Raw genomic sequence first — 71,657 nt, 5'->3', positions numbered from 1 at the left:
CATTGAATGTAGTCCACCAGGCTCCTGGGTCAATACTATAATAACCTATATGGGAGAAGAGTCTAAAAAGGAGTGTATATATATATATAACTGATTCACTTTGCTGTGCAGCAGACATGAACACAACATTGTAAAGTAACTATACTCCAATACAAATTAGTTTTTAAAAATGTTTGAAGATTAGACAAGCTGTGGGACTGTTAAGGCCCTTTCAGTAAAGTCTTGTTTCTGGCTTATTAATACTTGATAAAAAGGCAAAAATAAACAAAAGAAAATCTGTTGATCTGATGGACATGCACTGCTGATCATTTTACACTGTGGTTTAACACGAGGAACCTGTGAATCAATGAAGTAGTAAAAATAATCCCTCAGCATTCTCCATAATACCTTTTCATTACTACATACTTTACAATTATACATTTTAATGAGGAACAAATACAACAGTGACAACCAATCACAGCCTCTGGATGTTTTGCTCTATGATAGAGTATATATTGTAATGACTATTCTTATGATGGTAACAGTGTGAGGGATTAGATATAACATTGGGTCATGCCAAACTTCCTCTATTAGCTTTGGAGCCCACTAAGACACCCAGACCCCGAACACATACACATATATGCTTATTCCTATTTGCAAGCGTATTAGGGTAAAGTTGAAGACAGCTTATTAGAGTAATGTTTGTTGTTGTTGTTCAGTCACTAAGTCACGTCCGACTCTTTGCGACTCTGTGGACTGCAGCATGCCAGGCTTCCTAGTCCTTCACTGATTATGGTATTAGGATCATAATTAAATCCATTGGTGAGTGCCTGGCATCACTTATTTCTCATTGAAAATAGTCTCTACATAAAACAATTTGCTGGGTGTAAGACCAACCTAAACAGCATATTAAAAAGCAGAGACATTACTTTGCCAACAAAGGTCTGTCTAGTCAAGGCTATGGTTTTTCCAGTAGCCATGTATGGATGTGAGCGTTGGACTGTAAAGAAAGCTGAGCACCGAAGAATTGATGCTTTTGAACTGTGGTGTTGGAGAAGACTCTTGAGAGTCCCTTGGACTGCAAGGAGATCCAACCAGTGCATTCTAAAGGAGATCAGTCCTGGGTATTCATTGGAATGACTGATGCTGAAGCTGAAACTCCAGTACTTTGGCCACCTGATGTGAAGAACTGACTCATTTGAAAAGACCCTGATGCTGGGAAAGACTGAGGGCAGCAGGAGAAGGGGACGACAGAGGATGAGATGTTTGGATGGCATCACTGACTCGATGAACATGATTTTGGGTAAACTCCGGGCGTTGGTGATGGACAGGGAGGCCTGGCATGCTGTGGTCCATGGGGTTGCAAAGAGTCAGATACAACTGAGCAACTGAACTGAAGTAAACTGAAGAGTGTAATTGAAAAATTCTTGGTCTTACTTTTAAATCTAAAACAAATTAGTTACTGTGTGGCACTATGGTTGTTTTTTAGTCACTAAGTCATGTCCAACTCTGCAACCCATGAACTGCAGCACACCAGGCTTTCCTGTCCTTCACTATCTCCTGGAGTTTGCTCAAATTCATGTACTTTGAGTCAGTGATGCTATCTAATCACCTCATCCTTTGCTTCCCTCTTCGCCTTTTGCCTTCAAACTTTCCCAGCATAAGGGACTTTTCCAGTGAGTCTGATCTCCACATCAGAAGGCTAAAACATTGGAACTTCAGCTTCAGTTGTTCCAATGAGTATTCACTGTTGATTTCCTTTAGGATTGACTGGTTTGATCCCCTTGCAGTCCAACAGACTCTCAAGTCTTCTTCAGCATCGCAATTCGAAAGCATCACTTCTTTGGCTCTCAGTCTACTTTACAGTCCAACTCTTACATTCGAACAACTATTGGAAAAACCATAGCTTTGACTCTAGGGACCTCTGTCAGCAAAGTGATGTCTCTGCTTTTTAATATGCTGTCTAGATTTGTCAAAACTTTCCTTCCAAGAAGCAAGCATCTTTTAATTTCATGACTACAGTCATCATCTCCAGTCATTTTGGAGCCCAAGAATATAAAATCTGCAACTGTTTCCACTTTTTCCCCTTCTATTTGCCATGAAGTGATGGGACTGGATGCCATGATCTTCATTTTTTGAATGTTGAGTTTTAAGCCAGGTTTTACACTCTCCTCCTTCACCCTCATCAAGAGGTTCTTTAGTTCCTCTTCATTTTCTGCCATTAGGTGATATCAACTGCATATGTGAGGCTGTTGATATTTCTCCTGGCAATCTTGATTCAAGCTTGTGATTCATTCAGTCCAGCATTTCACATGATGTACTTTGCATATACATTAAATATAGTGACAATATACAGCCTTGATGTACTCCTTTCCCAATTTGGAACCAGTCCATTGTTCCATGTAAGGTTCTAACTGTTGCTTCTTGATCTGCATACATGTTTCTTAGGGGACAGGTAAGATGGTCTGGTATTCCCATCTCTTTAAGAATTCCCCACAGGTTGTTGTGATCCACACAGTCAAAGATTTTAGCGTAGTCAATGAAACAGAAGTAGATGTTTCCATGGAATCCCCTTGCTTTCTCTATGATCCACGGAATGTTGGCAATTTAAAATCTGGTTCCTCTGCCTTTTTTAAATCAAACTTGTACATCCAGAAGTTCTTGGTTCATGTACTGCTGAAGCCCAACTTGAAGGATTTTGAACAGAACCTTACTAGCATGCCCAAGATGCACTTTTTCCATATGGTACAGTAGGTTGAACATTTTTTGGCATAGCTTTTCCTTGGGATTGGAATGAAAGCTGACCTTTTCCCAGTGTGTTTTAAAAGTGTGACATCGTATAAACTATTTAATGTTTTATGCATGATTATTTCATTCATAAGATTGAATTAACCATGTCACTTACTTTCATAAATGTTTTGAGTATTACATGATAAACTGTATTTATGCTCATTATACTTGCAGTTTGTATTAGAGGCTCAATGTAGTGGAGCTAGCTAGTAGCTGGAATCACTGTGACAGTTCAATTCAGTACAGCCATTCAGTCGTGTCCAACTCTTTGTGACCCTTGGACCACAGCACGCCAGGCCTCCCTGTCCATCACCAACTCCAGGAGTTTATTCAAACATGTCCACTGAGTCAGTGATGCCATCCAACCATCTCATCCTCTGTCATCCCCTTCTCCTCCTGCCCTCAATCTTTCCCAACATCAGGGTCTTTTCCAATGAGTCAGCTCTTCGCATCAGGTGGCCAAAGTATTGGAGTTTCAGCTTCAACATCAGTCCTTCCAATGAACACCCAGGACTGATCTCCTTTAGGATGGACTGGTTGGATCTCCTTGCAGTCCAAGGGACTCTCAAGAGCCTTCTCCAACACCACAGTTCAAAAGTATCAATTCTTCAGCACTCAGCTTTCTTTATAGTCCAACTCTCAGATCCATACATGACCACAGGAAAAACCATAGCCTTGACTAGACGGACCTTTGTTGGCAAAGTAATGTCTCTGCTTTTGAATATGCTATCTAGGTTGGTCATAACTTTCCTTCCAAGGAGTAAGCGTCTTTTAATTTCATGGCTGCAGTCACCATCTGCAGTGATTTTGGAGCCCAGAAAAATAAAGTCTGACACTGTTTCCACTGTTTCCCCATCTATTTCCCATGAAGTGATGGGACCAGATGCCATGATCTTAGTTTTCTGAATGTTGAGATTTAAGCCAACTTTTTCACTCTCCTCTTTCACTTTCATCAAGACAGTAGTAGCAACTATAGTGGTAGTAACAGTACTGAATAATCCGTCAAAAATATTTCTTGCTCTATAGCTTGATATTATGTTTAGAGAGTTATTTCCTTGATTGTTTTGTTTAAAATATGTGCTCTTCATATGTAATATGGTTGCTTAGGAAAAAACTCTGATGCTGGGAGGGATTGGGGGCAGGAGGAGAAGGGGACGACAGAGGATGAGATGGCTGGATGGCATCACTGACTCGATGGACGTGAGTCTGAGTGAACTCCAGGAGTCGGTGATGGACAGGGAGGCCTGGCATGCTGCGATTCATGGGGTCACAAAGAGTCTGACACGATTGAGTGACTGATCTGATCTGATCTGAGAGTTGTCAAACTCTTTATGATACCTGTAGAATTCCATAGGTAATCTTGAATTATGAAATTAGAACTTGATTTTTCCTTCTTTGGGCCTACCTTGGTGGCTCAGATGGTAAAGAATCTGCCTACAGTTGGAGAGATCTGGGTTTGATCTTTGGGTCAGGAAGATCACCTAGAGAGGGGATTGGCAACCCACTCCAGTATTCTTGTCTGGAGAATTCCATGAACAGAGGAGTCTGGTAAACTACAGTCCACAGGGTCTCAAAGAGTTGGACACAGCTGAGTGACTAACACTTTCCTTCTTGAGTAGCAAACAGTATGCTCTTTCTCTGGCAGTCTGTGTTTATCCCCTACCCTTTTCATAAGATGTAAAATCAGAATCTTTATGAGAATCTGACAATTTACATAAAATAATTTACTCAAGGATAATACTTCATTCTCTTTTGTCGTTGTGGTCAACTATAGTATTGGGTTAGCCAAAACATTCACTTGGATTTTCCCATGAAATGTTATGGAAAAACCAGCATGAACTTTTTGGCAGCCCAACAGTTTTTGAAGGATTTGGTACGGTAAGATGGAATGAGAATACATGATGATCATTGTAGGGCATTAAAAACAAACAAACAAACAAAAAAAAAACATGAAAAAAAGCAAGCAACCCTTTATTTATGACTTTCCTAAGTAGAATTAGAACTTTCCTAAGTAGAAATTCACCAAATAACCTGAATAAATTAATATAAAATTTTCATTTATCTTACCAAAGTGAGATACCTACCTAACTTGCTAAATATACTTTATATATCACAGGGAAATTTGAAGCTATACCTTAATAAAGGAGGCATTTATTAAAGTGTATATATTGAAGAAAACGGCATTTAATCACATGATCAATACCTGATTAGCCTTTCTTAATAAATGGTGGCCTCTCTAACAGCTATCGGAAAAGGCAATGGCACCCCACTCCAGTACTTTTGCCTGGAAAATCCCATGGACGGAGGAGCCTGGTGGGCTGCAGTCCATGGGGTCGCTAAGAGTCAGATATGACTGAGCAACTTCACTTTCACTTTTCACTTTCATGCATTGGAGAAGGAAATGGCAGCCCACTCCAGTGTTCTTGCCTGGAAAATCCCAGGGACGGGGGAGCCTGGTGGGCTGCCGTCTCTGGGGTTGCACAGAGTCAGACATGACTGAAGCGACCTAGCAGCAGCAGCTAACAGCTATTCAATAAAAAAAAGAGATAAGACCAGCAGAAAGTGTACCTCAGGTTTAGATATTAAATTATAATTGTGTCAAAAAAGAACAAAAACCTAGGAGTAAATTTAGTATAGAAAAGAGAGTTCTTTACAATGCAAACTGTAAGACATTGATAAAAGAAATTGAGAAAGGCAAAAGAAGTAAATCAATATCCTGTGCTCATGGACTGAAAGAATTATTATTGTTAAAATGACCACATTACCCAAATCAATCCACAGATTCAATGAAATCCCTATCAGAATATCAGTGGCATTATTCACAGAAGTGAAACAATCCTGTTATGTGTACAGAAACAGAAAAGTCCCAAATAGCAAACATAACCTTGAGAAAAACAAAGCCAAAGGCTTCATGCTCTTTGATTTAAAATTACATTGCAAAGCTACAGTAGTCAAAACAATATGGTTGAAATAAAAATAGACATAAATCAGTGGGACAGAAAAGAGAATCCAGTAATAAAACCACATGTCAATGATCAATTAATTTAGAATACAATGTGAATAGAATAGTCACTTCAATAAATATATTGGAGAAAATGGACAGTCACATGCAAAAATGAAACCAGAACTCTATCTTACATCATACACAAAAATTAACTCAAAATGGACCAAAAAATAGCCCAGTTGCCATTTTTGATGGTCTTTTTCTTGGAAACACTTTGATGATCTAGTCTATTTCATTCATAGTTGTGTGAAGAAACCACTGCCTACTTTGGGTACTTCACACAAATATACATATAATATAGATAATTGGTACTTACAAAAAGCATCATATCACTTTGTTGACAAAGGTCTGTCTAGTCAAAGCTATGATTTTCCCAGTAGTCATGTACAGGTGTGAGAGCTGGACCATAAAGAAGGCTGCGTGCCAAAGAATTGATGCTTTCAAACTGTGATGGAGGCGAAGACTCTTGAGAGTCTCTTGGACTGAAAGGAGCTCAAAACAGTCTATCCAAAAGGAAATCAACCCTGAATATTCATTGCAAGGACTGACGCTGAAGTTCCAATACTTTGGTCACTGATGTGAAGAGCCGACTCATTGGAAAAGACCCTGATGTTGGGAAAGATTGAGGGCAGGAGCAGAAGTGGGCAACAGAGGATGAGATGGTTGAATGACATCATCAACTCAATGGACATGAGATTGAGCAAACTCTGGAATATAGAGAAAGATAGGGAAGCCAGGCATGGTGTAGTCCATGGGTTGGCAAGGAATCGGACACTACTGAGCGACTGAGCAACAACAGTAATCATGGATGAGTGAAAGCCTCTAGATTCCTGAGTGTTATTTTATTTGTCATGGTCTAAACAACCAGACGGAGAAGGCGATGGCATCACACTCCAGTACTGTTGCCTGGAAAATCCCATGGATGGAGGAGCCTGGTAGGCTGCAGTCCATGGGGTCTCGAAGAGTCAGACACGACTGAGAAACTTCACTTTCACTTTTCATGTTCATGCATTGGAGAAGGAAATGGCAACCCACTCCAGTGTTCTTGCCTGGAGAATCCCAGGGACAGGGGAACCTGGTGGGCTGGCATCTATGGGGTCGTACAGAGTCAGACACGACTGAAGCGACTTAGCAGCAGCAGCAGCAGCAAACAACCAGAAGTGTTCTCTTATGACACAGGTGATAAATTGATTGAAAATTCCCACCAATTATTAAGACTTTCTTAACTTTTATTACTGTTAAGAGAAAATAACCTACAACCCTCTAATGTGTGATTATAGGGATAAACAGAAGGGGAAGAAAGAATTCCACTGAAATAAAAAGGAGGGGGAAAAAAGTAAAAAACCTCAACATAGACTACACCACTCCAGGCTTCCCTGTCCTTCACTATCTCCTGGAGTTTGCTCAAATTCAAGTCCATTGAGTCAGTGATACCATCCAACCATCTCATTCTCTGCAGTCTCCTTCTCCTTTTGGTGGAGGAGGATCACTTTATTAAAAATCTACCAGAATCAAGAGGGTAAGGGAGGTACAGTTCACAAATGGGAAACAGGTATTTAAGCACAAAGAAGGAATGGGAAAAAGAATTGGGCATACAAAATCTAAATGTGTCAGTTGGAATCATTTCAGTGGTAAGGATGACTTTGCAAAGAATGAAATGCCCAGATGTCTGAGGTTTGAAGAGATGCTAGTCATTAATCTTTGAAATGTAAGGGGCAAGACAGATGGATAAAGTAGCTCAGGCAGAGGGAACTGATAAGTTGAGGAACAAAGTTAAAGGACAGCATTTTGTGAAAATCGTGGGTGTGCCTTATGAAGGGAGGAGGGGCCAAGATTAAAATGGACTTCAAGTGAGAGATGATGGGGCATTAGACTACCAATCTGGAGAAGCACCGATGGATTTAAGAGAGATTTATTGGAAGATGATTTCTTCTCTAGGCAACCTAGACAGTAACCACAATCACTCCATTCTCTCCTCTCCATGACCCGTGCATTTTGATTCACTTTTACATTTATGCATACTGCATCATAAAAGGTATTTATGGGACTACCATAACTCTTATATCTAATTAGTAATTCTCGTCAATTTTTCTCCTTTTACCCATGCTTCATTTTTCTTCATAGTCCTTACAAGGAATTCAGTCACTTTATAATGCATGTTTGTTTGCTTATCTGTCAGTGTTCCCTGCAATTGTTTTGAAAGCAAGGTTTGACTCCTTGGCTCACTGCTAGATCCCAGCTTGAGCTGCACTGCTACACCTTGCTTAGGAAACAGCATCTCAAACGGTGCAACCACAGGCTGCATCTCAAAAGACAGGTAAGAAGAGGCACTGGGGGATGGTAACTCATCCCAACCAGAGGCTGGTAAGATGCAGCTGCACCACTGCCAAGGCCTCACTGTCCTGCCTGGAAGAGCTCTTCACCATCGTCAGCACTGGTGGACGCTGACTCTGACTTTCTGACCACTTGCGCTGTGCCTTTACCTCTTGTCAAGATGGCATCATTTTGGTTCACTGGAAACTCTGGTGACAAAAGTACACAAAAGCCATTCCCCGAAATTGCTTTTAGTTCCTAGTATTCCATAGTTAGCACATGAGTATGGAAGGAAGCCAGAGGTGATTTGTGAGTGGGTCCTCTCTGCTCAGAGCACCAGGTCTTCCCTGGACAGGAGGCAGATGCAGGGACACCGCAGCAGCCCTTCCCTGCAGCCCAGAGACTGCAATCACGCTACCTTGCTAACTGAAGAAAAAGTTTCAGTTTCCTTAGAAATTCATATAAAAAGTTCATTTTTTCTGCTTAGAGTTGTTAACCATAGAAATGCATCATGTTCTTGCAGACAAACCTTTGGTAACAAATCTGTGTGAGTGTGTGTGTGTGTGTGTGAATCACTCAGTCATGTCTGACTCTTTGTGACCCCAGGGATTGTATCCTGCCAGGCTCCTCTGTCCATGGAATTCTCCAGGCAAGAATACTGGAGTGGGTTGCCATTCGCTTCTCCAGGGGAACTTCTGGACCCAGGGATAGAATCTGGGTCTCCTAAATTACAAGTGGATTCTTTACAATCTGAGCCACCAGGGAAGCCCAACAAGAGTATACCTTTATTCAAACATCAAGCCTTTGAAAAGACAACACAAACAATAATCAAACAGAAATAAATTACATTTTGAAAATTAATTTGTGGAACAGGATCTCTTAAGTATCAATAAACTCATGGAAAATATAACTCCTCTTTGCCTTTTGGAAAAAGTTACTATTTAGTAGAATCTTAGTTTTGTTTAGGTATAAGTGACATAACAATTCAAATTACTAAATATTTGATAAATGAAACTATATAGAAGTGAAATATTGAAAAATTGATAAGCTATAAAGGAATATTACATATAAAAACCTTAGCTGTATTTAAGATTTGATAAATCATTTTGATAGTAATTTCAAATATATGTTCATATTTTAATTTTCAGAGTTGAGAAAGATGGGTATTTTACTTGTTTAGTATCTAACAGTTTGCTATTTCTCATTACTTGGCAATATCCATGATTTGAACAGAAAATATGGTTTGTGATCATTAGGAGTCAGGAGAGAGCAAGAGCAAACTATGTCAGCTGAGCGCTCCCTGCTTTCCCCCATCATATTCCTTCAGGACAGAAGTTAAGGCTGAGTCATGAGGACATGAGGGTCAATATTAAAGACGTTTGGGATTGTAGGAGTCACAGGGCAGAGTGAGTATAACCAACCATGAGGCAGAGACAAAAAAGAACAGCAGGAGGCATTTCTGTTGTTGATGAGAGCAAACGCCAGGCCAAGCAGGCTACGCACACCTGATGCCCAATGAGAAGTGGAAAAGTGCCCACGAGATGCCAAACACCAGTGACGAAGATGTACATCAACAGAAATATGACAACCAACTTTTTCAAAGTACAACCTCGGCAAAATGGCCTTAGATCACAGTCTGCACAAGGCAACAAAACCCTTCGAATAAAGTTTCTGCCTGAATTAGCACAACCCAGTGTGCAATATTGCTTCTTTACATTTATGCGTATGTATCCTGCCCAAAACAACTTATTGTGACCTTACACTGATGAGGTAGTCATTGCAGTCAGAAAAAAAACCAGCAGGAATTCAGATTTCATTGCAATTTTAATGAATAATTGAGAGTAAAACTTTGAAGACTAATAAACACAATCCAAGAGTTATTCAAATTCTTCAACGAGAAAAATTTTTGTATTTGTATTTCATCTTTGAAAATATATTGTCCATAAGAGTTTGGGCAATGGCTCAGAAGATAAAGAATCTGCCCACAATGCAGGAGACCTGGGTTCGATCCCTGGGTTGGGAAGATCCTCTAGAGACAGGAATGGTAACCCACTCCAGTATCCTTGCCTGGACGATTCCATGAACAGAGGAGCCTGGTGGGCTACCGTCCTTGGGGTCACAAAGAGTCCAACATGACTGAGTGACTAAAACTTTTTTTCATTTTCGTGTCAGCTTGGGTAACAAGGTGACAATCCAATTAGTTCCAATGAAGTTTGTAAATAACTTTGTATACTGAGCCAATAAAATAATATCAACCATGCAAGTTAAGTGGGGCTTCCCAGGCGGCTCAGTGGTAAAGAATCTGCTGTAGTGCAAGGAGATGAGGATTCAATCCCTGGGTTGGGAAGATCCCCTAGAGAAGGAAACAGCAACCCACCGCAGTATTCTTGCCTGGGAAATCCCATGGACAGAGGAGTCTGGTGGGCTACAGTCGTAGGGTGGCAAAGAGTCGGATGGGATTGAGCGCACACATGTGCACACACACACATGCACACACACATATGCAGGATAGTGCTAACATTTTTTCTACCAAGAAAAACAGTCAAAGACAAAAAACAAATTTTAATTTTATTATATTGGAATTAAATCTTTTCCTGGGAAAAATTCACTTTCCACCGTAGCTACAGAATTATATTCTCTATCTTGGACAAATAAATGATACCTTTTCTGCTTTGAAGAGAAGTCTGCACTTTCATGCATTCCCACAGTTTCTGTGTCTCTTTTCTCCATAATTCTGCATTCCAGCCTGTATGCTATTAATCAATTCATTAACACAGAAACAGACATGCTTTGTAATCAAGATTATTTTTAGTAAATTTGATTTTCCAGTTCTTTATGTATCCCATTCAGTGACACTCTTAATAATTCATGGTTATAGAAAATATCAACTTTATATTTATAGGAACTGTAAAGAATCTTCAAAATATGAGGAAAAAGAATTTCATGAATTCGTGTCTAGTTATTGAAAATTATGTTTAAGGATCAGGAAAAAAAGATGTATTCTAAGAATTTCTCTGCCTTTTAAGAACCAATATGTAGTAAAGAAAAGAAATGTTCATTGGTATATACAACATGAGACAAAGTGTACAAAATGCTTTATTAGGTGATATCTTAAGTAATATATCTTAAGTATGGGATCTTCTAAAAAAGTGAAAATTAGAAATACCATAGGATCCAGCTATTCCAATTCTAGGTATTTTTCCTAAGAAAATAAGAACAGTAATTTAAAAAGACATAGATACCTCTATGTTCCCTGTAACATTATTTAAAAATCCAAGCCAAAATATAGAAGAGCCATAAATGTCCATCAACAGATGAATGGATAAAGAAGATGTAGTACATACACTCAATGGAAGGCTGCTGCTGCTGCTGCTAAGTCGCTTCAGTCGTGTCCGACTATGTGCGGCCCCATAGATGGCAGCCCACCAGGCTCCCCCGTCCCTGGGATTCTCCAGGCAAGAACACTGGAGTGGGTTGCCATTTCCTTCTCCAATAAAAGGAACAAAATCTTGCCATTTGCAACATGAAAGGACATAGAGTATATTAAGCTAAGAGAAATAAGTCAGAGTGAGAAGGACAAATACAGTACAATTTCACTTGTATATGGAATAGTAAAAATAAGTCAACATACATAAGAAAACAGAAAAAGAGTCATAGATACAGAGAACAAACGTGATTGCCAGGAAAGAGAAGTGATAAAATAAATTGGAAAGGAAGATTAAGACTTACAAGCTTGCAAGTTATAAATAAATGAGTAAGGAGCTGAAATACACATCTTGGAGACGATAGTAATATAAGAAGTTTGTTTGCTTGCAGATATAACTAGAATTATTGTGGGGATCATTTGTAATCTATAGAAATATTACATCAGTATGTTGTGCGTCTGGAACTACCATTGTTGTAAGTCAGTTATACCTGGAATTATCATTGGTGCAAGTGAATTATGCTTCAATTAAAGAAAATTACAAAGAACTAGAAAATAAGCAAGCCCTACGCAAATGTCTAGCAAATTATCCATGGGTGAAATGTTTCGCTTTTCAAGAATAATGACATGTTTAACAATAAAGACTGATATTTTGAAGAAAGATTCAAATAGGAAAGTGCATCATAGCAGGATTAAACAACCCAGAAGCAAATGCACGTTGCTGTAAAGATTAATAAAATATTGAAAATATCATAGTAGATAAAATTTAAATTAGGAGAAATATGATGAAAAAGTGTATGGTAGGAAAGTAGAGGGAAAGAAGGCAACACTTAAACCCTGCTGAATAAATATTTCTGGAAAATAGATGTAGCAAAAAAATTGCAACCTATTTGATGAATGTATCAAAAGTGGAAGATAGATCTCATATATGAACGATTGGAATATCTGGGAAAAACATCAAAGCCAAGATGGAAAGCAAATCCTAAAGATTATTATGCAAATTATTCTGAAAGTAAAGAAAGGTTTAAAACTAATTAAAGAGAACTATGAGAATTAAATTGCAGTATGCAGGTCAGAAAGCAAGATGAAATTAAAAGATGCTTACTCCTTGGAAAGACAGTTATGACCAACCTAGATAGCATATTAAAAAGTAGAGCTATTACTTGGCCATCAAAGGTCTTTTCTTCCAAGGAGTAAGTGTTTTTTAATTTCATGGCTGCAGTCATCATCTGCAGTGATTTTGGAGCCCACAGAAATAAAGTCAGCCACTGTTTCCACTGTTTCCCCATCTATTTGCTATGAAGTGATGTGACCAGATGCCATGATCTTAGCTTCCTGAATGTTGAGCTTTAAGCCAACTTTTTCACTCTCCTCTTTCACTTTCATCAAGAGGCTCTTTAGTTCTTCTTCACTTTCCGCCATAAGAGTGGTATCATCTGCATATCTGAGGTTATTGATATTTCTCTCGGCAATCTTGATTCCAACTTGTGCTTCATTCAGCCCTGCGTTTCTCATGATGTACTCTGCATATAAGTTAAATAAGCAGGTCACAATATACAGCCCTATTTGGAACCAGTCTGTTGTTCCATGTCCAGTTCGAACTGTTGCTTCCTGACCTGCATACACATTTCTCAAGAGGCAGATCAGGTGGCGTGGTATTCCCATCGCTTTCAGAATTTTTCAGTTTATTGTGATCTTCACAGTCAAAGGCTTTGGCATAGTCAACAAAACAGAAATAGATGTTTTTCTGGAACTCTCTTGCTTTTTAGATGATCCAAAAGATGTTGCCAATTTGATCTCTGGTTCCTCTGCCTTTTCTAAAACCAACTTGAACATCTGGAAGTTCATGGTTCACCTATTGCTGAAGCCTGGCTTGGAGAATTTTGAGCATTACTTTACTAGTGTGTGAGATGAGTGCAATTGTGCAGTAGTTTGAGCATTCTTTGGCATTGCCTTTCTTTGGGATTGGAATGAAAACTGACCTTTTCCAGTCCTGTGGCCACTGCTGAGTTTTCCAAATTTGCTGACATGTTGAGTGCAGCACTTTCACAGCATCATCTTTTAGGATTTGAAATAGCTCAACTGGAATTCCATCACCTCCAACTAGTTTTGTTCATAGTGATGCTTCCTAAGGCCTACTTGACTTCACATTCCAGGATGTCTGGCTCTAGGTGAGTGATCACATCATCGTGATTATTTTGGTTGTGAAGATCTTTTCTGTATAGTTCTTCTGTGTATTCTTGCCACCTCTTTTCATTATCTTCTGTTTCTGTTAGGTCAGTACCATTTCTGTCCTTTATTGTGCCCATCTTTGCATGAAATGTTGCCTTGGTATCTCTAATTTTCTTGAAGAGATCTCTAGTCTTTCCCATTCTGCTGTTTTCCTCTATTTCTTTGCATTGATCACTGAGGAAGACTTTCTTATCTCTCCTTGCTATTCTTTGGAAGTCTGCATTCAAAGGGTATATCTTTCCTTTTCTCCTTTGCTTTTGGCTTCTCTTCTTTTCTCAGCTATTTGTATGGCCTCCTCAGACAGCCATTTTGCCTTTTTGCATTTCTTTTTCTTGGGGATGGTCTTGATCACTGCCTCTTGTACAATGGCACAAACTTCCATCCATAGTTCATCAGGCATTCTGTCTGTCAGATCTAATCCCTTGAATCTATTTCTCACTTCCACTGTATAATCGTAAGAGATTTGATTTAGGTCATACCTGAATGGTCTAGTGGTTTTCCCTATTTTCTTCAACTGAAGTCTTAATTTGGCAATAAGGAGTTCATGATCTGAGCCACAGTCAGCTCCTGGTCTTGTTTTTGCTGACTGTATAGAGCTTCTCCATCTTTGGCTGCAAAGAATATAATCAATCTGATTTTGATATTGACATCTGGTGATGTCCTTGTGTAGAGTCTTCTCTTGTGTTGTGGAAGAAGCTGTTTGCTATGACCAGTGCATTCTCTTGGCAAAACTCTTAGCCTTTGACCTGCTTCGTTTAGTACTCCAAGGCCAAATTTGCCTGTTACCAGGTATTTCTTGACTTCCTACTTTTGCACTGCAGTCCCCTATAACGAAAAGGACATCTTTTTTGGGTGTTAGTTCTAGAAGGTCTTGTAGGTCTTCATAGTACTTTTCAACTTCAGCTTCTTTGGCATTACTGGTTGGGGCATAGACTTGGATTACTGGGAATTGAATGGTTTGCCTTGGAAATGAACAGAGATCATTCTGTCATTTTTGAGATTGCATCCAGGTACTGCATTTTGGACTCTTTTTTGACTATGATGGCTACTCCATTTCTTCTAGGGGATTCCTGCCCACAGTAGTAGATATAATGGTCATCTGAGTTAAATTCACCCATTCCAGTCAATTTTAGTTCCCTGAGTCCTAAAATGTCGATGTTATCTCTTGCCATCTCTTGTTTGACCACTTCCAATTTGCCTTGATTCATGAACCTGACATTCCAGGTTCCTATGCAATATTGCTCTTTACAGCATTGAACCTTGCTTCTATCACCAGTCACATCCATAGCTTGGTATTGTTTTTGCTTTGGTTCCATCCCTTCATTTTTCTGGAGTTATTTCTCCACTGATCTCCAGTAGCAAATTAGGCACCTACTGACCTGGGGAGTTCCTCTTTCATTTTGCCTTTTCATACCGTTCATGGGGTTCTCAAGGCAAGAATACTGAAGTGGTTCACCATTCCCTTCTCCAGTGGACCACATTCTGTCATACCTCTCCACCATGACCCGCCTGTCTTGGGTGGCCCCACGGGCATGGCTTAGTCTCATTGAGTTAGACAAGGCTGTGGTCCTAGTGTGATTAAATTGACTAGTTTTCTGTGAGTATGCTTTCAGTGTGTCTGCCCTCTGATGCCCTCTTGCAACACCTACCATCTTACTTGGGTTTCTCTTACCTTGGATGTGGGGTATCTCTTCAAGGCTGCTCCAGCAAAGCACAGCCACTGCTCCTTACCTTGGACAAGGGGTATCTCCTCACCACCATCCCTCCTGACCTTGAACGTGGAGTAGCTCCTCTAGGCCCTCCTGCGCCAGTGCAGCCACCACTCCTTGGAGGTGGGGTTGCTCCTCCCGGCTGCCGCCCCTGGCCTCAGGCATGGGGTAGGTTCTCCAGGCCACCACCCCTGGCCTCAGGCTTCGGGTAGGTCCTCCCGGCCGCTGCCCCTGGCCTCGGACTTGGGGTAGCTCCTCTCAGCCGTTCCTATGCCATCGCAGCCTGGCACTCTCAGCCGCTGCGCCTGACCTCGGACATGGGGTAATTCCTCTTGGCCACCTCCCCTCGGGCAAGGGGTCCTACCGGCTTCTGCCCCTGACCTCAGACGTGGGGTAGCTCCTCTCGGCTGCGCTAAATGAGCCAGTCGCAGCCACCCACCCTCCTTCTAAAGGTCCCATGCACACACTGCCACACTCAGTGCCCCTGACCCTGCAGCAGGCCACCATCAACTCATGCCTCCGCCAGAGACTCCTGAACACTCACAGGCAAATGTGGGTCAATCTCTTGTGGGGTCACCGCTCCTTTCTCCTGGGTCCTGGTGTGCAAAAGGTTCTGTTTGTGCCCTCCAAGAGTCTGTTTCCCCAGTCCTGTGTAAGTTTTGGTGGTACTATGGTGAGGCTAATGGTGACCCCCTCCAAGAGGGCTTATGCCATACCTAGGTCTGCTGCCCCAGACTTTCACACTAATGACTGCCAAAGTCAGCTGTTAATCTGCCTGCAGTTGCCCTGGGGTCTGTTACCACATAGGTCATCTTATACTTATGGGCAGGGTGTGGACCTCTGGTGCTGTTAGTACTTCGAGGCATGGGCATGGAGGAGGGAACCCCTTGCTCCATGACGAGGATCCCTTGGCTGTCATGGGCAGGTCAGAACATCCACACTTGGACCCACCCCTGGGTTTTCATTTTGGCTTTTCCACTTAGGAGATCAAGTGCTGAGAACATAGATCCCTGCACCCTCTCAGCTGAATACATGAACCAAACCTGGGGAAGAGCTATGTTGAATGCATAAGAGGGAATACACAGATTGCTCCAAAAAGGGCCCTGAGACTGTGTTGGGTCTTCTGGTCTGCTGCACCTGGAGATTCACCCATGCTCTTTGCGTCTGGAACAAAGTAGGGCACCCATCTAGGTGACCGTGTGCAAGGACAGACCAGAACTCGCATTTGAGACCTTGCAGGGGCCAGGTGGGCACTTGCTCCCTGGTCTGCTTTCATGAGGGCAATAGCAGACTTGCCACCTTTCTCTCAAGTACGGTTTTCTAAAGCCACATACCCCGCTGGGCAAAGTGGGGACAAAGGTAAATGAGTCAGTCCCTGGTGTAGTGTGAGGAGTCCTTTCAATACAAATGAAACTGGTAAGAAGTCTAGCTGGCTCCAGTCAATGTTTTGGATGGTCATTTTGGAACAGTGCTAACCATGCACCAGAGGCAAGGGTTGGCTGGGAGCAGACAGTTCCCTATGTTCATTTCTGAGCCAGGTACTGTGCTAAGAAATGGAGATACAGTAATAAAAATGTTGTAATGGCTGCCCCCTGTCCCGTAAAGTGCCCATTTTCTATGTCCTTTCCACTGCAGTTGCTAATTCTTTCCAGTTGGAAGCCCTTCAAACCTTTCAGACCAAGGGTCAGAGTTAGCATTGGTGCCCATCTCCAGCACCTTTTTCAGAGCATTTCTCCACTGTTCTGCACATGTTCACAGCCTTCCCCACCACTGAGGCTTTCATCATGCTGCCATGAGATTTATCCTCCTTGCTTGTTCATTTTGCACACATTTCTGATGCATAGAGGGGTTAGACATGGGCCTTACATTCACCCTTTCTGTCTTACCAGGACAGTATATCTGGAGTAAGTCCACCGTCTTAGGCCAGATTTCCCAGAAGGAGAGATAAGATGGGGATTCTTGTGTAAGTGGTTTATTGGGGGAGTACTCTCAGGGGAAGCATGGCAGGAAATGAGGGAACTGCACAGGACAGGGGAAGAGGCAAGACAAAGATGAGAGCTCAGCTTCTGTTTAGATTCAGTCTGATTCTATGAGGGGCTCCAAAGGATGAAGGAAATCAGAGATTGTCCGATTCTGAGGCAGCGAGGCCCACCTTTTGTTCCCCTTTGTCAGGTCATCCCTAACAAACAGCAAACTGTCCCCAGAGGAGGCAATCCTGGCTTTCCTGGGCCTGGAAGCTCCTTTGCAGCACATTGTTCAGTCTACTTTCTTGAATAAAAATAGAATAATAATAGCAAACATGTACAGCAGATACTTGGGCTTCCCAGGTGGTGCAGTGGTAAAGAATCCACCTGCCAGTGCAGGAAATGTGGGTTTGACCCCTGAGCCAGGAAGGTCCCCTGAAGAAGGAAATGGCAACCTGTTCCAGTATTCTTGCTAGGGAAATCCCACGGACAGAGAAGCCTAGTGAGGTACAGCCGTGTGGCCACAAAGAGTCGGACACAGCTGAGCATGCAAGCACAGCAGACACCACCTGTCCATCTCTCTCTAAAGCGCTTTATCTAACTTAACTCCTTTACCCTCCAAAACAATCGAGGAGGCACATACTGCCACCCCCCCTTTACTGGTGAGACACTGAGGCACAGAGAAGGTAAGTCCTGCCAACCTGGGGCCAGAATTTATGCTATTAACCAGGATGCATTGGAAGTGCTTTGAAGGCAGCTGCTGGCCCCATTTCCAATCCTCCCCCTAACACCTCTGCTTTTTTTTAATTTTCCTTTTTTCTGGTTATTGTGCTTTTTATTTCTCCCTGATGTTCCAAGATTCATTATTTTATTATTCTTTTTCTATTTTAAGAACTTCCTTCAGCTGCTTGTTTTAGGTAGTTCTGCTAGGGAGGAATTCTTAGTTTTTTCTTCAACTTAGAGTGTGTTGATTTCCCTCTCATTCTTTTTTTTTTAATTTATTTTTAATTGCAAGATATTTGCCTTACAATGTTGTGTTGGTTGCTGCCATACATCAACATGAATCAGTCATAGGTACACATATGTTTCCTCCCTCTCGAGCCTCTCTCCCACCCCCTAACCCATTCCACCTCTCTAGGTTGTCACAGAGTACCAGGTTGAGCTCCCTGAGTCATAGAGAAAATTCCCACTGGCTATCTATTTTACAAGTCTGGGTTAGTTTCCTGTGGGATCATTGCTCCTTTCTCCTGGGTCCTGATGCACAGAAGGTTTTGTTTGTGCCCTCCAATAGTCTGTTTCCCCAGTCCTGTGTAAGTTCTGGTAGCTCTATGGTGGGGTTAATGGCGACCTCCTCCAAAAGGGCTTATGCCATACCCAGGTTGTCTGTACCCAGAGCCCCTGCCTCTGTAGCAGGCCACTGCTGACCCATACCTCCGCAGGAGGCACTCAAACACTCAAAGGCAGGTCTGGCCCAGTCTCTGTGGGTCTCCTGGTGTGCACAAGGATTTGTTCGAGCCCTCTGAGCATTTCTGGTGGGTATGGGGTTTGATCCTAAATGCGATTTTGCACCTCCTACCATCTTGCTGGGGCTTCTCCTTTGCCCTTGGACTTGGGGTATCTTTTCTTGGTGAGATCCAACATTCTCCTGTCAACGCTTGTTCATCAGCAAGTTGTAATTTTGGACTTCTCACAGGAGAAGATAAATGCACGTCCTTCTACTGTGCCGTCTTAGACAGGGCAATCCCTGCCTGAGATATAGTCAGATTGATTAAATCCTTTGCAGCCAAAGATGGACAATCTCTATACAGTCAGCAAAAACAAGACCAGGAGCTGACTGTGGCTCAGATCATGAACTCCTTATTGCCAAATTCAGGCTTAAATTGAAGAAAGTAGGGAAAACCACTAGACCATTCAGCTATAACCTAAATCAAATCTCTTACAATTATACAGTGGAAGTGAGAAATAGATTCAAGGGATTAGATCTGATAGAGTGGCTGAAGAACTATGGATAGAGGTTCATGACATTGTACAAGAAACAAGGATCAAGACCATCCCCAAGAAAAAGAAATGCAAAAAGGCAAAATGGTTGTCTGAGAAGGCCTTACAAATAGATGAGAAAAGAAGAGAAGGAAAAGGCAAAGGAGAAAAGGAAAGATATACCCATTTGAATGCAGACTTCCAAAGAATAGCAAGGAGAGACAAGAAAGCCTTCTTCAGTGATCACTGCAAAGAAATAGAGGAAAGCAATAGAATGGAAAATACTAGAGATCTCTTCAAGAAAATAAGAGATACCAAGGGAACATTTCATGCAAAGATGGGCTTGATAAAGGACATAAATGGTATGGACCTAACAGAGGCAGAAAATATTAAGAAGAGGTGGCAAGAATACACAGAAGAACTCTACAGAAAAGATCTTCATGACCCAGATAATCACAATGATGGGATTAACCACCTAGAGCCAGACATCTTGGAATGCAAAGTCAAGTGGGCCTTAGGAAGCATCATTACTAGCAAAGCTAGTGGAGGTGATGGAATTCCATTGACCTATTTCAAATCTTAAAAAATAATGCTGTGAAAGTGCTACACTCAATATGCCAGCAAATTTGGAAAACTCGGCAGTGACCACAGGACTGGAAAAAGTCAGTTTTCATTCCAATCCCAAAGAAAGGCAATGCCAAAGAATGTTCAGACTACCCCAAAATTGCACTCATCTCACAAGAGAGCAAAGTAATGCTCAAAATTCTCCAAGCCAGGCTTCAACAGTACATGAACTGTGAACTTCCAGATATTCACCCTGGATTTAGAAAAGGCAGAAGAACCAGAGATCAAATTGCTAACATCTTTTGGATCATTGAAAAAGCAAAACAATTTCATAAAAACATCTACTTCTGCTTTATTGACTACAATAAAGCCTTTGACTGTGTGGATCACAACAAATTGTGGAAAATTCTTCAAGTGATGGGAATACCAGACCACCTTACCTGATTCCTGAGAAATCTGGGGCAGGTTAAGAAACAACAGTTAGAACTGGACATGGAACAACAGATTGGTTCCAAATCAGGAAAGGAGTGTGTCAAGGCTGTATATTGTCACCCTGCTTATTTAACTTATATGCAGAGTAAATCATGAGAAATGCCAGGCTGGATGAAGCACAAGCTCGAATCGAGACTGCCAGACTGCCATATTAATAACCTCAGATATGCAGATGACACCACCCTTATGGCAGAAAGTGAAGAGGAACTTAATGAAAGTGAGAGAGTGAAAAAGCTGGGTTAGAACTCAACATTCAGAAAACTAAGATCATGGCATCTGGCAAATAGATGGGGAAACAATGGAAACAGTGACAGACTTAATGTTTTGGGGTTCCAAAATCACTACAGATGGTGACTGCAGCCATGAAATTAAAAGATGCTCCTTGGAAGAAAAGCTATGACCAACCTAGACAGCATGTTAAAAAGCAGAGACATTACTTTGCCAGCAAAGGTCTGTCTAGTCAGAGCTATGGTTTTTCCAGTAGTCCTGTATGGAAGTGAGAGTTGAACTATGAAGAAGGCCATGCTTTATAAGCATCAGTTCAAAAGAATTGAAAAGATTGAAAGCATCAATTCTTCTGTGGCATTGGAGAAGAGTCCCTTGAGAGTCCCTTGGACTGCAGGGAGATATAACCAGTCCCTTCTAAAGGAAATCAGTCCTGAATTTTCATTGGAAGGACTGATGCTGAAGCTGAAACTCCAATACTTTGGCCACCTGAGGGGAAGAACTGGCTCATTGGAAAAGACCCTGATGCTGGGAAAGATTGAAGGTAGGAGGAGAAGGGGACAACAGAGGATGAGATGGTTGGATGGCATCACTGACATGATGGACATGAGTTTGAATAAACTCTGGTAGTTGGTGATGGACCAGGAAGCCTGGTGTGCTGCAGTCCACAGGGTAGAAAGAGTCGGACACACCTGAGTGACAGAACTGACTGACTGATCTATTTTAAGTATGGTAATGTATATGTTTCAATGCTACTCTCTCAATTCTTCCACCCTCTCCTTCTGCTGTGTCCACAAGTCTATTCTACCATTTTCTATCTCTGGTTACTGGAAGCAATTTGGTTTGCAGAATGTATCTGGTGGTAAAATCATTTGAAAACCTGGTACAGGAGGGCCTGCCTGGAGGAGGCTGGCGGGCAGGCCATGTAGAGGATACAGAGATGCTTCCAAGGAGTGAAGTGCAGATTTAGTCAGTGGACGCACATATATGGGTTCATGCTGTGTGTGTGTGTGTGTGTGTCTGTGTGTCTGTGCACGCACGTGTGTGTGTGCATGTGCATGTTGAGGGAAAGCTGGGGGAAAAGCAGAACCAGAACGCCTGCTGTTAGGGAGGCCTCTGGTGCTCTTGGGGGCTTCCCTGGTGCCTCAGTGGTAAAGAACCTGCCTGCCAACGCAGGAGACTCAGGAGATGCGGGTTCGACACCTGGGTCAGGAAGATCCCCTGGAAGAGGGCATGGCGACCCACTCCAATATTCTTGGAATGGGGTTCCAGAATCCCATGGACAGAAGAGCCTGGCGGATTATAGTCCATGGGGTTGCAAAGAGTAGGACATGACTTAGTGACTGAGCATGCATGCGTGCTGGTGCTCCTGGTGGACCCTGAGAGCTGGGAGGAACAGCTTCAGGGGAATAGGGTGGACTTCAAGGATGGGCCCTACTAGAGAGAGGTGTGAGAAGCAGCCCCGAGGAGCATGAGGCTGCCGGGGTGGGTGCTCACTGTATATTCCAGGCTCCCCTCACTCCACGGACAGTGATTCGTAGCGCAGGGCAGGCAGAGTGAACCCAGTGAGCCAGCAGGCTGCTGTTCCGGCCCCACAGGTCCCGTTGGTGACTGGAGGTAACAACATCCTCCCTGCAGGATTCAGACCCCCAGGGCACTGAGCCCGAGCAGCAGGGATGCTCAGCAGGAGTCGAGACCACTGGGTCTGACCCCGAGTCTGCCCCTTCCCAGCTCTGTGACTTCAGCCAAGCCAACCTGCCTCCTGGACCACGGTCCCTTCAGCTGTAAAATGAGATAAATACCCTCGTTGCCTTTCTGGGCCGTTGGCTAGGCAAAACATTTCCAGTTAAAGTGGTTTTCCTCAGAAGGCACAAGTGCTTCCTCTGTAGCAGACCCTTTGGGAGTGGCCAGTGATCAGCAGGAGCAGGAGAACCAGAAGCCCCCTCCCCACTGCCTGGGCCATGGAGTCAGTTCCCAGGGCCTTGATGAGTCAGGGCCCTGGTGGTTTTGCTGTCGCTCTCCTGGCCACCTGTCTGTGCACACACCTGCCCTGGATGGTGGGCTCCAATGGAGCAAAGCCAGGGCAGAGACCCTCCTCACTCAGCCCAGAGTCAGACAGAGAGTCAGAATTTCTGCTGTCCTAGGAGCTGGCCTTCAGAGTCAGCAAGTCTTGGGTTTCACCCTGGCTTTGGCATTTACCAGGAAGCACTCCTGGGAGGTTTACTGAGCCCTCAGCCTCACATCTGTAAACTGGGATACTGAGACCTGTGACACAGGGTTTTTCTGAGGATTAAGTGAGGCGATGCACTTAAAGCTCTCAGCACGCCGTCTGGCATGTAGTAAATGTCACTGAGGGCAGCAGCTCTTACATGATTGACAGTTAATGAAGGCTGGTCTAGTGACTCACTGGATACATAATCAGACACTCTGGTTCCACCTGCAAAGCCCCAAATGTTCTATTTCCTGAGGCACAGCATCCCTCTCATCTTCCCTCTGTCACCAGCTGCCAGGCCAGCCCCACGGGGCTCTGAGTGGGGTCTGGGCCGGGCTGAGTGTGAGTCCCCACCCAGAGCAGTGTCACCTGGGCAACGGATGGAACAAGTGCAAATCTGAGGACTGTAAAGAGATTGCCCTTCACCTCGGAGCAGAGCTCTCACTCCTCCATGCCACTTTGCTTCTTACAGGTTGAAGGCACGAGGCCCCAGCTTTGCTCCCTGCTCAGCCCAGGGGACTCCCTCTGGGCCAAGAGTCTTGCGGGCATCAGAAAGAGTCATTTCTCTTCTCCCTCTAGGCCTCAATGTGCTCTACTGGGCACTGAGGGGCTGGACTAGATAGATAACCTCCTACGTCCTTTTGGTGGCTCTGTGACATCCAGGGAGATTCACAAAACTTCTAGGGAGAAGGTCTTTGTAGGTAATCAAGTGCTTAGTGCTGAGTCACTCAGTCATGTCTGACTCTTTGTGACCCCATGGACTGTAGCTCCCCAGGCTCCTCTGTTCATGGGGATTCTCCTGGCAAAAATACTGCAGTGGGTTGCGATTCTCTCCTCCAGGGGATCTTCTCAACCCAGGTCTCCAGCACTGTAGGCAGATTCTTTACCATCTGAGCCACCAGGGAAGCCCATGAATACTGGAGTGGGTAGCCTATCCCTGCTCCAAGGGATCTTCCTGACCTAGTAACCGAACCGGGATCTCCTGAATTGCAGGCGGATTCCTTATCATCTGAGCTACCAAGGAAGCCCAGGTAACTGAGGATAGACCCAAATCTAGGATTTCCAGAGCCTTCTCTACCCTCTGCTGCCTTTTTTCTGCTTACTCTGCAGTTTGTGGCATCCCCTAGCTTTTGGGGCTCAGGTCTTTTCAAGGTGCTCAGAGAGGAACTGGAGGGCCCACAGCCCATACCTCCATGTTTGTAACATCCCTCTTGTCCCAAATCCTGGGACTGCTATTCACCATTATTCTGGCCTCAGCTCGTCTTGATCTGGAGTTAGGATGGACTAGCCTACAAATCCCAAGAGCAAATGCCCCATTACCCTCTGGGCTCCACTTGCATCCCATGACTTGGTGAAAATTAGCCTCACCTCCAGCAGGGCCCTGGGGGGCTTCTCTGGTTGGGCCATAGAGCCTGGCTCCCCAGGTGGCAAGTGGTAAAGAACCTGCCAGAGCAGGAGGTGCAAGAGCTGTGAACTCATTCCCTGGGGTGGGAAGAACCCCTGGAGGAGGAAATGGCAACCCACTCCAGTATTCTTGCCTGGAAAATTCCACAGACAGAGGAGCCTGGTGGGACCACAGTCCATAGGGTTGCAAAAGAGTTGGACGCGACTGAGTGACTGAGAACGCGCACACACACAGGGGAATAAAGGTGAGCGAGGGTAGTTTGAGACTGCGATCCCAGGGGTGTCAGACTAGGGAGAATGACTGTCGAGCATCCTGGAGCACAGGCAGGCCCTCCCTAGAGCTTCCTGGTGTCCAGTGTGTGCTGCCATTACAGCCGAAGAGCAGCCACGGAAAGCCCAGAGCCAGGGCTCCCGCCCCATCCCTGCAGCCCACACTCACCCTGCTTGTTCTCCCTCTGCCTCTGCCGTCCTCCCCCCTCGCTCCAGGCCAGGGCTGTAATCGAGTTTTCCTTTGTTTGATATCTTCTCCCCGAAGTAAAGAAAGAGCCAGATTTTTTGCTTTTTTTTTTTTTAATTAAACTTTTTATTTTGTATTGGGGTATACCCTATTAACAGGGTTTCCCAGGTGGCACTAGTGGTAAAAACCCACCTATCAACGCAGGAGCCGGGAGACATGGGTGGATCCTTGGGTCGGGAAGACCCCCTGGAGGAGGGTATGGGAACCCACTCCAGTACTCTTGCTGCAGAATCCCAAGGACAGAGGAGCCTAGTGGGCTACAGTCCATAGCCTCGCACAGAGTCGAATGTGACTAAATCGACTCAGCATGAGTGCGTAGCCTAATAACAATGTTGTCTAGTTTCAGGCGGATGGAAGGGACTTAACCACACGTGTATATGTATCCATTCTCTGCCAAACTTTTCTCCTCTCCAGGCTGCCCCTTAACATTGAGCAGCGTTCCCTCTGCTATATAGTAGGTGGTCCTTGTTCGTTATCCATTCTAAATATGCAAGTGTGTATCTGCTCATCTCAAGCTAACTATCCTTTCGTTCCATCCCTCCCAACTGCAATCATAAATTGGTTCTCTAAGTCTGGGAGTTTGTTAGAGCCAGATTTCTTAGAAGAGTTCTTTAAGAAAGAAGACAAGACCAAGATGAGAAGATCAGCTTTCCCGAGTTTCTCTCTAGTGAGGCTGCAGTTGCCATAGATGTACACAGCCAGTCCCATGGCGAGAAGCCCTGTACTGAGGGTCAGAGATTAGCCAGGCCCAGCTCAGCCCAGAGGTCTCAACGAAGACCTCTCGGGAGTCAGTAAAGTGTTGCCTGCCTTGTTCTGATTACTAGTGTTATTTTTTAATCACTTTTATTAGTGCTATTTTCTTATTTTTAAAAAATTTGTTTATTTTAATTGGAGGCTAATTACTTTACAATATTGTAGTGGTTTGCCATATATTGACATGAATCAGCCTATTTTCTTATTTTTCATTGGTTATGAATGTTTGCAAAATAGTCTGCCACGGATGTTCCTCAAGCAGAGAGGAGGTGATGGTCTGGAAATTGAAGTGCTCAAGGAATGGTGTCAAGGAAGCTGAGCAGTCACCCCCGTGGACAATAACTTGTCCTACATGGCACCTGCTGGCGGGAGAGCAGAAGGATGTGGAGACGGTTGCCTGATTCGTCCAGGAAGAAGGTTTGCCTGAATAAGAGGTTAGTGGGAGGCTGAGTGGGCCGGGGGTGGGGGTGGGGAGTGATAGGGCCAGAAGAGGTGCCCTCAAGCAGGGCACGCTGGCTGAATCTGCAGGGGACATGATCTGTAAGTGGCACTGGGGAGGGGGTAAGCACTGACTCTGCCTCGTGGTGCCCTGGAGATACTCTGAGGAGTGCCAGTGATCTGTTTGGGAAGCCCCTGTGTTGTGCTTGTTTCTAAATCCTCAGCCCCTAGCACCTTGCCTGGCTTCAAAGGGCCAGTGGGTAATGACATGCCCCTACCCATGGCAGATAGAGGAGACGGGCATGTACACGCTCGGCACAGCCCCCCTTCTCCTCCCTGAGAGGGTTCTCCACTGGGCTCCTTCTGCAGTCCTGTCTCCTCACTTGACTCCCATGGGATGTCTGGACCCCTGGACTAGCTAGACCTCCTCTGCCTGGAGCGTCCATCACCATGTGCTATCCCCAAACACCCAGCTCCTGGCTTGTAGCAAACAGCTACTGAGAATCAGCTCAGCAAACAGGGTGACTCTCACTTCCACAGGGACACTCACACAGGCGAAAACACACCAATGCTTGCACAGGAACCAGGACACAGCCCAAGGACCCCAGGCCACAGGACAGGAGACTCCACCGTCTGGTACTGCTGAGCCTCCTGTTCACAGCGACAAATGGCCCGTGTCCTCAAACTCCCCTGCGCACCCCCCCCAGCAAGAAAACCCTTTTAAATCGGTGCCAGTCTCCACAGCCCCTCGGGAAAATGCTGGGGCAGGAGGCCCAGTGTGGAGACACTGGCTTCTGCTTCCTGTGGTTTCTTGGTCACCGGATGCTGAGCCCTGCCTTCACAAGGAAAAGCATGTCTGGGGCCTGCTGGAATGGTTTGTCCTGGCCTCCATCTCTGGGACCCCAAATGGCTATATTTATTAGGGAGCAGGGACAGAGGTGGACAAGAGGCCCTGCCGAGAAAAATGCTCGCTGATGCTGGAGGCCATGAGAGGGTGCGCTGCTGCACCTTCTTGGTCCATCCACCTGGTGGAAATTCCAGAAAATATTCACCAAGGAGTAGCAGTTTTGACAACATAGGCGCCCCCATAAAGAAAGGAAATAAGCCAGAATCTGGGGGGACAACACTTTATTGTTTCTTGGGTTGTCCGGAGGCCTCTGGGCTCACTGATTTCCCCCAGAACAGAGCTCTGCTCCGTGGCTGTGGTTGTGGTAGTCTGTGGCTATGTCCACCAGCAAGGACAGGAACTCAGAAAAGTCAATCCTCTGGTCCTTATTCTTGTCCTTTTTCTCAAAGATATCGGACAAGTATTGTCTGCCCCTTTTCTCCTGTGGGAAGAAGACACCAAAATAGGCAAATTCAGCTCCACAAAAGCAATGAGCTGGGAGAAGAGGAAGAAGTAGAGACAGAGAAATGAGGACCCAACGCAGCACAGAGGTGTCTGGTGTGGCATTGAGGAGGGGAGGTGTGGGATGAGGTGGGGACACTGACGTTGCCCAGCAGTTCAATGGAGAGTCCTTCCCCAAATGTGAACTTGGATGAAAGCCTGACATGGTGAGCAGGCTCTGCCCAGAGCTGTCCTGATCAGTCTGCTGGTGGGGGGAGTCTCCAGCCCAAGACCACCCCCCCCCACTCCCCCCAACTCCCTGCAGGTGACCACCTACCTAAGTTCTGCTCAGGGACTCAAAATAAGCCCTACCCTTGTCTGCCTCGTGCCAACCCCTTCTTCTTTTGACCTATGAGATCTTACTTGCTCTGAGTTCCCTCTTCTTGCTTTCCCTAGTAACCTCTTCTTTTTGTAATCAGTTCAGTTCATCGAATTGTCCAGTTAAATCAGGTCGGTGGATGAGTTCTTTGTTGTATAAAATGGTCTTAAGTTCTGTCAGTGATGGAATTTCTGTCACCTTCCCTCTGATCTCAAGAACCCTGAGGGGAGCCTCTAGAGCCTCTCAAGATCTGAGCAGAAGAGTTTGAGTCTCATACAGAAGCTGGGACAGGCGAGAGGGGACCCGTCCACTGCCCTCCAGTTGTAGCGCTTCTTGATAACTTATCATCAACTACTTATATGCACACATTTTTCTACTTTGCCACATACATCATCTCTTTACACCCTGATATAGGTCAGGATAGGCAGTTCTATGATGCCCTTTTGCAGATGAGAAAGTGAGGATCAGAGAACAGAGGGACTTGTCACCCAGGAAAGGGTCGTCAGTCATGCCAGGACCCAGTCACCATGGGGGACCAGAACCCCACTCACACAGGCACTGAGGAAGTTCTGGAAGTTCTCCTTCATCAGCCGCAGCAGGTCCTCCTTCTCGATGGTGTCATCGTGTCCCGAGTATTTGTGAAACAGATTGATCAAGTCTGTAATGGCCTGCTCAAGCTGAGAGACGCTCATCTTGGCTTCAAAAGAGCTGCCAGAGAGGAGTCAGTGACCTTTTGTGTCCTTCCCCCAGGAGAGGGTCCCCAAGTTAGGACACCTGGATGGGGACTGAGCAGCCAGCGAAGCGTGGCTCATTTGGAGCAGAAGAAACTGCTTCTTTGCATGGTGGAAGGAGTAGCTGAGGAGCAGGAGGGCGCAACCAAGCATGGGGCTGGGCCCCCACAGCTCAGGGTGTGAGTAGGTGAAGGAGATTGGCAGGCTGCACTGTGGGGAGGACCACAGTGTGTGGAAGCAGAGATGGGGGGTTAGCCCCAGCGAGAAGACTGAGCCTGAGGTGGGACCCAGCAACCAGAGTCTTTGGATGACCCCACACCCCAAACAGCAGCAAATCCATCCCCTCCAGGTTCAGCATCAGGGTCAGAGTCACGGGGGCAGCACAGTGTCACCTCTGATCTGGTCTGAGCCTCCTGGGCTGCTTCAGGAAGACCCCCTAGAAACCCACCGGGACCATGAAGCAAGCTCTACAATAAATGGACAGAAATGCAGTCCTGTCCTGAGCCCTGGTGAGGGTCTTCCTGGACCAGCCCTGAGACAGAAAGAGGGACTGGGGATCAGAATCAGCCTGGGGTTTGGACTGAACAGAAATAGCTGCCCCAGGTCCAGGCTGTTGGGTGGAATGTGGGAGATGGGGGTCCTTCCGATTTTCTGTTACTGGGCACTATCTGCATCTCCAAGGCTTGACCTCATTCAAATAAAGAGAACGTCTGACTTCCCTAAGCAGGTTCTTCCCCCAGCAGTCAGAGGTCTAGGCTGCCTGGGACCCCAGCCAGAGAAACTGGACAGAAAGGCCCTCCCATGCCAGACTTTCCTAAGCAGCCAGGACATGACCCTGCATCATGCATGTCAACATCTAAGACAAAGCCCCCTGCCTTCTGATGTAGGAGAAACAGCCCACTGTTCTGTCAATAAGAGGACCCACCCAAGGCTTCTGTCAACGTGGCCAAGACCAGAGCCGAGCCCTGCGTGCAGATGGTCCCTGAGTATTTTCCTGCTGGGAGGAGGTGGGGAGCTCTGGTTGATCAGTCTCTTACCCAGGTCAGGGCAGGACGTCTCACCAGAGTTATGGTGAGTGGGGGTCCCAGGCCTGGGGTTAAGGCTTTGGCTGGGACTCCCACTCTCCTCAAGGGTGAGGTCAGTGGGTTTTTTGACCTGATAAGCAGGTGAGTCCAGACAAGGAAGAAAGCAAGAGGAGAGGGAGGGTCCTCAGCTCCCACTGGGCACGTGTCCACAAGAGCATCACCGAGGAGCCAGTGGAGGACCAGGGAGTATTGGTCATCTTGCCACACAGATGGGACCTCAGCATGTTGGCGGCAGAGTCAGGACTGGACCACAGGCTCCTGCATCCCCTCCCAGAGCTGCTTCCCGGCTCCTCCTACAAAAGGTAGATAGGCCGGAGCAGACTTACCTGATCAGAGGAGACGTCACCAAGGAGAAGGATGAGTGAGATGCTCACTGGACAGAGACTGGTCCCTTTATAAGGCTTAGCTGGGTGCTTCCCGTGGCCTGTGGCTCTGTTCGCTCTCTGCTTCTTGGAGCATTGCCCCACTCAGGTGGGTGGGCCACACCCAGGAGGGTGTGCTCAGCCTTTCCCAGCAGAACCCCAGGACACACTGCACCTCCCAGGATCTTTCCCTAGAGGCTTCTCTGTCCCCTGCTTGATCTAGGGCTGGGCAACTGGTGGGATGTACTGCAACAGGACTGGGAACAGAGTAGAGAAAACTGGGTTTCTGGACCTAAAGTGGATGGAATTTTGGACTCTGAAGGCTGCATGGTCTCCATTTTTATTTATTCAGTCATTCTACAAACTCGGTCTCAGAACAATAACCCCACCGCCACTTACTGAGAACTGAAGGTACTCCAGGGCTCAGCATACCTACCCACTCTTGCTCTCTCTTTAGTCCTTCACCAACCAGGCGCTAGGTCTGTTGTCTCCATGTAAGAGTGGAAAATACGTGCATCAGGACTTCAAGTGAACTAAGACTACACCGCTAGTAGACAGCAGTCAGGACCAGATCCCTGAAAATCTGGTCCAATTCTTAGTCTTAATGCTTTAACTAGACTTGTTGTTTCACCTCAGGCCCTGCCTTCTGGGACTCACAGTCACATCACCTCACTGCCATCTTCACACCTGGTCCTCGGGGGATCCTGGGAGGGAGACAGGTGTCAGGACCCACAGTGACGGACGAGGGAACACAGAGAGGGCAGTGGGCTCAGCCTGGTCCCTTGCTGCTGAGGGAACACTCAGGGCCAGAACCTGAGTCCTGAGTTCACCTCCTCACTCTTGAATTCCCCTCGCAGCCCCTGGGGCGCCTGGACCACTCAGACCTCACTGTCTGGGTCCAGTGGTGGTGACAGCCGTGGAATGATCCGGGGGGCTACGACTTGGGCAAAGTTTCTTCTCAAAGTCTCTGATGCTGAATTCCTTCACGTCTTCCATGACCTTTCACTTTCCTCCATGCAAAACAATATCTTCGGAGTTGGCAGGCAAGCCCCAGGCTCTGGTGTGTCCAAACCTGCTGTTGAAATGCTAGGTGTGGGAACAAGATGGGGTAGTCAGCGGAGCCCCTCTAGGCTTGGTGAGGAAAGGGGCTGATGAATTACTGATACTGATCAATGTCCTACTCCCTCTTCCTGAATTTCCTCATATGACACAAGAGTGTCCTGGTTCATCTGGTGGGTAGTCCTCAGGCTCCCTGGGCCTCTGCTGAGCTGGTCTGATGTCACGCTAGGATGGGACCTATTTTTTGGACCAATCTCATTCACACCAAGCTTTCCACCAACTAGGAGAGGTCATAGCAGGGAATGGAGACCCCAAATGGGTGGTCAATGTCTGGGACCTCTTGAGGGTTTCTCCAGGGAGGCAGCACAGTCCAGGCTTCCTAAAAGATCCCACTTTGGTGGCAGAAGAAAACAAAAAACCACTTGTTATTTTTCTTGTTTGTCTATCTGTTTATTTATACTTATGTATTGCTTATATTTTGAGTGCAGACTCTGTTCTGGATGTGCGTGTAGGGGGAGCAGAGAGAGAAAGATATTGCGGGTGTGGATGGTACTTGAGTGTTGCTCCATCTCCTGGAGGCACGCGAGTAACTCAGTCTACCCTGTGTTGGGGATATACAGTGCGGTGCTGGTGGGAGCAGGGAGAGGGTGGGAGGCCCTGGCCCCAGACCTCAGAGACCCCAGACCTCCTGCAGTTCAGTGGTACTTCCCATGGGAGGCCTCCAGGCAGAGTCATGGTCCCCACGTCCTTGTGCATGTGGGTTGGTTTCTCACTGTCCCCTGGCCGCACTCGCTGAGGTCTGGTCCACGTCTCACTCTCACTGGCCCCGATGCCCAGAGCTAGGTGAGAACTCCACGGACACTGGTGGAACCAGCAAGTGAGGTATCTTCAGAAAGCTTCAGGGGAAGACTGTTGGAATTCTGAGGTGGGAGAAATCACTTGTCAGGTGGGGGAATCAGGGACAGCTTGGTTGGGGGCATCCATTGAATAGCCTTGGAGCATTGCCAGCAGCCGACACACTTTGGGGAGGTGGCAGTGAGATGGTGATCAGAGATAGGCACTTGCTCTGTCTGTGATCATTAGGGCTGTGCTGAGCATTGACCTGGGCTTCCAGAAGGAGTTAGGGGAGGGGCAAGAAGGGAGGGAGTGTGGGTGGGGCACTCAATGGAGGGTATCAGGACACAATGCTGCTTCTCAGATGCCACCCTGAAAACTCTAATGCAGCCTGGAGCCTGTGCTTGCCTCCTGAAAAGCTTTCCAGATCTTGTCTGGAATGGGTGTGTAGGGGGGATTTACTGTTATTAATTCTGTGACCCTGAGAACCAAAGGAATTTGCTTTCTCTTAGGTCATCTATGCAGACAGTGTTGAGGGGTGACCCTAGGGTTACTTCTGCTCAAATATGGGACATGGTGGAGAATCCACTCAAATTTGCAAAGATCATTCCTGATCTGCTTCCCAGCCTCTTAAAGGTAAGCCTGGCACATCTAGGCTGAAGCTGGAGAGTGGGAGGAAGTGGTGGGGTCCATTCCCAGAAGGCTCCCTGAGATTCTCATCTACAGACAGCACTGTTCCTATTCTGGTGGTGCCAATCATAGACCCAGTGGGAGACTGCTGCCCTGAGCGGGGATATTTGATTTTCTCTTTCTTTGGCTTCTGCTTGGCAGTGCTACTGAGGACTTGTCACACACAATTGTCACATGAGGTCTCTCCAGGGTTGCTGGGATGTCTTTGCTGGTTTCCATGTGAGCACCAATCAGCAAATTTTAATTTTTGCAGCTGTGTCTTCTGGTAGTAAAAGCTTCTGAATTTATCTATACTCTAATTTATATTCTTCTTATTTATTTATACTCTAATCTCTTCATGGACCTAACAGAAGCAGAAGATATTAAGAAAAGGTGGCAAGAATACACAGAAGAACTGTACAAAAAAGATCTTCACCACCCAGATAATCACGATGGTGTGATCACTCACTTAAAGCCAGACATCCTGGAATGTGAGGTCAAGTGGGCCTTAGGAAGCATCACTACGAACAAAGCTAGTGCAGGTGATGGAATTCCAGTTGAGCTATTTAAAATCCTAAAGGAGGATGCTGTGAAAGTGCTGCACCCAATATGCCAGCAAATTTGGAAAACTCAGCAGTGGTCACAGGACTGGAAAAGGTCAGTTTTCATTCCAATCCCAAAGAAAGGCAATGCCAAACAATGCTCAAACTACCACACAATTGCACTTATTTCACACGCTAGTAAAGTAATGCTCAAAATTCTCCAAGCCAGGCTTCAGCAATACGTGAACCATGAACTTCCAGATGTTCAACCTGGTTTTAGAAAACACAGAGGAACCAGAGATCAAATTGCCAACATCTGCTGGAACATGGAAAAAACAAGAGAGTTCCAGAAAAACATCTATTTCTGCTTTATTGACTATGCCAAAACCTTTGACTGTGTGGATCACAAGAAACTGTGGAAAATTCTGAAAGAGATGGGAATACCAGACCACCCGACCTGCCTCTTGAGAAACCTGTATGCAGGTCAGGAAGCAACAGTTAGAACTGGACATGGAACAACAGACCGGTTCCAAATAGGAAAAGGAGTACATCAAGGCTGTATATTGTCACCCTGCTTCTTTAACTTATATGCAGAGTACATCATGAGAAATGCTGGGCTGGAAGAAGCACAAGCTGGAATCAAGATTGCTGGGAGAAATATCAATAACCTCAGATATGCAGATGACACCACCCTTATGGCAGAAAGTGAAGAAGAACTAAAAAGCCTCTTGATGAAAGTGAAAGAGGAGACTGAAAAAGTTGGCTTAAAGCTCAACATTCAGAAAGCTAAGATCATGGCATCTGGTCCCATCACTTCATAGCAAATAGATAGGGAAACAGTGGAAACAGTGTCAGGCTTTATTTTTCTAGACTCCAAAATCACTGCAGATGGTGACTGCAGCCATGAAATTAAAAGATGCTTACTCCTTGGAAGAAAAGTTATGACCAACCTAGACAGCATATTAAAAAGCAGAGACATTATTACTTTGCCAACAAAGGTCCGTCTAGTCAAGGCTATGGTTTTTCCATTAGTCATATATGGATGTGAGAGTTGGACTATAAAGAAAGCTGAGAGCAGAAGAATTGATGCTTTTGAACTGTGGTGTTAGAGAAGACTCTTGAGAGTCCCTTGGACTGCAAGGAGATCCAACCAGTCCATCCTAAAGGAGATCAGTCCTGGGTGTTCATTGGAAGGACTGATGTTGAGGCTGAAACTCCAATACTTTGGCCATCTGATGCGAAGAGCTGACTCATTGTGAAAGACCCTGATTCTGGGAAAGATTGAAGGCAGGAGGAGTAGGGGATGACAGAGGATGGGATGGTTGGATGACATCACCAACTCAATGGACCTGGGTTTGGGTGGACTCTGGGAGTTGGTGATAGACAGGGAAGCCTGGCCTGCTGCGGTTCATGGGGTCACAAAGAGTCGGACATGAATGAGTGACTAAACTGAACTGAATCTTTTCCCAATGCTTACCACCAGGCTTTGCATAAAATCATGTTTTGGGGATAGAAGCAGAAGAATGAAGCTTCCATGCCCTCTCTGGCTGTGCTCCTCTCCTATACCTCCTGGAAGCCCTCCAAATCCTTTATTTTTGGGATTTTATGGCGTCCTCATCACTTGGGATGATGGATCATTAACTCCATTTTCAGTACTTCTCTCTTCTTAAGAGAATGAGGGAAGAACTGAACATTTCAAGCTTCTAATCATGGCTTGGTCATTTTGGTGACCAACCCTCAATTAGCAGCCCACCCAGAGTCACTTCTTTAAAGTGACACTCCTATCACCCAGGAGAGTACAAGGGTTTCAATGCCCTGTTGCCGGGAGCCAGCGTGAGGAACTCCGCCCGTGGCAAAGGTCATGAGGAAGGAGGCTCAGCATACGCAAAGGCAGGATCGAGCCTCAGGAGTCCCCCTGGAAATTCTCGAGCATCTACCCCCAAAACCAGAGTCTGCCCACTTCACTGCTTTGTGCTCTCACCTACACCTCTGACTTTACAGGGGGCTGTCCCCCCACCACCTCTCTCTGAAAAAGAGTTAACTTACAGCTCCAGTTAATAAAATTCCTGGGCATGACAAGAGTGTTTCAACCTACAAACTCCTTTGGAAGTCCTCTAGCCTGCCTGAATAGGTTCTTCCGGCCACATGTGATTGTTCAGAGCCTCCCAACTGTGAGAGGCATGAGGTGTTCTAAACTGTCTAAATACAGATTCCTTTGAGCAATTAAAATATTGAAATTGTATTGGTGAAGGGTTTTTCACTTGTTGGGCCAATGTTTGCTGCTAAGTTTCCATATCCCTTACCTACTGTGTCCCTGGGAGTGTATTGATTAATATAATTGGTGTATAGGAATGTAAGTAGTAGCTTTAATGTTTGTAACCTTGGACCCTTGAGTTAATTCTTTTCTTGTTATAGCCCACCACACCTTTGCCCTATAGGAATGCAACTTTATCTAATGCTTTTGGAGGGTGGCGTCTGACTTTAGAATGATCACCTTTAGAGAAAAATAAGTTTTCTGAAGAAAGGATCATAAAATGTTAACAGACCTCTTGGCCAGAAGATGATGTAATTCACTTAAACTTTTGCATATGATAAGTTTGCAGGAAGAAAGCCTGGCTCGATTAGGATCAAGGACTGCTGTCCTTGCATGACTCTACCCCTTCCCCCATTATCCTCTATGCACAACTTAAGGTATAAAAACTACTTTGGGAAATAAAGTGCGGGCCTTGTTCACCAGAACTTGGTCTCCCCACGTCGTTCTTTCTCTCACCTTCTGGCTGAATTCCCATCTGGAGCGTGGAGGCTCGTCAAGCCTACTAATTATGCCCGGGGTTCTAAGATCTGACCGGGGAGGCCTTAGTGTCTCCTCTCCTTCGGGAGAACAGGAGGACGCCTGCGGCCTACATAGGTGATATAAATTCCTTGCCTTGGAATTTTATTAGCTTTCCATGTAAACCAAGTTATTCAGCCTCTTTTCTCCACTGAATTTCTTTGCTGAGCTATCCTTATTACACCACTTTTTATATCCTTAATTAACATTTAATTAAGCAACTGTTTCCTGATCCTCGCCGACGCTGTCCCCGCTTCGAATTCCCTGGATCCACCAGGGCTGGACCCCGGCACCCTGAGTCAGGGTCAAAGACCAAGAATTAGAACAAAAGATGTTTCTAATGCAAGGGTTTGAGGAGCTTTGTGCCAGAAACAGGGGGCAGAGACCAATGTATACTTTCTATTATCTCTCAGCTCTAAGGAACACAGACTTCTGAATCATTCACTCTGGGGGATAGGGCTGGGGTGGCATGAGATAGAGTAAAAGCTGATTGGTTCTGTCTAATTGGTTGCATTTCTTAACACCAATAATGAAATGTCAGAAAAAAAAAAAAAACCTTTAAAAATTGAAACACCCAAAATAAAATACTTAAGACTAAACTTCACCAAGGAAGTGAAAGACTTAAATGCTGAGAACTATAAAACATTAATAAAGGAAACTGAAGGCAACTCAAAGAAATGGAATTATATTGCATGCTCTTGGATTGGAAGAATTAATATTGCTAAAATGGCCTTAAAAGCTTTTGCACAGCAAGGGAAGCCATAAACAAATGAAAGCAACCCTCGGGATGAGGGAAAATATTTACAAATGAAGCAACTGATGAGGGATTAATCTCCAAAATATACAAACAGCTCATGTATCTCAATATCAAAAAAAAAAACAAACAACCCAATGAAAAAAAATGGGTGGAAGATCTAAATAGACATTTCTCCTAAGAAGACATAAAGATAGCCAACAAACACATGAAAAGATGCTCAGCATTACTAATTCAGTTCAGTTCAGTTGCTCAGTTGTGTCCGACTCTTTGTGACACCATGAACCGCAACACGCCAGGCCTCCCTGTCCATCACCAACTCCCGGAGTTCACCCAGACTCACGTCCATCGAGTCAGTGATGCCATCCAACCATCTCATCCTCTGTCGTCCCCTTCTCTCCTGCCCCCAATCCCTCCCTGCCTTCAATCTTTCCCAACATCAGGGTCTTTCCCAATGAGTCAGCTCTTTGCATCAGGTGGCCAAAGTATTGGAGTTTCACCAGGACTGATCTCCTTTAGAATGGACTGGTTGGATCTCTTTGCAGTCCAAGGGACACTCAAGAGTCTTCTCCAACACCACAGTTCAGAAGCATCAATTCTTCGGTGCTCAGCAACATTACTAATAGTGAGATGCAAATCTAAACTACAAAGAGGTATCACCTTACACTGGTGAGAATGGCTGCTGTAAAAAAATCTACAAACAACAAATCCTGGAGAGGATGTTGAGAAAAGGGAACCCTTCTGTACTGTTGGTGGGAATGTAAATTGGTACAGCCACTATGGAGAACAGCATGGAGGTGCCTCAAAAAACTAAAAATAGAATTATCATATGACTCAGCAATCCCACTCCTGGGCATATACCTAGAGAAAGTAATTCAAAAGGATACATGCACCACAATGTTCATTGAAGCACAATTTACAACAGCTAGGACTGGAAGCAACCTAAATGTCCATCAACAGAGGAGTGGGTAAAGAAGATTTGGTATATATAATAGAATATTACTCACCCATTTAAAGGAATGAAACAGTGCCATTTGCAGAGACATGGATAGACCTAGAGCCTGTTATACGGAGTGAAGTAAGTCAGAAACAGAAAAACAAATATCATATAATAATATCACTTATATACAGAATCTAGAAAAATGGCACAGATGAACTATTCACAAAGCAGAAATAGAGAGACAGATGTAGAGAAAACTTATGGATATCAAAGTGGTAAGGAGGGGAGGTGAAACAATATATATTTTTTCCCAATATATATTTCCCAATTATATTGGGAAATTGGGATTGACATATATACACTACTATGTATAAAATATTGAGTTTCAAGCCAGCTTTTCACTCTCCTCTTTCACCCTCATCAAGAGGTTCTTTAGTTCCTCTTTACTTTCTGCCATTAGAGTGGTATCACCTGCATTTCTGAGGTTGTGGGTTTTTTTCTTGGCAATCTTGATTCCAGCCTGTGATTCATCCAGCTTGGCATTTTGCATAATGTACTCTGTGCTATGCTTAGGCGCTCAGTCATGTCTGACTCTTTGTGACCCCGTGGACTGTAGCCTGCCAGGTTCTTCTGTCCATGGGGATTCTCCAGGCAACAATACTGGAGTAGTTTGCCATGCCTTCCTTCAGAGGATCTTCCAGCCCCGAGATCGAACCTAGGTTTCCCACATTGCAGGCATATTCTTTACCCTCTGAGCTACCGGGGAAGCCCAAGAATACTGGAGTGGGTAGCCCATCTCTTCTCCAGGGTATCTTCCAGACCAGGAATTGAATTGGGGTTTCCTGCATTGCAGGTGGATTCTTTACCAGCTGAGCTACCAGGGAAGCCCATAATGTATTCTGTATAGAAGTTAATTAGCCAAGTGACAATAAACAGCCTTGACGTACTCCTTTGCCAGTTTTGAACCTGTCAGTTGTTCCATGTCTGATTCTAACTGTTGCTTCTTTACCCACATACAGGTTTCTCAGGAGACAGGTAAGATGGTCTGGTATTCCCATCTCTTTAAGAATTTCCCACAGTTTGTTGTGATCCACACAGTCATAGACTTCAGCATAGTCAATGAAGCAGATGTTTTTATGGAATTCCCTTGCTTTCATTATGATCCAATGAATGCTGGCCATTTGATGTTTGGTTCCTCTACCTTGGGCTTCCCTGGTGGCGCAGAGGTTAAAGTGTCTGCCTGGAATGTGGGAGACCCGGGTTCGATCCCTGGGTTGGGAAGATCCCCTGGAGAAGGGAATGGCAACCCACTCCAGTACTCTTGCCTGGAGAATCCCATGGATGGAGGAGCCTGGTAGGCTACAGTCCATGGGGTCGCAAAGAGTCGGACAGGACTGAGCGACTTTACTTTCACTTTCACTTTCCTCTACCTAAACCCAGCTTGTACATCTGGAAGTCCTCAGTTTATGTACTACTGAAGCCTAGCTTGAAGGATTTTCAGCATAACCTTGCTATCATGTGAAATGGGTGAAATTATACAGTAATTTGACCATTTTTTTGGCATTGCCTTTCTCTGGGCTGGAATGAAAACTGATCTTTTCCAGTTCTGTGGCCACTGCTGAGTTTTCTAAATTTCCTGACAGATTGAGTGCAGCAGTTTCACAGCATCATCTTTTAGGATTTGAAACAGCTCAGCTGGAATTTCATCACTTCCACTAGCTTTGTTAGTAATAATGCTTCTTAAGCCTCACTTGACTTCACATTCCAGGATATTTGGCTCTAGGTGAGTGACCACACCATTGTGGTTATCAGGGTCATTAAGACCTTTTTTTTTTTTTTTGTATAGTTATTCTGTGTATTTTTGCTACCTCTTCTTAATCTCTTCTGCTTCTGTTAGGTCCTTACCATTTGTTCTTTATCATGCCCATCCTTGCATGAAATGTTCCCTTTATATTTTCCCTCTAATTTTCTAGAAGAGATTTTTAGTCATTCTCATCCTTTTGTCTGCCTCTATTTCTTTAAATTGTTCATTGAAGAAGACCTTCTTATCTCTCCTTGCTGTTCTCTAGAACTCTGCATTCAGTTGGGTACACCTTTCCCTTTTTCCTTTGCTTTTCACTTCTCTTCTTTCCTCAGCTATTTGTAAAGCTTCCTCAGACAATCACTTTGCCTTCTTGCGTTTCTTTTTTTTAGGATGGTTTTGGTCACTGCCTCCTGTACAATGTTACTAACTTCTGTCCAGAGTTCTTCAGGCACTCTGTCTACAAGATCTAATCCCTTGAATCTATTTGTTACCTTCACTGTATAATCATAAAGGATTTGATTTAGGTCATACCTGAATGGTCTAGTGATTTTTCCTACTTTCTTCAATTTAAGCCTGGATTTTGCAATAAGGAGCCAATGATGTGAGATATAGTCAGCTCCAGGTCTTGTTTTTGATGACTGTATGGAGCTTCTCCATCTTTGGCTGCAAAGAACATAATCAGTATAATTTTGGTGTTGACTATCTGGTGATGTTCATGTGCAGTCATCTCTTGTGTTGTTGGAAGAGGGTGTTTGCTATGACCAGTATATTCTCATGACAAAACTTTTTTAGCCTTTGCCCTGATTCATTTTTTACTCCAAGGTCAAACCTGCCTGTTATTCTGGGTATCTCTTAACTTCCTGCTTTTGCATTCCAATTCCCTATGATGAAAAAGACATATCCTTTTTTTTTTTTTTTTTTTAGTGTTAGTTGTTGAAGGTGTTGTAGGTCTTCAAAGAACTGGCCAACTTCAGATTCTTAGGCATCAGTGGTTGGGGCATAGACTTGGATTACTGTGATGTTGAATGGTTTGCCTGGAAATGAACTGAGATCACTTTGTTGTTTTTGAGGTTGCACCCAATACTGCTTTTGAACTCTTGTTGACTATGTGGGCTACTCCATTTCTTCTAAGGGATTCTTGCCCACAGTAGTAGATATAATAGTCATCTGAATTAAATTTGCCCATTTCCATCCATTTTAGTTCACTGTTTCCTAAAATGTCAATGTTCAATCTTGCCATCTCCTGCTTGACCACGCCCAATTTACTTTGATTCATGGACCTAAACTTCCAAGTTCCTATGCAATATTGTTCTTTATAGCATTGGATTTTACTTTCACCACCAGACACATCCACAACTGAGTGTTTCTGCTCTGATCCAGCCCCTTCATTCTTTCTGGAGCTATTAGTAATTTCCCCTTGCTCTTCACCAGTAGCATACTGAACACCTTCTGACCTGAGGGGCTCATCTCCCAATATCATTTCTTTTTACCTTTTCATACTATTCATGGGGTTCTTGTGGCAAGAATATTGGACTGAGTTGCCATTTCCTCCTCCAGTAGACCACTGGAGCTTATGTCAGAGCTCTTCACTATGACCCATCCATCTTGGGTGGCCCTGCCTGGTATGCCTCATAGCTTCATTGAGTCACGCAAGCCCCCTTGCGATGACAAGGCTGTGAACCATGAAGGGGCAGAAAGTGAAGAGAAATGAAAAAGCCTCTTGATGAGGGAGAAAGAGGAGAGTGATCTTAGAAAAACTAAAATCATGGCATCTGGTCCCATCACTTCATGGCAAATAGAAGGGGGAAAAGTGGAAGCAGTGACAGATTTTATTTTCTTGGGCTACAAAATCACTGTGGATGGTGACTGCAGCCATGAAATTAAAAGACGCTTGGTCCTTGTAAGGAAAGCTATGACAAACTTAGCATATTAAAAAGCAGAGACATCACTGTGATGACAAAGGTCTGTGTAGTCAAAGCTATGGTTTTTCCAGTAGTCATGTATGGATGTGAGGGTTGGACCATAAAGAAGGCTGATTGCCAAAGAATTGATGTTTTTGAACTGTGGTGCTCTTGAGAGTCCTTTGGACTGCAAGGAGATCAAACCAATCAATCCTAAAGGAAATCAACCCTGAATATTCATTGAAAGGACTGTTGCTGAAGCTGAAGCTCCAATACTTTGGCTACCTGATGTGAAGATCTGACTCATTAGAAAAGATCCTGATGCTGGGAAAGATTGAAGACAAAAGGAGAAGCTGGCAGCAGAGGATAAGATGGTTAGATAGAATTTCTGACTCAGTGGAAATGAATTTGAACAAAATCTGGAGGATAGAGGAGGACAGAGGAGTCTGTTTGATTACTGTTTGTGTTGTCTTTTCAAAGGCTTGATGTTTGAATAAAGGTATACTCTTGTTGGGCTTCCCTGGTGGCTCAGATTATAAAGAATCCACTTGTAATTTAGGAGACCCAGATTCTTTTCCTGGGTCCAGAAGTTGCCCTGGAGAAGCGAATAGCAACCCACTCCAGTAATCTTGCCTGGAGAATTCCATGGACAGAGGAGCCTGGCAGGATACAATCCCTGGGGTCACAAAGAGTCAGACATGACTGAGTGATTCACACACACACACACACACACTCACACAGATTTGTTACCAAAGGTTTGTCTGCAAGAACATGATGCATTTCTATGGTTAACAACTCTAAGCAGAAAAATGAACTTTTTATATGAATTGCTAAGGAAACTGAAACTTTTTCTTCAGTTAGCAAGGTAGCATGATTGCAGTCTCTGAGCCTCCTGTCCAGGGAAGACCTGGTGCTCTGAGCAGAGAGGACCCACTCACAAATCACCTCTGGCTTCCTTCCATACTCATGTGCTAACTATGGAATACTAGGAACTAAAAGCAATTTCGGGGAATGGCTTTTGTGTACTTTTGTCACCAGAGTTTCCAGTGAACCAAAATGATGCCATCTTGACAAGAGGTAAAGGCACAGCGCAAGTGGTCAGAAAGTCAGAGTCAGCGTCCACCAGCGCTGACGACGGTGAAGAGCTCTTCCAGGCAGGACAGTGAGGCCTTGGCAGTGGTGCAGCTGCATCTTACCAGCCTCTGGTTGGGATGAGTTACCATCCCCCAGTGCCTCTTCTTACCTGTCTTTTGAGATGCAGCCTGTGGTTGCACTGTTTGAGACGCTGTTTCCTAAGCAAGGTGTAGCAGTGCAGCTCAAGCTGGGATCTAGCAGTGAGCCAAGGAGTCAAACCTTGCTTTCAAAACAATTGCAGGGGACACTGACAGATAAGCAAACAAACATGCATTATAAAGTGACTGAATTCCTTGTAAGGACTATGAAGAAAAATTAAGCATGGGTAAAAGGAGAAAAATTGATGAGAATTATTAATTAGATATAAGAGTTATGGTAGTCCCATAAATACCTTTTATGATGCAGTATGCATAAATGTAAAAGTGAATCAAAATGCATGGGTCATGGTGAGGGGAGGATGGAGTGATCATGGTTACTGTCTAGGCTGCCTAGAGAAGAAATCATCTTCTGATAAATCTCTCTTAAATACATCAATGCTTCTCCAGATTGGTAGTCTAATGCCCCATCATCTCTCACTTGAAGCACATTTTAATCTTGGCCCCTCTTCCCTTCATAAGGCACACCCACGATTTTCCTTGCAGGGACAATCCCATGGACAGAGGAGCCTGGCAGGCTACAGTCTATGGGGTCACAAAGAGTCTGACATGACTGTGTAACACTTATTTCACTTTCATATCCACTTGGCTAATAAGGTGACAGTGTAGTTAGTTTCAATGAAGTTTGCAAATAATTTTGTAAACTGAACCAGCAAAATAACATCAACCATGAAAGTTAAGTGGGGCTTCCCAGTTGACTCAGTGGTAAAAAATCTGCCTGCAGCACAAGGAGACGAGAGTTCAAACCTTGGGTTGGAAAGATCACCTGGAGGATGAAAATGGTAGCCCACTCCAGATTCTTGCCTGGGAATTCCCATGGACAGAGGAGCCCGGTGGGCTGCAGTCCAGAAGGTGGCAAAGAGTCGGATGGGACGGAGCACACACGCACATGCAAGTTAGCACTAACATTTTTTCTACCAAAAAGGAAAACTGTCAAAAACTGAAAACAAATTTTAAGTTTACTCTATTGGAGTTAAATCTTTTCCTGGGGAAAATTCACTTTCCACCATTGATACAGAATTATATTTTCTATTTTTGGACAAATAAATGCTACTTTTTCTGCCTTTGCAGAGAAGTCTGCCTTTTCATGCATTCCCACACTTTTTGTGTCTCTTTTTTCCATAATTCTGCATCCCAGCCTATATCCTATCAAACAATCCATTAACACAGGAACAAATGTGCTTTGTAATCAAAATTATTTTTATTAAATTTTCTTTTCCAGTTCTTTATGTATCCCATTCAGTGGCCCTCAATAATTCATGATTATAGAAAATACCAACTTTATTTATAGGAATTGTAAAGAATCTTCAAAACATGAGGGAAAAGAACTTAACAAACACATTTCTAACTACTGAAAATTATGTATAAGGATCGGTGGGGAAAAGATGTGTTCTAAGAATTTCTCTGCCTTTAAGAACCAATATATAGTAAAGAAAACAGGAATTTTTGTTGTATGTACAGCATGAGTCAAAGTGTACAAAGATGCATTATTATGAGCTATCTTAAGTATGGGATTTCCTCAAAAAAGTGAAAATTAGAAATACCATAGGATCCAGCTATTCCAATTCTAGGTATTTTTCCTCAGAAAATAAGAACAGTAATTTCAAAAGACATAGATACCTCTACGTTCCCTGCAACATTATTTAAAAAGCCAAGCCAAGATATACAAGAGCCCTAAATGTCCACCAGCAGATAAATGGATAAAGAAGATGTAGTACATACATTCAATGGAATGCTGATGCTGCTAAGTTGCTTCAGTCGTGTCCGACTCTGTGCGACCCCATAGATGGCAGCCCACCAGTCTATCCCGTCCCTGGGATTCTCCAGGCAAGAACACTGGAATGGGTTGCCATTTCCTTCTCCAATGCATGAAAGTGAAAACTGAAAGTGAAGTCACTCAGTCGTGTCCGACTCCCAGCGACCTCATGGACTGCAGCCCACCAGGTTCCTCCGCCCATGGGATTTTCCAGGCAAGAGTACTGGAGTGGGGTGCCATCGCCTTCTCCACATGGAATGCTACTCAGCCATAAAATGGAATGAAATCTTGCCGTTTGTGACATGAAAGAACATAGAGTGTATTACACTAAGTGAAATAAGAGTGAGAAGGACAAATACAGTACAGTTTCACTTGTATGTGGAATCGTTAAAACAAAATTCACAGTACACATAAGAAAACAGAAAAAGAGTCATAGATACAGAGAACAAATGTGATTGCCAGAGAGAAGAGATAATAAAAGAAATTGGAAAGGGAAATTGAGACTTACAAGCTTTCAGTTACAAATAAATGAGTAAGGAGTTGAAACATACAGCATGGAGACTATAGTCAATAATATAAGTTTGCTTGCAGATGTAACTAGAATTATTGTGGGGATCATTTGTAATCCACAGAAATATTAAATCATTATGATGGGTGCCTGGAACTATCATTGTTGTAAGTGAATTACACTTCAATTTTTAAAAAGTACAAAGAACTAGGAAATAAGCAAGCCCTACACAAATCTCTAGCAAATTCTCCATGGGTGCAATGATTCTCTTTTCATGAATAATGACATGTTTAATAATAAATATTGAAATTTTGAAGAAAAGATTCAAAATAGGAAAGTACATCATAGATCAGGATTAAACAACTCAGAAATGAATGCACATTGCTCCAAAGATTAATAAAACATTGAAAATATCATTGTAGATAAATTTCAAATTAAGAGAAATATAATAAAAATGTATTATAAGAATGTAGAGTATGAAGGAAATTCTTAAACCCTATTGAATAAAAATTTCTGGAAAGTAAATATAGCAAAAAAAATTGAAAGCTATTTGATGAATGTGTCAAAAGTGGAAGATAGATCTGATATATGAATGATTGGAATAAATGGGAAAAAAATCAAAGCCAAGATGGAAAGCAAATACTAAACATTATCATGCAAATTGTTCTGAAAGTAAAAAAAAGTTTGAAACTGTTTATTAAACAGAACTATGAGAATTAACTTGCAATGACTAATAGCAAATGATGTTCTGGAAATATTATTGGGCTTTAAAGAAAAACAAAAGGCCTCTGGATATCTAGAATAAAAGAACAAGTGACATATAAGGAAACAAAAATTAGAATTTTATCAACCTTTATGGAGAGAAATACCCTGTGTCAGAAGTAAACAGGGCAACACAGTTAAGATACTCAAGGAGAGACACGATGATGCATGAATTCTTTTCCAGACAAAATGATTGGGTATCAAAAGTCCATACATCCAAGTCATCATGAAAGACCTAAGGTAATAACATTGCCTTGACTAATGGGAAAAACAGACTTCAGAAAACAGAATCCTTTGAAAGACAGACACAAGGACAGATGGTGGATACTAAATTTACAGTTCCTTACTCAAATGAGATGAATGAGCATTACATAAGAGAGGGAGCGGACGCTAGGGTGACTGCCTTATAATTATCCACTGAGTTCTACCTCCTTTCAGAGTGCTTTCTTATGTGTGTTTGATTTTATGGAAAATCAATTTAAAGGCAACTAGATGGATAAATAAATTTTAATATAAAAAACTTTAACTACAGAACAAACATACATAACTGAACATATCGAATATAAATACACATAATAGAAAAAAAAAACTGTAGATAATACTAAAACTAAATCTATACGACCAAACTGAGCTTGTACTAAATACGGGCCTCAGGAGATGAGCAGTGAGCCCTCTCTCAATGTTTGTCCAGATAAGGCTCCTAATGGCCTGTGGGCTCCATCCTCTCAGAGGCCCAGCCTGGAGTCCAGGATTGAGACCAGAACCTGCAACACAAACACAGGTGATGGAGTCCTTCGGGAGCTGCAGAGTCAGACAGAAGGGGGTTTTCTGGACAGGGTGTGCAGGACCCAAGCACAGCCTCAGGATCTGGACATGACCTTGGGCCCTGATGTCCCCGGGGGTCAGTCCACAAGGCACTGGATCTGTTTGCTGCTCTTTGCTGAGGGAGTTGTCTGTTAGTAGGGAGTGTCTCTCCAGTGTTCTTGCCTGAAGAATCCCAGGGACAGAGGAGCCTAGTGGGCTGCTGTCTATGGGGTCGCACAGAGTCAGACACGACTGAAGAGACTTAGCAGCAGCAGCAGCAGCAGCAGGGAGTATCTAGAAAGGTCCCACAGGAGTAATTCCACCTGGGTATCTGGCCAGCAGCCTTCAACTGACAGGTCCCCTGGACAGTGAGACTCAGACAGAGGAATGGGGGGGGCTCTGGGATCTTGGACTAAAAGGCCAAGTCCCCCCTCCCCTGGGGCCCTGGGAGGAGCAGGAAGTCAGATGCCACAGGAGTGGGGGAACCTGCCCGCCCATCCTACACTCAATACAACTGCTCTTGAGACCTGCATATCAGAAATGGACAGACACCAGTAGTCTCTAATTCCCGTAATAATCCTTTCTAACCCCCAAACTCTTCTGATGTTTATGATTTTAAAGTATTAATTGCTATTTTAATAAAAATATATATTGTATATGTTTAGTGTATTGCAACATTAAAGTTTACAGAAGACTGTTTTTTAAACTGTAATAAAACAAGTTATATGTTATTAATGACAGAATTGGAATAAAAAATAGAAGAATTGTGGGTTTGGGGGGTGAGTGTATGATGTTCAGGTGGACCTTGAAGTTACCCACAGGAGAGCAAGGTGCAGGCTGAGAAGACGATGGAGATGGAAGTCCAAGGCTTCACCCCTTCCACTGTTTCCCTCATGCACAGGTCAGTGCCACCATGAGGAGCATCATGTTGTCATGGCCACAGCTCGAGCAGCCCAATGGCATCATCCTGGAATATGAGATCCAGTACTGTGAGAAGGAACACAATAAGTTCAACTCCTCCATGGCCAGGAGCCAGACTAACACTGTACGGATCAATGGCCTGCAGCCTGGCATGGTATTCGGCGGCAGCTGGGGTGGTGTTCGTGGTGGCCATGTCCATTGTCTGCAGCAGGAAACGTGCTTACAGCAAAGAAGCTGTGTACAGCAAAGAGATCATCAGAGCAGGAGGGTTTGGAGAGGTGCACAAGGGGCATTGGAAACTTCTGGGCAAGAGGGAAATCTATGTGGCCATCAAGATGCTGAAGGCTGGGTACTCAGACAAGCAGTGATGGGACTTTCTGAGTGAGGCGAGCGTCATGGGGCAGTTTGGCCATCCTTGAGAGGCAACATCCCAGTGAGATGGATGGCTCTGGAGGCCATTGCCTACCGGAAGTTAACGTCTGCCAGTCCTCTGGCGCTACAGGATTGTCATGTGGGAAGTCACGTCGTTTGGAAAGAGACCCTACTAGGACAGGTCCAACCAAGATGTTATCAATGCCATTGAGCAGGACTATGGGCTGCCCCTGCCCATGGACTGCCCAGCTGCTCTACACCAGCTCATGCTGGACTATTGGCAGAAGGACAGTAACAGCCAACCCTGCTTTGCAGAGATTGTCAATACTCTGGACAAGATGATCTGGAACCTGGCAAGCCTCAAGACTGTGGCTACCATCACCACCATTCCTTCCCAGCCCCTGCTCCACTGCTCCATCCCAGACTTCACGACCTTCACCACCATGGATGACTGGCTCAGTGCCATCAAGATGGTCCAGTACAGGGACAGCTTCCTCACTGCCAGCTTCACATCCCTCCAGCTGGTCACCCAGATGACATCAGAAGACCTCCTGAGAAAAAGGGTCACCTCGGCAGGTCATCAGAAGATGGTTCTGAACAGCATTCTATCTCTAAGGGTCCAGATGAGTCAGTCACCAATGGCAATGACATGACAACTCTTGTTTTCTGTGGAGAGGAGAGGAGGGGAAAGGACCAGGCTCAAGGGGGAACCAGAAGTTGACTACTGTGGAATATTCTGGAGAGACTGGCTTCTCACCTAAGAAATGCATTCTCATAACAAAGAATAAGCTGGACCTATTCTAATAGGCAACCTTCATTTCTCAGTGACTGATTAAGATGCCTTGGGAACCAAATATGTAATGATAAAAATACACAAAGGTGATGTTCAGTGGAAGTGAACACAAAACAGTATGCATCGAAGACCCCAAGAGTGAACTCAGCTCACACCCTGGGTGGGCTGGAGTCATCCTTTGGCAAGAAAATAGGGAAGGAGGTTGGGGGGAGAAACAGAAGCAGTTTCTCATTTTCTTCCTCACCAATGACGTTCTTTTCTCCTTTCGTCCTCCTCCCCACGAGCCCTCTCCCTCCCCACACATCTATCTCCCTTTGCTCATGACTCGTGTAGGGAAGTTTCTTCAAACAAACCCCAGCTCCTGAGACTCAAGATGTTCTGCCAGTTGCCAAAGGACCTTGCTGACCACTGCATGGGGGATCCAATCAATTCAATTAATGTCTTCATATTGAAGAAGAGATGTACCTTCAGTAGAAAACCTTGTTTTTCTTTTGTTTGCATTTTCTGCAAAAAGGAAAAAGAAACCAAAAATTGGGGGCTGGGGGGAATGCAAGAGCACACCTATGTATGTCTGTGTTATCAAGTAACCACTTGTTCATAACAGATGCAAACAAGAAAGACCTGGGAAGTCTTTGCCCCTGGAAAATCCACAGGGGCTGGAGCGTGTTGTTGGTTTGGTTTTCTGATTGGCCCCATTGGCCTGTTGGCTCAATGGGGAGAGAGAGTAGGGAGAAAAATAAAATGAAAAGGGGAAAAATCTCCGGAGAGCTTGCAAATAAATTTGGACAGGAAACAGGTGATTGGTTTGAATTGGATGTACCGTGGGCCATTTGAGAATGATACTTACCAATTCTTTATTCTTGGTGACATCTGAAGAGAAGGAGAAGGAAGTTGTTTCTGGAGAATGTTCTTCCACATCCCCGGAATCTACAATTCAAGATGGTGAGGAAGAGAGTTCTTCTTCCCCTCGTCTGGAGACTGGTTTCATTTCAGTTCAGTCGCTCAGTCGTGTGCAACTCTCTGCGACCCCATGAACCGCAGCATGCCAGGCCTCCCTGTCCATCACCAACTCCTGGAGTCCACCCAAACCCATGTCCATTGAGTCGGTGATGCCATCCAACCATCCCATCCACTGTCGTCCCCTTCTCCTCCTGCCCTCAATCTTTCCCAGCATCAGGGTCTTTTCAAATGAGTCAGCTCTTTGCATCAGGTGGCCAAAGTATTGGAGTTTCAGCTTCAACATCAATCCTTCCAATGAACACTCAGGACTGATCTCCTTTACGATGGACTGGTTGGATCTCCTCGCAGTCCAAGGGACTCTCAAGAGTCTCCTCCAACACCACAGTTCAAAGTATTAATTCTTCAGCGCTCAGCCTTCTTCACAGTCCAACTCGCACATCCATACATGACCACTGGAAAAACCATAGCCTTGACTAGACGGACCTTTGTTGACAAAGTAATGTCTCTGCTTTTGAATATGCTATCTAGGTTGGTCATAACTTTCCTTCCAAAGAGTAAGCGTCTTTTAATTTCATGGCTGCAGTCACCATCTGCAGTGATTTTGGAGCCCAGAAAAATAAAGTCTGACACTGTTTCCACTGTCTCCCCATCTATTTGCCTTGGAGACTGGTTTAAGTCCTATGAAATCCGAGGAACGTTTCAGATGTGTCTGTGTTATATTCCTTCTTGTACCTCATTGTTCGATTCATTTTTGTAAATTCTACAGAACATTTAAATATTTTTCATTTCTTCTTTTACCTTAATCTCCTTGCTAATTTTATCTGATTAAAATAAGCAGAAGCATGTCTGGGTTTACAATGAAAAAACAGAAAAAATTGGAATAAAAAATAAAAGGAACATGGGTAACTTGAATTCTCTCATGCATCCCAAGTACACACTGCACTGAGCTGCTTTCTGCTGTTTCTTTAGTTGGAATTGGACACATGCACAGAAGAATCTATGTAACCTCCAACTCCAGTTGAGAAATGGTGCCCCAAGGTGACCCAGGACCCCTAGGGCTCCAGAGGCTGAGGGACCCCAGGCTCAGTTCCTTCTCAGGCTAGCTGGGATGGTCAGGACCAAGGAGCACCCACAGGGATGCAGAGCTGCAAGGTGACTGCCTACCTGAATGAGCTCTGAGCACCTGTGTCTCCTCCACTCTATTCCCAGGAGCCTAGAACTAGGGAGGGTGGGTCCACCCCAACTTCTCACTACAGCTGATTTTGAACTAGGGATGCTTCCTGATGCCTTTAGGGGGTTGGGAGGGCAGAGCTGGGTCCTACAGAAGGAGATGAGGAACCCGCCAGTGAGGATCTTCAAAGAGAACATGCTGGAACAGCAGCTCCTGAACTCATACACACAGTGACCCCACAGTGCCCCCCAGCCTCCCTGCTAACATAGAGCTGCCAGAGGACCCAGCCCAACAATCTCAGGGGCATCTGTGGATGGGGACCTGTGCTCTGGGGAGATGTGCTCAGGACATCCTCAAATCTGCATAGATTATTACCACCCTCTTGTCTCCACTTTTGTGGTCACATTCAACAGCTGCCCCCAGTGTTTTTGCCAATGTTTCTGAAACACCAGCAAGAGAGTTGGGGACGTGATGGACACACATGCCCTCATCTGCCTCATCTTTTCATCCCAGGCTGCACGTTCACACTTGCTCTTTCCAATCCTTTTCTTTATCATCACCATTGACATCCTCAAAAACTTTCCTCAAGGACATGAGCAGAGAATGTTCTGACATCTGAAAGGAAGAGATCAGGCAGCCAGGTCCAAGGCCTCCCAGGGCAGGAAAGCATCCATATAGCATAGACCAGGGCAGTGCAAACTTCATGGGGGCCCTTCAGCTGCATGGGTCCAGACCTACTGACTTCAGCCTCAACTCCTGCTCAAGTCACCCATGGTGACAAAGCCAGGTTCAATGGTGCAGACCTGAGGTCAGGAGCCAAGGCAATGCTAAGAAAGTGGGGGAAGAGGGCTGCAGACAGATTTCATAGATTTTATATAAGCTCCCAGGATCCAAAGTGCCTATAAGAGAACAGGTCCTCCGGAAGGATAATCATAAAAGGATGGAAAGAGGAGATGGGAAAGGTTTATAAGGAAGAGTCTATGTATCAGAAAAACAAAAAAAATTTTTTAAATATGGAAGAGGAAATAAATGACCTGCATGTTCTTGCTCTTGTTCTCTGAATCTTCATTATCTGCCATCCAGTTTTCTGGTGTCTGAGGGTGGTGGCCATGTTAAGTGGCTATGGGAAAGCAAAGAGGAGATTTAGGGTCAGGATGCGATCTGGAGACTGTAGGTTACAGCTGCGAGACATGTGCTACGCAGAGATTCGTGACCTCTGGAGGAGAGGATTTTGTTCCAGGGTCAGAGACCAGGCTTGATCACTAGGAGCTTTCTGTGTAATGGAGTTTTATTAAACTATAAAAGAGACAGAGAAAGCTTCTGACATAGACATCAGAAAGGGGTAGAAAGAATGCCCACTTGCTAGTTTTTAGCAAGGTGTTACATACGTTTTCAATGCAAAGCAAGGCATTATATACTTTTCCAATGCAAAGCAAGGCGGAATATACTTGATCAGTGCAAAGAAATAGGGGAATACAATAGAATGGGAAAGACTACAGATCTCCTCAAGAAAATTAGACATACTAAAGGAAGAGTTCATGCAAAGATGGACACAATAAAGAAAAGAAATGGTATGGACCTAACAGAAGCAGAAAATATTAATAAGACCTGGCAAGAATACACAGAAGACTATATAAAAAAGATCTTCATGACCCAGATGACCACAATGGTGTGATCATTCACCTAGAGCCAGACATCCTAGAGTGCAAAGTCAAGTGGGCCTTAGGAGGCATCACTATAAACAAAGCTAGTGGAGGTGATGGAATTCCAGTTGAGCTATTTCAAATCCTGAAAGATGATGCTGTGAAAGTGCTGCACTCAATATGCCAGCAAATTTGGAAAACTCAGCAGTGGCCACCGAACTGGAAAAGGTCAGTTTTCATTCCAATCCCAAAGAAAGACAATGCCAAAGAATGCTCAAAATACCTCACGATTGCACATATCTCACATGCTAGTAAAGTAATGCTCAAAATTCTCCAAGGCAGGCTTCAACAGTATGTGAACCGAGAACTTCCAGATGCTCAAACTGGATTTGGAAAAGGCAGAGGAACCAGAAAGCAAGTTGCCAATATTTGTTGGATCATAGAAAAATCAAGAGAATTCCAGAAAAATGACTACTTCTGCTTCATTGACTATGATAAAGCCTTTGACTGAGTGGATCACAACAAATGGGAAAATTCTTAGAGAGATGGGAATTCCAGACCACCTTACCTGCCTTCTGAGAAACCTGCATGCAGGTCAAGAAGCAACAGTTAGAACCAGACATGGAACAACAGACTGGTTCCAAACTGGGAAAGGAGTACACCAAGGCTATATATTGTCACCCTGCTGATTTAACTTATAGGCCAAGTACATCATGTGAAATGCTGGGCTGAATGAACCACAGCTATCAAGATTGCCAGGTGAAATATCAATAACCTTGGATATACAAATGACACCACCCTTATGGTAGAAAGTGAAGAGGAACTAAAGAGCCTCTTGATGAAAGTGAAAGAGAGTGGAAAAGTTGGCTTAAAACTCAACATTCAAAAAATTAAACTCATGGCATCCAGTCCCATCATGGTCAATAGATGGGAAATCAATGGAAACAGACTTTATTTTCTTGGGCACTGAGATCACTGCAGATGATGACTGCAGCCATGAAATTAAAAGACACTTGCTTCTTGGAAGAAGTTCAGTTCAGTCGCTCAGTCATGTCTGACTCTTTGCGACCCCATGGACTGCAGCATGCCAGGCATCCCTGTCCATCACCAATTCCCAGAGCTCGCTCAGACTCATGTGCATCGAGTCAGTGATGCCATTCAACCACCTCATCCTCCGCCGTCCCCTTCTCCTCCTGCCTTCACTTTTATCCCAGCATCAGGGTCTTTTCCAATTAATCTGTTCTTCACATCAGGTGGCCAAAGTATTGGAGTTTCAGCTTCAGCATCAGTCCTTCCAGTGAATATTCAGGACTGATTTCCTTTAGGATTGACTATTTGGATCTCCTTGCAGTCCAAGGGGAGAAGGCATTGGCACCCCACTCCAGTACTCTTGCCTGGAAAATCCCATGGATGGAGGAGCCTGGTGAGCTACAGTCCATGGGATTGCTAAGTGTCGGACATGACTGGGCGACTTCACTGTCACTTTTCACTTTCCTGCATTGGAGAAGGAAATGGCAACCCACTCCAGTGTTCTTGCCTGGAGAATCCCAGGGATGGGGGAGCCTGATGGGCTGCCGTCTATGGGGTCACACAGAGTCGGACACGACTGAAGCGACTTAGCAGCAGCAGCAGTCCAAGGGACTCTCAAGAGTCTTCTCCAACAACAGAGTCCAAAAGCATCCATTTTTCAGCCCTCAGCTTTCTTTACAGTCCAACTCGCACATCCATACGTGACTACTGTGATTGTGCTTTTCATTCTGACTGCCCTCTAACGGATAAGGACAGGAGGCTGATGGAGAAAAGTTATGACAAACCTAGACAGCATATTAAAAAGCAGACATGTTACTTTACTGACTAAGGTCTGTCTAGTCAAAGCTATGCTTTTTCCAGTAGTCATGTATGGATGTGAGGGTTGGACCATAAAGGAAGCTGAGCGCTGAAGAATTGATGGTTTTGAACTGCAGTGCTGAAGAAGACTCTTGAGAATCCCTTAGACAGCAAGATCAAACCAATCATCATCTTTCAGGATTTGAAATAGCTCAACTGGAATTCCATCACCACTAGTTTTGTTCATAGTGATGCTTCCTAAGGCCCACTTTACTTCACACTCCAGGATATCTGGCTCAAGGTGAGTGATCACACCATCGTGGTTACCTGCGTCATGAAGATCTTTTTTGTATAGCTCTTCTGTGTATCGTTGCTACCTCTTAATATTTTCTGCCTCTGTTAGGTCCATACCATTTCTGTCCTTTATTGTGCCCATCTTTGCATGAAATGTTCCCTTGATATCTCTAATTTTCTTGAAGAGACCTCTAGTCTTTCCCATTCTATTGTTTTCCCCTATTTCTTTGCACTGATCAAGTACATTCCGCCTTGCTTTGCATTGCAAAAGTATATAATGCCTTGCTTTGCATTGAAAACGTATGCAACACCTTGCTAAAAACTAGCAAGCAGGCATTCTTTCTACCCCATTCTATTGTTTTCTGATTCTATTGTTTTCCTCTATTTCTTTGCATTGATCGCTGAGGAAGGCTTGCTTAACTCTCCTTGCTATTCTTTGGAACTCTGCATTTTGATGAGTATATTTTTCCTTTTCTCTTTTGCCTTTCACGTCTCTTCCTTTCTCAGCTATTTGTAAGGCCTCTTCAGACAACCATTTTGCCTTTTTGCTTTTCTTTTCCTTGGGATGGTTTTGATCACTGCCTCCTGTACAATGTTACAAATCTCTATCCATAGTTCCTCAGGCACACCGTCTATCAGATGAAGTCCTTTTAATCTATTTGTCACTTTTGCTGTATAATTGTAAGGTATTTTATCATATTTTGTCATACCTGAATGGTCTAGTGGTTTTCCATACTTTCTTCAATTTAAGTCTGAATTTGGCAATAAGGAGTTCATGATCTGAGCCACAGTCAGCTCCTGGTTTTGTTTTTGCTGACAGTATAGAGCTCCTTCATCTTTGGCTGCAAAGAATGTAATCAGATTTCAAAACTGATTATCTGGTGGTGCCCACATGTAGAGTTGTCTCTTGTGTTGTTGGAAGACGGTGTTTGCTATGACCAGTGCCTTCTCTTGGCAAAACTCTGTTAACCTTTGCCCTGCTTCATTTTGTATTCCAAGGCCCAATTTGCCTGTTACTCCAGTTGTTTCTTGACTTCCTACTTTTGCATTCCAATCCCCTATGATGAAAAGGACAACTTTTTTGAGTATTAGTTCTAAATAGTCTTGTAGGTCTTCATAGACACATTCAACTTCAGCTTCTTTGGCATTAGTAGTTGGGGCATAGACTGGGATTACTGTGATAGTGAATGGTTTGCCTTGGAAACAAACAGAGATCATTCTGTCATTTTTGAGATTGCACCTAAGTACTGCATTTCAGACTCTTTTGTTGACTATGAGGACTACTCCATTTCTTCTAACAGATTCTTGCCCACAGTAGTAGACATAATGATCATCTGAGTTAAATTCGCCCATTCCAGTCCATTTTAGTTCACTGATTTCTAAAATGTTGACGTTCACTCTTGCCATCTCCTGTTTACCTTGACTACTTCCAATTTACCTTGACCACTCCAGTACTCTTGCCTGGAAAATCCCATGGACGGAGGAGCCTGGAGGGCTGCAGTCCATGGGGTCGCTGAGGGTCGGACACGACTGAGCGACTTCACTTTCACTTTTCACTTTCATGCATTGGAGAAGGAAATGGCAACCCACTCCAGTGTTCTTGCCTGGAGAATCCCAGAGACAGGGAAGTCTGGTGGGCTGCTGTCTATGGGGTCGTACAGAGTTGGACACGACTGAAGCGACTTAGTAGTAGTAGCAGTGGACCTAACATTCCAGGTTCCTACATGATATCATTCTTTACAGCATCACATTTTACTTCCATCACCAGTCAAATCCACAACTGGGCATTGTTTTCACTTTGGCTCATCCTCTTCATTCTTTCTGGAGCAATTTCTCTGCTCTTCTGCAGTAGTATATTGGACACCTACTGAGCTGCTGCTACTGCTGCTGCTAAGTCACTTCAGTCGTGTCCGACTCTGTGTGACCCCATAGACAGAAGCCCACCAGGCTCCCCTGTCCCTGGGATTCTCCAGGCAAGAACACTGGAGTGGGTTGCCATTTCCTTCTCCAATGCATGAAAGTGAAAAGTGAAAGGGAAGTCATTCAGTTGTGTCCGACTCCTAGCGACCCCATGGATTGCAGCCTACCAGGCTCCTCCGTCCATGGGACTTTCCAGGCAAGAGTACTGGAGTGGGGTGCCATTGCCTTCTCCAACTGAGCTGGGGAGTTCATCTTTCAGTGTCATATCTTTTTGCCTTTTCATACTGTTCATGGGGTTCTCAAGGCAAGAATACTGAACTGGTTTGCCATTCCCATCTCCTGTGGACCATGTGATGTTTCAGAATACTCTTGAGAATCCCTTGGACAGCAAGATCAAACCAGTCAAATCTAAAGGAAATCAGTCCTGAATATTCATTTGAAGGACTGACACTGAAGCTGGAAACTCCAATACTTTGGCCACCTGATGTGAAGAACTGACTCTTTGGGAAAGACCCTGATGCTGGAAAAGATTGAAGGCAGGAGGAGAAGGGAAAGACAGAGGTTAAGGTGGTTGGATGGCATCACTGACTTGATGAACATGAGTTTGAGTAAGCTCTGGGAATTGGTGATGGACAGGGATGCCTGGCATGCTGCAGTCCATGGGATCACAAAGAGTCAGACGTGACTGAGCAACTGAACTGATTGAGCAAGGTGTGTTGTTTTATCATGAAATCTTTAGCTCTGGGCTTAAAAAAAAAAAAAAGTTTTATGTGACTAAACAAAGGAATGTAGGGAAAAAGTTTGTCCTTTTCTCCTTCTCGAGGGACCCGGACCCCTTTCTCCTCCTTGAGAGCTCCAGACCCCTTCCTCCTTTTCTGGGGCCCTGGACTCCTTATCAACCTACCCAAGACTTAATTCTCTCATTCCCCACTTTTCTTTCAGGAGAATATGGCTGCTGATGGAAAAGGGGTACTTCTCTCATTCTGGAGCTACTTGGATGATTAAATGTATGACTTCTGTGAGTGTGGACAGCCACTAACTCAGTGGACATGCACACATTATTTGGAAAATGACTGGGAAAAAATAAAACTTGATTGATAATAGCTATTTGGAAAGGTAGGATTGAATACAGTCCTCTAAAAGAGTTTGCTTTTAATCAAAAATAAAGTCTCATAGACTACTTAGTAGGCACAATAACTGCAGCTGTGGATCCTGGGGAGGCAGCGATCTGGGAAGAAATCCAGAAAACACGGGTGATTTAGCAGAAGCTCAAAACAGGCAGGAGGGTCAAGGGTCCCTGTCATGGAAAGCCAGCATGCATTTTCAGTTCAGTTCAGTTCAGTCAGTCAGTCGTGTCCAACTCTTTGCAACCCCATGAATCACAGCATGCCAGGCCTCCCTGTCCATCACCAACTCCCAGAGTTTACTCAGACTCATATCCAGCGAGTCAGTGATGCCATCCAGCCATCTCATCCTCTGTCGCCCCCTTCTCCTCCTGCCCCCAATCCCTCCCAGCATCAGAGTCTTTTCCAATGAGTCAACTCTTCGCATGAGGTGGCCAAAGTACTGAAGTTTCAGCTTTAGCATCATTCCTTTCAAAGAAATCCCAGGGCTGATCTCCTTCAGAATGGACTGGTTGGATCTCCTTGCAGTCCAAGGGACTCTCAAGAGTCTTCTCCAACACCACAGTTCAAAAGCATCAATTCTTCGGCAGTCAGCTTTCTTCACAGTCCAACTCTCACATCTATACATGACCACAGGAAAAACCATAGCCTTGACTAGACGGACCTTTGTTGGCAAAGTAATGTCTCTGCTTTTGAATATGCTATCTAGGTTGGACATAACTTTCCTTCCAAGGAGTAAGTGTCTTTTAATTTCATGGCTGCAGTCACCATCTGCAGTGATTTTGGAGCCCAGAAAAATAAAGTCTGACACTGTTTCCACTGTTTCCCCATCTATTTCCCATGAAGTGATGGGACCGGATGCCATGATCTTAGTTTTCTGAATGTTGAGTTTTAAGCCAACTTTTTCACTCTCCACTTTCACTTTCATCAAGAGGCTTTTAAGTTCTTCTTCACTTTCTGCCATAAGGGTGGTGTCATCTGCATATCTGAGGTTATTGATATTTCTCCCAGCAATCTTGATTCCAGCTTGTGTTTCTTCCAGTCCAGCGTTTCTCATAATGTACTCTGCATAGAAGTTAAATAAGCAGGGTGACAATATACAGACTTGTCGTACTCCTTTTCCTATTTGGAACCAGTCTGTTGTTCCATGTCCAGTTCTAACTGTTGCTTCCTGACCTGCATACAGATTTCTCAAGAGGCAGGTCAAGTGATCTGGTATTCCCATCTCTTTCAGAATTTTCCACAGTTTATTGAGATCCACACAGTCAAAGGCTTTGGCATAGTCAATAAAGAAGAAATAGATGTTTTTCTTGAACTCCTTTGCTTTTTCCATGACCCAGCGGATGTTGGCAATTTGATCTCTGGTTCCTCTGCCTTTTCTAAAACCAGCTTGAACATCAGGAAGTTCACGGTTCACATAATGTTTGTTTTTTCCCCATTGGTTAGCTTCTCATTAGTTAAAATGCAGAAGCTCCGTTTCATATCTTTCCTGTTCCTCTCCTTTGCTCTCCTTCATCCAGCAAAGAGGATGAGTCAACGGCAGCTCAGTCCATAGTTACTAACCTCCCTTAAGCATACACTCCATCCCATGTTCCCATCAGGAAAAAAAAAAAAAAACGCTGAGGGATTCCTGCGCAGCCTCAGCAGTGCCTTGACCCTTTGCCCCTCCAGCTCCCATGGAGACCTGGTGGAGGAGCTGCCACATGCCTTGGCTGTGGAACAGGCTCTGGGGAGCCTAAAGGTGAGCGCACCTGTCTTTATCTGGGATAAGAGTGTTCCTTCACTTCTTTATTTTTAATTCAGTTGAACACAGTTATAGAAATCTGACAACGTACATTATCACTTATGTATACAATGCCTTGGCGGGGGATATATTGAGGATAAAACTATTATTAACACAGACCTGATTCAAAAGGACATTTAAAAAGGCGGCATCGGTTACTACATATAACAGTAGGTATTTTCCTCAGCAGAAATGTTTCCCCTTTGAATAAGAATTTTGTAACTGTTGGTCAAGTTGAAACTCAGAGATCCTACATGAAATAGTCCAGCCCTTCTAACAGGGGTACACTCTGTTTTCTTCTGGGACCATTGGCTTAAAGAGTTTTCATTTTCTGAGGACAAAAATGGCATGCCAGAAGACTTAGCGCACAAAACACAGGATGGTAACAGCCTCACACTTTTCTTCTCTCTAATCACAGGTGCATGGAACAGCCGATATAAACTGTCAATATCCAAGGATAATTCCTCTGCTGAGGAACAACCTAACTGATGAAGATGGGGAATCTCTTGCCCGCTCTGGCCAGAGAGACACCCTGACCCTGGGTCCCTACAGGCGGTGAGGGCTGGGGGTACAGAGCAAGAGACTGATCTCCCAGGGAAACGCGCTGCCCACATTCCAGTGTCTTCAGAAGCAGCTGCATCATTTAGATGGTTGGAATTGTGTGAATGAGGGTGTTTGGAGGTGGGCATGTGTTGAAACCACACAGAGTGATTGTGAACCTGGCTGTCTGTGTATTTCCTCAGGAGATGTTTCCTCTTAGACCATAAACGTGTCAATTTTCTTTGCAAAAAGTCTCATCACCGCTGTACACTGGAAAGGAGATTTGCTGGGAAGAATTTGCTCATATACTGGGGAATCTTCAAAGCAGGTAACTGACCATTGTGTATTCTCTCTGAGCTACATGCAGCAACAAAAAGGAGGACGTAACACAAGTTTCTGGTGAGAAAAGACACTTTATTGTTTCTTAGGTTGTCTGGAGGCCTCTGGACTCACTTATTTCCCCCAGAACAGAGCTTGTCTCCGTGGCTGTGGTTGTGATAGTCTGTGGTTATGTCCGCCAGCAAGGACAGGAACTCAGAAAAGTCAATCTTCCGGTCCTTATTCTTGTCTTGTTTCTCAAAGATATTGGACAAGTAATCTCTGCCCCTTTTCTCCTGTGGGAAAAAAACACAAAACAAGGCAAATTCATCCCCACAAGAGTGATGAGCTGGGAGAAGAGGAAGAGGCAGAGACAGGAAAATGAGGACCCAGCACAGCCCAAAGGTATCTGGTGTGGCATTGAGGAGGAGAGGTGTGGGATGAGGTAGGGATATTGACATTGCCCTGCAGTTCAACAGAGAGTCCTTCCCCAAATGTGAACTTGGATGAGAGATTCACATGGTGAGCAGACTCTGCCCTGAGTTGCCCTGATCAGTGTGCTGGTGGGTAGTCTCCAGCCCCAGACCACCCCCTCAACCCCCTACAAGGCTGAACCTACCTAAGTTCTGCTCTGGGACTCAAATAAATGCTGTGCTGTGCTCAGTCTGTCTGACTGTTTATGACTCCATGAACTGTAGCCCACCAGGCTCATCTGTCCATGGAGATTCTCCAGGCAAGAATACTGGAGTAGGTAATCTAGCCCTTCTCCAGAGGAACTTCCTGACCCAGGAATCAAACCAGGCTCTCCTGTATTACAGGTGGGTTCTTTACCAGTTGAGCTACCAGGGAAGCCCCAAATAAGCCCTCCTGCTGCTGCTGCTGCTGCTGCTGCTAAGGCGCTTCAGTCGTGTCCGACTCTGTGCGACCCCATAGACAGCAGCCCATCAGGCTCCCCCGTCCCTGGGATTCTCCAGGCAAGAACACTGGAGTGGGTTGCCATTTCCTTCTCCAATACAGGAAAGTGAAAAGTGAAAGGGAAGTCACTCAGTCGTGTCCGACCCTTAGCGACCCCATGGACTGCAGCCTACCAGGCTCCTCCATTCATGGGATTTTCCAGGCAAGAGTACTAGTCATATGTAAATATAACCGAATCGCTGTGTTGCATACCTGAAACTAACACAATATTATAACTATATTATAACTATATATTATAACTTTATTATTGACTATACTTCAATTAAATCAATAAATAATAAATAAACTCCATCCTTGTCATCTTCAACCTAACCCTCCTCTCCTATTTTCTCTTTTTGGCCTCCAGGATCCTACATGCTCTGAGTTTCCTTTTCTTACTTACCTAACCTCTTTGTTACCTAGCAACCTCTTTTTTTTGGAGAAGGAAATGGCAACCCACTTCAGTGTTCTTGCCTGGAGAATCCCAGGGATGGGGGAGCCTGGTGGGCTGCCGTCTATGGGATCCCACAGAGTCAGACATGACTGAAGTGACTTAGCAGCAGCAGCAGCAACCTCGTTTTTTTTTGTAATTCATTCAGAATATTCTAATTGTCGGGTTAAAGCAGGTCAGCAAATGAGTCATGCGTTGTAAAAGGAGGGGTTAAATTCTGTCAGGAGTGCATTTATACAGAAAGCAACCTAGTTATTTCAGAGGTGAGAGGGATAGGTGGAGGGACAAGATAGGGGAAGGGGATTAACAAGTACAAACTACTAGGTATAAAAAAAGAGAGAGAGATAAAAAGATGCAAAGTACAGCATAGAAAATACTACCAATGTGTTACAACAACTTTGATGGAGTATAATCTATAAAAATATCAAATCACTATGTTGTACGATTGAACTAACACAATATTGTAAACCGAATATATTTCTAGATAAATAAATAAAATTTTGTTCCTATTAAAAAAATTCTGCCAATGATGGAATTTCTGTCACCTTCCCTCTGATCTCAAGAACCCTGAGGGGTGCTGCTAGAGCCTCTCAAGATCTGAGCAGAAGAGTTTGAATCTCATACAGAAGCTGGGACAGGCGAGAGGGGACCCGTCCACTGCCCTCCAGTTGTAGCGCTTCTTGATAACTTATCATCAACTACTTATATGCACACATTTTCCTACTTTGCCACATACCTCATCTCTTTACACCCCAATATAGGTCAGGATAGGCAGTTCTATGATGCCCTTTTGCAGATGAGAAAGTGAGGATCAGAGAACAGAGGGACTTGTCCAAAGTCACCCAGGAAAGGGTCGTCAGTCATGCCAGGACCCAGTCACCATGGGGGACCAGAACCCCACTCACACAGGCACCGAGGAAGTTGGGGAAGTTCTCCTTCATCAGCCGCAGCAGGTCCTCCTTCTCGATGGTGTCATCGTGTCCCGAGTATTTGTGAAACAGATTGATCAAGTCTGTAATGGCCTGCTCAAGCTGAGAGACGCTCATCTTGGCTTCAAAAGAGCTGCCAGAGAGGAGTCAGTGACATTTGTGTCCTTCCCCCAGCAGAGGTTCCCCAAGTTAGGACACCTGGATGGGGACTGAGCAGCCAGCAAAAGCGTGGCTCATTTGGAGCACGAGAAACTGCTTCTCTGTGTGGTGGAAGGAGTAGCTGAGCAGCAGGAGGGCGCAACCAAGCATGGGGCTGGGCCCCCACAGCTCAGGGTGTGAGTAGGTGAAGGAGATTGGCAGACTGCACTGTGGGGAGGACCACAGTGTGTGGAAGCAGAGATGGGGGGTCAGCCCCAGTAAGAAGACTGAGACTGAGGTGGGACCCAGCAACCAGAGCTTTTGAATGACCCCACACTCCAAACAGCAGCAAATCCATCCCCTCCAGGTTCAGCATCAGGGTCAGAGTCACGGGGGGAGCACAGTGTCACCTCTGATCTGGTCTGAGCCTCCTGGGCTGCTTCAGGAAGACCCCCTAGAAACCCATCTGGACCATGAAGCAAGCTCTACAATAAGCGGACAGAAATGCAGTCCTGTCCTGAGCCCTGGTGGGGGTCTTCCTGGACCAGCCCTGAGACAGAAAGAGAGACTGGGGATCAGAATCAGCCTGGGGTTTGGAGGGAACAGAAATAGCTGCCCCAGTTCCAGGCTGTTGGGTGGAATGTGGGAGATGGGGGTCCTTTACGATTTTCTGTTACTGGGCACTATCTGCATCTCCAAGGCTGGACCTCATTCAAATAAAGAGAACGTCTGACTTCCCTAAGCAGGTTCTTCCCCCAGCACTCAGAGGTCTGGGCTGCCCTGGACCCCAGCCAGAGAAACTGGACAGAAAAGCCCTCCCATGCCAGACTTTCCTAAGCAGCCAGGACATGACCCTGCGTCACGCATGTCAGCGTCTAAGACAAACCCCACTGCTCTGATGTAGGAGAAAGAGCCCACTGTTCTGTCAATAAGAGGACCCACCCAAGGCTTCTGTCAACGTGGCCAAGACCAGAGCCGAGCCCTGCGTGCAGATGGTCCCTGAGTATTTTCCTGTTGGGAGGAGGTGGGGAGCTCTGGTTGATCAGTCTCTTACCCAGGTCAGGGCAGGACATCTCACCAGAGTAATGGTGCATGGGGGTCCCAGGCCTGGGGTTAAGGCTTTGGCTGGGGCTCCCACTCTCCTCAAGGGTGGGGTCAGTGGGTTTTTTGACCTGATAAGCAGGTGAGTCCAGAGAAAGAAGAAAGCAAGAAGAGGGGGAGGGTCCTCAGCTCCCACTGTGCACGTGTCCACAAGAGCATCACCGAGGAGCCAGTGGAGGACCAGGGAGTATTGGTCATCTTGCCACACAGATGGGACCTCAGCATGTTGGCAGCAGAGTCAGGACTGGACCACAGACTCCTGCATCCCCTCCCAGAGCTGCTTCCCGGCTCCTCCTACAAAAGGTAGATAGGCCGGAGCAGACTTACCTGATCAGAGGAGATGTCACCAAGGAGAAGGATGAGTGAGATGCTCACTGGACAGAGACTGGTCCCTTTATAAGGCTTAGCCGGGTGCTTCCCGTGGCCTGCGGCTCTGTTCGCTCTCTGCTTCTTGGAGCATTGCCCCACTCAGGTGGGTGGGCCACACCCAGGAGGGTGTGCTCAGCCTTTCCCAGCGGAACCCCAGGACACACTGCACCTCCCAGGATCTTTCCCTAGAGGCTTCTCTGTCCCCTGCTTGATCTGGGGCCAGTGGAGTGTGTGGCAACACGACAGGGATTAGAGTAGAGAAAACTGGATTTCTGGACCTAAGAAAGGTGGAATTTTGGACTCTGAAGGCAGCAAGGTCTCCATTTTCATTCACTCAGTCCTTCTACAAACGTGTTCTGAGTGTAATAACCACCACTTACTAAGAGCGAAGACTGTGCCAGGCATCAAGATACTGCTGCCATTGCTGCCTGCTTCGTCCTCACCAGCTATGACCTAGATCTGTTGTCTCCAGGTCCGAGTGGAAAATCAGGTTTATAAAGATTTTAAGATTATACAGCTAGTAGACAGTAGATTCCGGATATGATCCCAGAAAAGCCTATTTCAAAGCCTTCTATTAATCCTTCAACGAAATCTCAGGACCTTCCTTCTGGGACTCACAGTCCAGGGGAGTGAAGTAGGTCACCTCACTGCCATCTTCACACCAGATCCTCAGTGGATCCTCGGAGGGAGACAGGTGTCGTGACCCACAGTGACAGATGAGGGGACACAGAGAAGGCAGTGGGCCTGGCCTTATCACCTGCTGCTGAGGGGACACTCAGGGTCAGAACCCTGAGTCCTGACTTCACCTCCTCACTCTTGAGTTCCCTTCTCAGCCCCTGGGTTGCCTGGGCCACCCGGGCCCCACCGTCTATGTCCAGTGGTGGTGATGACCATGGGATGAGCCTGGAGGCAGAGACTTGGGCAAAGTCTCCTCTTGGACCCTGAGGCTGGCTTCCCCCAAGCCTTCCATAACCTTCCTCCTTCCTCCACGCTAAACAGTCTCTCGGAAGTTGGCGGCCAGGCCCTGGGCTCTGCTGTGTCCCCACCTGCTGTGGAAAGGCTGGTTCCAGAGCACAAAACAGGAACCTGGAGTCAAGCTGAGGTCTGGGGGCTTCTGGGGACCTGCCCTGCTGACTCCCTGGGAGCTCTTGCTCCCCATGGGACTTCCTCCCATGGAGTGAGGGAGCTGGTTCAGGCATTGGCGTCCCTGGGCTCCTTCCCACTGCTGAGCCCCAGTCAGGGACTCCCAGCACACAGGCATCCCTATTCACACTACACTCACTTTCTCAGGACCACTCCTCCCTGATTTATTCATTTAATCCATTCTCATCCCCGTTGAGAAACCTCCCAAGAAGAATACACAAGACACTTTGGGCAGGGGAACTGAGACTTAATTCCCTCTTAAAGTCCAATTGTAGCTTTTACATTTTGAACCCTTTCAAAATACTTAAAATTAGTTTTTTAGTATTTAGAGTTAATTCTCCTTTTGTTCCATTCTCAGCCCCAGTTTCAGAGGCTGAGCTATTTATAATCTTAAGCTCCTGGAACACAAATACCTCTGATCTCTTGCAAGGTCCTGCTCTTGTTGTATTTATTTTCCTCTAATGGACAGGGAGGCCTGGCGTGCTGCGATTCATGGGGTCGCAAAGAGTCGGACACGACTGAGCGACTGATCTGATCTGGTCTGATCTGAATCTCCATTCCCGTTCCATTCTTCACAAAAAGCATCAATTTCTTCTGTTTATATGAATACATTCTTGCAAATGTGAGTAGTTATTTTGGTCCATGTGCTGTTGACGTTTTTTTATATAGCTCAAACTTACAGAAATATACAGCAAACAAAAATGTATGTACAGCCCAGTAACTTATTTCTACCACCTATAACCTTCCTTAGATCAAAAAATAAAACATGTCCTCCAGCCACCACCCCCTCTTCTCTCTTCTCATGAAAACCACCAGCCAGACTTACATGATTGAAGCTCTCTATTTTCTTTATAGTTTACCATTTAAGCATTTATCAGTATACACTGTAATTTGCCTAATTTCTGAATTTTACATGAATGGAAATATTTTTCTGTGTTCTGTCTGCCTTCTTTAGATCAATAGTAAATTTTTAAGTTTTATCATGTTAGGGCGTGTGCTGTGGTTTTTCACTGTTGTGCAGTATTCCTTTGCAAGAAACTGACTGAGCGCCGAAGAATTGATGCTTTTGAACTGTGGTGTTGGAGAAGACTCTTGAGAGTCCCTTGGACTGCAAGGAGATCCAACCAGTCCATTCTTGAAGGAGATCAGCCCTGGGATTTCTTTGGAAGGAATGATGCTAAAGCTGAAACTCCAGTACTTTGGCCACCTCATGCGAAGAATTGACTCATTGGAAAAGACTCTGATGCTGGGAGGGATTGGGGGCAGGAGGAGAAGGGGATGACAGAGGATGACAGGGCTGGATGGCATCACTGACTCGATGGACGTGAGTCTGGGTGAACTCCGGGAGTTGGTGATGGAGAGGGAGGCCTGGCGTGCTGCGATTCATGGGGTCACAAAGGGTCAGACACGACTGAGCGACTGATCTAATCTGATCTGATCTGGCCATGATTGTCAAAAATTCTGCTTCAGATACTACATACTGTTCACTTTCTTATATTCCTTTCAGAGTGGTATCCTGCTCAGGTGATCAGAGATTTTGACCTGTGACCTCACGTTCCCCTGGTGTAGCAGCCTCCCGTCTGATGACTTGTATGCCAGGGGCCCAGGGTAGGCCCTAGTTATATCTGTGCTGTGTTTAAGGAATGAGAAAGGGGGACTTCCCTGGTGGTCCAGTGGCTAAGACTCCAGGCTCCCAACGCAGGGGGCCTGGGTTCAATCTCTGGTCAGAGAACTAGACCCCACATCTGTATCCCGGTGCAGTCAAATAAACAAATATTTTTTAAAGAAGAGATGAGTCTCAGGACACAGAGCCCAGGTCCTGGGAACCAACTTTGGATCAGTCCTGTTTACTGTCAAAGACGGCAGTGTTTTCAACCATTCTCAGCAGCCCAGTCACACCCCAGCATCTCCAGTATCACTCACCACCACCAGAAAGGCTATAGGGAATCTTCCAGTGCCTTAGCCAAAAATGCCTTTTCGTTAAGCCCAAGGGCTGCTCATCCAAGTCAAATCTAGCTTAAGTCATCTGTAAGGTTTTGGGTCTCCAGAAAGGAAGATTGTTCTGTTCACCCATCCAGGCATTGAGGAATACTAGCTTCTAATAAAAGAACTACTATTTGCGATCAAGCACTGAGCTAGTGGTTTAGTTTCCTAAAGTAGAAGCTTAGATTATTGTTCCCCTGTGTCAGTGGGCAGCCTAGTAGGCTGGAGCATTGAGCATTGGAAGCCAAGGGGCAAACTCAAATCACTAGCCTGCCACAGAGCCACAGAGGAGGAGGAAGACCCATGGAAAGTATGGATCTGAGAAAAAGAACAGGAGGCTCAGAGCTGGGCTGGTGCCTCCAGCAAGGAACCCTGGCTGTGTTCTACCCACCAAGCTCCCAGAGCATAGCGGCTCTGCCCAGAATTTCCATCAGAACCCCAGGACCAATCTGTGCGCACTGCACCCAGGCTAACTCATCCTGAACTTTTGCTCCATCACAAGCTCCATGGGACTAGAGTAAAAGGGATGGGAGACAGTGGGTTAGAACAGAGATAAAGGGTTTGCTGAACTCCAGAAACTGTGGCTTTGGGTGTCTGGAAAGGAAGATTGTTTTTATGCACTCATCCAGACATTAGCAGAAATAATAGCCAATAGTACAAGAGCTCCCATTTATGAACAATCTGGACCAAGTACTACGCTAATGATTGAATTTCCTAAAATGCAAACTTAGATTATTAATTTTAGATGCTCCTTCTCTGATAAACAAATTCAAAGACAAAAATTACCCTCTAAGCACTGCTTTTGCTTCATTCCAAAATGAAAAGCTTTTATAAATTGTCTTTTCATTTTCATTTATTTCAAAATATTTTTTATATTCTCTTGATATAGCTTCTTTGACCCACATATTATTTAGAAGTGTGTTACTTGATCTGTGAAAATGTTGGGATTTTCCAGCCATCTTTCTATTATTGATTTTTACTTTATTTCCAGTGTGGTCTGAAAGCATACCCATGCTTGATTTCTATTCTTTTAAAATTGGTTAAGATGTGTTTTATGACCCAGAATATAGTCTATCTTGATGAATGCACTGAATGAGCTTAAGAGGAATGTGTTTTCTGCTGTTGTTGGCTAAAGGAGTCTGGAAAAGTCAGTTAGATCCAATTGATTGATGATCTGTCCAATTCAACTCTGTCCTTATGGATTTTCCGCCCACTGTATCCGTCTGTTTCTGATAGAGAGGTGTTGAAGTCTCCAACTTAAATAGTGTTCCTCGCTCAGTCATGTCCCACTCTTTGCACCCCATGGACCACAGCCCACCAGGCTCCTCTGTCCATGCGATTCTCCAGGCAAAAATACTGGAGTGAGCTGCCATTTCCTTCTCCAAACTTGAATCGTGAATTCATCTATTTCTCCGTGCAGTTCGATCAGGTTTTGCCTCACGCATTTTGATACACTATAATCAAGAGCATACACAGTTGAGCATTTTTGTCATCCTGAAGAACGGACCACTTTCCATTACATAATGCCCCTCATTGTCTCTGATCACTTTTCTTGCTCTGAAGTCTTGTTTTATCTGTCTGAAATTAATAATTCATTAGTTAATTAATTAAAACCTCTAATTTTGTGTGTGTTAGTGTGGTATACTTTTCTCCATCTCTTTACTTTTTATCTATTTGTGTTTTTATGTTTAAAAGGTGATTTCTTTAAACAGGTGGTTGCATGGGTAGCGGGTAGGAGAAGGAAAGGGGGGAAAAATGATAACTATTTGGGGTAATGAATGTTGATCAGCTTAACTGAGGTGATCATTTAACAATGTATATTTATATGAAACCATCATATTGTATATCTTAAATAGACACAATTTTGTCAATTATACCACAATAAAACTAAAAAAGATATTTTTTAAATGAAATAAAAGCAAGTTTTTGCAGAAAGCCTACAGATGAGCCCTATTTTTTAACTCACTCTGACAATCTCTTTTAATTGGTATATTTAGACCATTCCCACTAAAAGTGACTATTAATATAGTTGGTTTAATATCAACCATATTAATAGCTGTTTTCTACTCATAGCTCTTTTTGTGAGTTTTTTCACCTTTCGCTCTTTTTTCCATCTTCTCTGGTTTTAACTGAGCATTTTACATGGTTCTGTTTTCCCTCTTATCAATTATACTATTTTGTTAAGTGTCTTTGGTGGTTGCCCTAGAATTTGTAATATACATTTGCAATTAATCTAAGTCCACATTCAGATAATACTGTATTACTTAACAGGTCTTGCAGGTACCTTATAACAGAGTACTCCCAATTTCCTCTTCTGCCTATTACATTGCTATTATTTATTTCTCTTATAGGTAATCACCTAATACTCTACTGCAATAATTATTTTGAACAAACTGTAATCAGTTAGATCAATTCAGAATAAGAAAAACATGTGTGTCAATTACACCTTGATTAAAAAAAATCAATTTATAACAAATGAAAAAATGTTCAAGAAAAATAAAAGATTTTATTTTATCTTCATTTATTCCTTCTCTAACATTCTTATTCTTTATGTAGGTCTAAGTTTCTGACCTACATCATTTTCCTTCTTCCTGAAGAACTTCTTGGGACATTTCTTCCAAGACAGGTCTAACTAGCAACAAATTCCCTCAGTTTTGTCTTTATTTCTTCTTCACTTTTGAAGAATAATTTCACTGAATACAGAATTCTAGTTTGGTGGGTTTTGTCTTTAAACACTTTAAACACCCCACTATTCTTGCTTGCATGGTCTCTGAAGAGAAATCCAATAAAATCCTTACTCTTGTGCCTCTATATATAGGGTGAGGCAGTTTTCTCCACCTCTGGCTTATTTCAAGATTTTCTCTTTGTGTTTACATTTCTGAAATTTGAATATAATCTATGCCTAGATGTGGTTCTTTGGGCATTCATTCTGCTTGATGTTCTCTGATATTTCTGGATCTGTGGTTTAGTATCTGTTGTTAATTTAGGAAAATTCTCACCAATTATTTCTTCAAATATTCCTTCTGTTTCTTTCTTTCTTTTCCTCTGATATTTCTGTTATATGTACATTACACCTTTTGTAATTGTCTTGTATATTCTGTTCTTGTTTTTTTTTCTCTTTGCTTTTCTATTTAGAAGGTTTCTATTGACATATCTTTAAGTTCACTGATTGTTTTCCTCAGTTGTAGCCAGTCTACCAATGAGCCCATCAAAGACATTCATTGCTGTTATAATGTTTTTTATTTCTGCTATGTCTATTTTCTACTATTTGCATAACGTTCTTAGAGTTTTCCTCTTTCCAGTTATGGTATCCATCTAATCTTACATATTACCTACTTCCCACTTTTCCATTATAGCTCTTAGCATATTAATCATAGTTATTTTAAATTTTCAGTTTGATCACTCCAAAAGGAATATGCCAGTGGACACCCACAGCCTCCAGTTCTGCTCCACAGTGGTTGTGTCCCTGGACGAACTGTTTCTCTTCTCTGAGTTTTGGATTCTTCCACTGAAAATGGAGTTAAATTACACTTTAGCTTGGTTTTTCTTTTACCAGACTGTCACAAATGTTTGCTTCCTTGCTTCTGAAAATATTTGAGTTTGACCCTTGATCTTGAGTGTAACTTCTCCAGGAGCAGGACCCAGACTCCTTCATCAAATACTCAGTGTCCTAGAAACAGAGTACCATCTCTGAGCCAGAGAAAAACAGGTCTCTAAGAAGACCACCTCTCCTACCCAGCACTGGCCTCTCCTCTCCTTTCTCATTGGACCCCTTAGGGTTTCCTGAACCCTCCCTGTCAAGTCCTCTACCTAGCATTCCCTTCCACCTCCTTTTTTCCCAGGAAACGCATCCCTCTTTCAGATGTAGGTTAACAGCTACCTCTGTTGTGGAGCTTTCCCTGACTTCCTCAAAGAGCTTTTGCAGGGACCCCAGGTTCCAGCTGCACTTCCTCATCTCTTGGTTTACCCCAGAGTGGCACTGATCAGGAAGGAACACAGGGTACTAGCCCGACCCGACAAGTCACCCTTCATGTGGCCTGCCCGGGATAGCACTTCCATCTCTGTGCCATAGTCTATTCGTCTATCAGTGGGGATACTAACACCACTTCACAGAACCCTGAGGACCACATGAGGCAATGGGTGAGAAACACTTGGCGAGGTTGAGAAATGGGAAGAGGTGACGTTCCTTTTGATAGAGATTCTGATGTGCTGAGTGACATCGGTGATTCAGAGTCTGAAAGCGGTCCTCCAGTGTACAGCCAATTTACAGACGTGGGTGGGGGTTGTGCATGCTTACAGCTTCCCTGGGTGTAACAGTAGCCTGGTTGAAAGACATCAATTAGATACAATGGGGAAGGAGGAGCAGTTATTCCCGAGGGCAGAGCTTCAGTTAGGGAAATGACACCCACCCCCTCCCCACCTCTGCAGAGCTGCTCCCAGAGCCTGACCCTGAATCACCCTCCTCAAAGGCAATATGCAGCACAGTCTCCTTCTCCACACTTGAGGCCTTGCCTGCCACCCCATCCACATGTAACCAGCAAAGGCAGGACAGCTGCGTTAAAGGCAAGAAAAGGAGCTGGTGGTTGGAGA

The 71,657-nt window shown here is 44.5% G+C and overlaps 2 protein-coding genes and 1 pseudogene across 3 annotated transcripts; 1 reads left to right on the top strand and 2 right to left on the bottom strand.

Annotated features, from left to right (window-relative positions):
• Positions 1-27,160: 27,160 nt before the first annotated feature.
• On the bottom strand, positions 27,161-28,395 carry LOC129656021 (protein S100-A7-like). Its single transcript, XM_055586821.1, has 2 exons — positions 28,255-28,395; positions 27,161-27,325 (listed from the first exon to the last, which is right to left on the bottom strand). The coding sequence occupies exons 1-2, from the start codon at positions 28,393-28,395 to the stop codon at positions 27,161-27,163; spliced, it is 306 nt and encodes a 101-aa protein (XP_055442796.1).
• Positions 28,396-47,181: 18,786 nt separating this feature from the next.
• Positions 47,182-48,279, top strand: LOC129656384 (ephrin type-B receptor 1-like; annotated as a pseudogene).
• Positions 48,280-60,083: 11,804 nt separating this feature from the next.
• On the bottom strand, positions 60,084-62,456 carry LOC129656020 (protein S100-A7). Of its 2 annotated transcripts, none has more exons than XM_055586820.1 (2): positions 62,310-62,456; positions 60,084-60,295 (listed from the first exon to the last, which is right to left on the bottom strand). In XM_055586820.1, exons 1-2 carry the CDS (start codon positions 62,448-62,450, stop codon positions 60,131-60,133), a joined length of 306 nt encoding a protein of 101 aa, XP_055442795.1. In that variant the 5' UTR covers positions 62,451-62,456; the 3' UTR covers positions 60,084-60,130. The 2 variants fall into 2 exon arrangements, 1 of the variants encoding a protein (XP_055442795.1); XR_008716154.1 differs by lacking the exon at positions 62,310-62,456 and adding an exon at positions 60,619-60,669 and having other exon boundaries at positions 60,166-60,295.
• Between the last annotated feature and the right edge of the window lie 9,201 nt (positions 62,457-71,657).

Source organism: Bubalus kerabau, chromosome 6 (genome assembly GCF_029407905.1).
Source record: "Bubalus kerabau isolate K-KA32 ecotype Philippines breed swamp buffalo chromosome 6, PCC_UOA_SB_1v2, whole genome shotgun sequence".
Classification (NCBI taxonomy): Eukaryota; Metazoa; Chordata; class Mammalia; order Artiodactyla; family Bovidae; genus Bubalus; species Bubalus kerabau.
The sequence above is the reverse complement of the archived record's forward strand: the minus strand, read 5'-3'. Positions and strand labels throughout refer to the sequence as shown.

What these genes read in the sequence shown, in the direction of transcription:
- LOC129656021 (XM_055586821.1), bottom strand. Translation starts at nt 28,395, where the DNA reads ATGAGCGTCTCTCAGCTTGAGCAGGCCATTACAGACTTGATCAATCTG. An exon ending in AGAACTTCCTCAGTGCCTGT is followed by an intron (nt 27,326 to 28,254) that starts GTGAGTGGGGTT and finishes TTCTTCCCACAG; the next exon opens with GAGAAAAGGGGCAGACAATA.
- LOC129656020 (XM_055586820.1), bottom strand. Translation starts at nt 62,450, where the DNA reads ATGAGCGTCTCTCAGCTTGAGCAGGCCATTACAGACTTGATCAATCTG. An exon ending in CCAACTTCCTCGGTGCCTGT is followed by an intron (nt 60,296 to 62,309) that starts GTGAGTGGGGTT and finishes TTTTTCCCACAG; the next exon opens with GAGAAAAGGGGCAGAGATTA.